This window comes from Alligator mississippiensis, chromosome 1, assembly GCF_030867095.1.
Source record: "Alligator mississippiensis isolate rAllMis1 chromosome 1, rAllMis1, whole genome shotgun sequence".
NCBI lineage: Eukaryota > Metazoa > Chordata > Crocodylia > Alligatoridae > Alligator > Alligator mississippiensis.
In genome coordinates, this window is record NC_081824.1 from 2251528 (window position 1) to 2316950 (window position 65423).

The window sequence follows — 65423 nt, forward strand, 5'->3', positions numbered from 1 at the left end:
TAGCAGAACGTAGAATTGACTACGCCTCGAGTCCCTCACCAGGTCATTCATCCAGCTGCTCTAAATTAGGGGCTCCTGACTCATCCCAATGTTTCCCCGTGGCTCTTCAGCCGTCTCATCCAATCGGCCTCTGGCCCACTTGTGGCCTCAGGCTTCCCTGGACCTAACCTGGCCCTCATGGCAGCAGGGCCTGCCCTTGAACCCCCTTGCTCGCCGGGGCCCACTTCATGCCCTTTCCTCTCAGGGCCTCATAACTCGCCCCTCTCCGTGGGCTCTGAGCCCCTCACTCTCATGGGGCTTCTTGCCCTACACGCACGCACGGTCGGGGCTCCCAGCCTCTGGAAGGAAGTCTACCCATGGTGAGATTGGTATGGACTGTAGGGGTTTTCCCTCCCCTGCCCAGGATCTCTTGAGCAAACACTGGCAATATTTCATAGAGGCAGGACAGTGGCTGCTGTGGTTCCCCTACTTTACCTGTGGCAGGGTCAGGCGTTAGGTCTGTGTTGTGTCGGGGTTGGTGCTAGTCCTATGTAGAGTTTGGATCATGGTTTGGACAGAGCTGATCCTCGGACTAGGTGTGACCTCTGGAGGTCCCCTCCAGCCCCACTGCTCTGACTCTGTGATTCAATCACTGTGCAGATATTGGTAGACTATGAAATCTGATTGTCACTCAAACTCTGTTAACAGCATGATAAAATGCTATTTATATCTTGGGACTATAAACTATTGGTGCAATACAAGAATCCTTCTTTAACTTCTAGATGTTATTCCTATCCGCTACAAAAAGAAAGCTGTTTTGTTGTAAGTGGTTAATCTCTACAGGTAGAGAAAGAACAAGATCATTTTTCCAATAAGCAAGACTCGTTCTCATGCTGTCGGCCTGTGTGAAGAGAATGTGTTTCACACCAATAGTCTAAAACCACCGTTCAGTTCATCTGTGATGAGTCAGTCTGTCGATCAAAACTGACAGCGACTAGGGCTGTGCGAGGCTTCGGACCGTGCTTCGGATCCGGAGAAGCTTTGGAGGCTTTGGCATCGAAGCAGCATGTCTGGCCCGACGCGCTGGCTTCTTGAGGCTTTCTGAAGGGTTCAGAGCTTCCCAACCGTGTCGGAAAAGCTTTGGGGCCGCCTTGGAGATCTGGGCTTAGGGTATAATGGGGAATCAATGAAATACCTACTTTGTTGTCCTTTGTCTGCTTTGGATGAACCTTGCAGGGCTGGTAGCCTCTGTTGGGAGTATGAAGCGTGCCAAGTTTCAAGAAGATTGGTGAAGGGCCTTGGGGGAACTGCACCCCAAATTCGTGAAAGCAAATCTCATGTCACATGTACGTGTTAAGCCACAGTGGGGCGAACACAGCCGGGCTGGAGGCCCCTGGTGTGGCCCCGAATCCTGCCAGGTTTCAAGGGGATAAGCGCAGGGTTTGGGGGAACTGCACCTCAAGCTGCAGACAAGCACAACTCGTGCCATGGGCGTCCCTGAGTGTGCTAAGGCGCGGCGGGGTGACAGCTGCCAGCTGTGGAGGAGATCGGTGCAGGGGGAGTCTGGCTTCTGGGCCCTGCACCCCACGCTCTGACAGGCAAAACTTGTGACATGGGTGTTTGTGGGACTGACTGTGTCTCTCCTGGGGCATTTGATTGGCTGTATTGATTCTTTCTTCTCATTGGTCTGTGGTTTTGTAGGTGTTAATGAGTTAACGAGCAATGACTAACACCTACAAAACCACAAAGTAAGGAGAGGGAATAATCAATACAGACAATCAACTGCCCCTAGACAGACACAGTTGCACAAGCACCAGATTTCATACATTTCAAAGACATTTGGGCTGGAAGGGACCTCAAAAGATAATCGAGGCCAGCCCCCTGCCGCAGGGACAGGAAGTCAGCAGGATAAATGTCCAAATGTCTCTTGCAGGAGTCCAGAGCAGTGCCTGCACCACCTCCGGCGGCAGTCTGATCCAGGCCTTGGGGGCTCGGACAGTGAACAAGTTCTTCCTTATGTCCAGCCTGAAATGGTCTTGGAGGAATTTGTGACCCTTCGACCTTGTCATCCCATGGGGTGCTCTGGTGATCAGGTGTTCCCCCAGGTCCTGATGCACACCCTGATGTACTTATACGGAGCCACCAGGTCCCCCCCGAGCCTGAGCTTCTCCAGGCTGAAGAGTCCCGTGGCGCTCAGCCTCTCTTCATGAGGCCTGTGCTCCTGCCCTCTGACCATGCACGTGGCTCTGCTCTGCACTCTCTCACGCTTCTCCGCGTCCTTTTTAAATTGCGAAGCCCAGAACTGGACGCAGTACTCCAGCTGCGGCCTCACCAAGGCTGAGTACAGCGGGAGGATGACACCCCGGGATGTGCTTGAGAAGCAACTATGGATGCAAGCCAGAGTTTGGTTTGCTTTACCAGCTGCGACACCACATTGGTGGCTCATGCTCATCTTGCAATTTTTGGTGTTGAAAGCCATCAGGTTTTCATCTGCCCATTTTCTGAGCCTGTCCAGGTCGGTCTGGACCACCATCCTGTCCTCAGGTGTGGACGCTTTACCCCAAAGCTTGGTGTCATCCGCAAACTTGGCCAGTCCGTTTCCGATACCAATGTCCACAGCATTAATGAAGATGTAGAAGAGTACAGGCTCAAGGACGGAGCCTCAGCAGACCCACTGGTCACGGCCCACCACAATGATTGACTTCCATCTATTACCACTCTCTGGGTCCGAGCTTGGAGCCAATTCCCCAGCCATTGCACTGTGATGTAGCCGAGGCCACAGTTGGCCAGTTTTTCCATGATGACATCATGGGATACCAGATCGAAGGCTTTTTTAAAATCTAGATGTATGACATCAGTCTCCTCTCCCTTGTCCAGGTGATACGTCACCTGGTCGTAGAAGGAGATGAGATTGGTCAGGCAAGACCTACCCACAAGAAACCCGTGCTGGCTATCCCTCAGGATGTTGCCATCAGGCGGCTTGTCATGAATGGTCTCTTTGATGATCTTTTCCAAGACCTTCCCCGGGATAGAGGTCCGGCTGACAGGCCTGTAGTTCCCCAGGTCTACTTTCCTCCCTTGCTTGAAGATAGGCGCCACATTGGCCTTCTTCCAGTCTGCGGGCACTTCACCAGAGCGCCAGGAGCTCTCGCAGATCCGTGCCTGGGGCTGGGCTATGATGCTGGCCAGCCCCTTGAGTACCCTGGGGTGTAAACTGGCAGGGCCAGCTGGCCTGAAGGTGTCCAGCCCCTCAAGGTGTTCCTTTACATGGGCTGCACTGATGGAGGGCAACAGCTCTCCCTCAGAGGAGAATGAGGATGGGGGCAGAGGAGGAGGCCTGACTGTTATCTTTCCCTGTAGCTGAAGTGAGAGGTAAGCAGGTGTGGCATTACAAACTCGTCCTTTTATGAGAAGGACAGGAATGAAATCTCTCTGATAAATGGTGAGTTACGGAAAGCACAGAAAGTTGGCTCTTCCGGCGAGCTGTAATCATCACTATCTACCGTTTGTTGGGCTGATGTATGTGTTGGGCCATCTGTGGCCAGTGTTATTCCTAAAAAAGGAAACTGGATTAGCAACTCTGCTTTGGATGGGTTAGCGTTTTAATCAACCTTGTGCAAAAATGTACCAAACTTGTCCGAGTGCTTGCCAGGATCCCCTGATCTCAACAGTACGGCGCGGGTCAGGTACCCCTGACAAAGAGCAGGGGTTTGGAAAGCACAGCACTGATGTTTCTGCTCATGAAGAATGGGCAATGCATTATGAGAGGGCAGTCTGTGTGTTGTTGTGCACCACAGTTACGGCAAAATACCATTAGAAAGGTAGAGCAGAAAAATGTTGTGTTTTGAAAAAAGAAAGATCGAGTCAGAGCTACCAAGCATGAACGCTGGAGTTGCACAAAAGGAGGGATGGGTTAGGGGTCTCCAGAGGTCGAGGGCAACCCCCTAGTAGATTAGCTGTAGTCTAGTTCTGTTTTCACTAATCACTTGTTAACAGTGAGTTCAGTCCTATAGGCACAATGCCAAAAAATTGTAAGATTTTCTGGAGGACATGAGAACAGTTTTCTACTGATTAGTACTAGCAGTTTCATGAGACGAGGCACTAGTGGGCGTTCATTCATCATGGGAAAATTTCTGAGTAATCTCCCCCTCTTCCTTGTGCCACTTCCCCCCCATCTCGAGGTGTAGCCTGAAAGCCACTTCCGCAAAGTGCAGAGGCTGTGGTTTAGGCGGCTGAGACGGTGGGATGCAGACTGCAGCCTCACCAGAAGATGGCCATTACCTGCTGCAAGAAGCTCCCACTGCCGCCCCGTGAGCCCAGGTGGCAGTTTTGTTTCTCGGCCCCTCGTCAGACCTGCACCACCAGGTGCCAGCTCCCCACCCCTTCTCTTCCTCCCGGTCTCCATAACAGACTCTTTGCAAACCAAGTCCCACAACTCAGCACGGTATCCCTGTGCTTGGTCTCTATATCCTCTCCAGAGCTGTGAAATGGGAACAGAGCAGGGCCCAGAATCTCTCAGTGATTTCCCTTCCCTTCCCTTCCCTTCCCTTCCCAGAGGATTCCCCACAACCCAGGGGGTGTTGTTCACCCTCGGGGCAGGAGCTGGTCACACTCGAGGCATTGCACCCACGGACTGCTGTGCAGCCGGGACTCTGCCCTTTTGGATGAACCTCTGCCAGGGCAAGTAGAGTATCCTGACAAACCCTTCCCAAGAGGGGAGTGTGGCTGCAAGGCAGTTCAGGGCTCCTGATGTTTCTTCACAAGGCCTGACTCCAAACCCGGCTTCTTGAATGCACTTCCCACTGTTTTTTGTGACAGTCTTATGCAGAAGAGAAAGGCGCGTTACAGAAGAGCTGCATAAGGATCTGCTGCCGGGGCCTGAGCAGGGTTGAACAGGAGCTCAGGGAGGCACCTAAGTCCACCAAGGCCCCTGCTGCCGGCTTCTCTCCCACACCCGCTCCAGCAAGTGACTGAGAGCATGGGAAAGTCCCGCTGGGAGCCTGGGGATTTACTCAGGTCTCCACGTACACCCATGGCCACAGCCATCGTAGGCTCCAGTTCCTGTTGGCTGATGGCATTGCCACCAGGAGGGATAAAGCCAGTAGATCCTCCCTTTTGACCTCTGCATCCTTGAAACATTGATCAATATATATACTACTCACACAAAAGCATTGGCTGAAGTAGGCCTGATTAGCACAAGTGTGCAGTGCACCAGCTCCTTATAGAAGCAGAACTTGCCATGTCGGTCAGTCGAAAGCTCCTGTCTCGAGACGGAAGGGGGAGGTGGCGGTACAAGGTGAAGACTAGCCCAGCCGCAGGTGGAAACAGCTCCCAGACCAAGATGTGAGAATGTCTACACCTGCATTAATGCACTTTCCTGATGCACATTATGTTTAGTACCTCCAATATGAGGTTTGTTCCATCCGATGTTGAAGACAGAGGACATTTTGGAAGAAGTGTTTGGCTCTGAGAACCTGCCTTGTATCCGAAGGGTGATGGTAGGTGAGCAGCCATTGCCCCCCACCCCCTATCCCTCCTGTGTGAAATTCTTATTCGACATTAAAGTGACCCAGATTAAACTCTGGGAGAAAGTTCATCTCGAGCACAGGGAAGCCACATTCCCTGGGAAGAAAACGATCCACACATGGGGTTTCATGCAAGTTAACAGATTTCATAGATTTCATAGACATTCGGGCTGGAAGGGACCTCGGAAGATCATCGAGTCCAGCCCCCCGCCCAAAGGGCAGGAAGTCAGCTGGGGTCATAGGATCCCAGCAAGATAAGCATCCAGTTTCATCTTGAAGGTGTTCAATGAAGGCGCTTGAACCACCTCCGGTGGCAGGCTGTTCCAGACCTTGGGGGCTCGGACAGTAAAGAAATTCTTCCTTATGTCCAGCCTGAAACGGTCTTGTAGTAGTTTGTGACCATTCGACCTCGTCATCCCTTGGGGCGCTCTGGTGAACAAACGTTCCCCCAGATACTGGTGGTCACCCCTGATAAACTTATAGGTGGCCACCAGATCACCCCTGAGCCTGCGCTTTTCCAGGCTAAAGAGCCCCAGGGCTCTCAGCCTGTCATCGTAGGGTCTGCTTCCCTGACCTCTGATCATGCGCGTGGCTCTTCTCTGGACTCTCTCAAGCTTCTCCACATCCTTTTTGAATTGTGGAGCCCAAAACTGGACGCAGTACTCCGGCTGCGGCCTCACTAAGGCCGAGTACAGGGGGAGAATGACGTCCCGGGATTTGCTTGAGAAGCATCTATGGATGCAAGCCAGCGTTTTGGTCGCTTTACTAGCCGCAGCATCGCACTGCAGGCTCATGTTCATTTTGTGGTCAACGATGACCCCTAAGTCTCTTTCTTCCGTAGTGCTAGCCAACGTAGCTCTGCCGAGCCTATAAGGATGCTGCGGGTTTTTTTTCCCAAGGTGGAGAACCTTGCATTTATCGGCGTTGAACATCATCAGATTCTCATCCGCCCACTTGCTGAGCCTGTCCAGGTCAGCCTGGATCAGCCGCCTGTCTTCTGGTGTGGATGCTTTGCCCCAAAGTTTGGTGTCATCGGCGAACTTGGCCAGTCCGCTTCTGACTCCAGTGTCCACATCATTAATGAAGATGTTGAACAGTATGGGTCCAAGGACAGAGCCCTGGGGGACCCCACTGGTCATAGGACATCGTGGTGAGTGACTTCCATCAATTACTACCCTCTGGGTCCGACCCCGGAGCCAATTTTCCAGCCAGTGGATCGTGGAGGACCCAAGGCGACAATTGGCCAGTTTCTCCAAGAGATGATCATGGGACACCAGATCGAAGGCTTTTTTGAAGTCAAGATGTATGACATCAATCTCATCTCCCTTGTCCAGGTGATAGGTCACCTGGTCGTAGAAGGAAATGAGATTGGTCAAGCAAGACCTACCCTCAACAAACCTGTTCTGGCTATCCCTTAAGATGTTGGCGTCGGCCAGTCCATTAAGGATGGCCTCCTTAATAAACTTTTCTAAGATCTGTTTTTCTAAGATTTGTTCTGCACTCGTAATGACAGCTCCATAGGGCTGATTGCCTCAGTTATCCCCTCATGGGCAAGCCATGGCTGCTGTTCATGTCCACCCCTCCTCTTCCCTGCCCTGCCCTGGGCAACACTGAACAGGGGACGCAGCAGGGCATGGCCTTCCTGCCCCTGTTCAGGGCGCTCTGGCCTGCTCCAGGTGCAGGAGGGGGATCCCTGGGGACTCCTGCCCAGCTCCCCCCTGCCTCTGAACAACTAACACAGGCCTGACAGGGCCTGGCAAAAGCCTCCCTCCTCGCCCAGATTGATGGGACGTGTCTCTTCTCAGGTCCCTGCCGCTGTTCTGCCTGTGCCTCCTCGCAGGGTGTGTCTACATGAGACACTTTACTGTGCAGGAGACTACTGCAGATTAGTCTACTGCACCTTTGTTTTACTACCTGTAAAGATGCACGGTGGATTTCCCGCATGGTGGGTGCATGCACGTGAGGTGCTGCATCGCCGTAGTGAAAAGCGATGGGGATGTAGCTTCAGTGGGAACAACCCGTATGCCACCAGGACTGCACAGTACCCACGGTTACCGCATAGGCACTTAGGACTCGCTGAAACAGGTACTGGGGGTGTCTAGACACATGCAGCAGGCAGATACAAAGGTGCTTACCTTTAGTGCTTTATTTAAAGTGCTTTAGGTTAACATGCTTTATATGAACACACAGGCCATGGCTTTATGGGAGTTTCACGCCTTGCTGTGGTTCAGTGGACTTGGTGGCAGGGGGAGCCAGACACGACATCATCGAAGTCACCGTTACCAGTGAGTGGGCGAGCGAGTGATTGCTGCGTCTCATCTCCCTTGTTATAAAGAACAAATAAAGGAACAGAATAAAGATCACCTTGGTCAATCTTTCATCTTTTTTTATCACAACACCCTCCATGGAGGGAGGGAGGGAGTGACGGAGGCAGGGGGTGCAGATGGCATGCTCCCCACTCTGCCATCCCAGTGAGCACATCTGGAGCTGTGCTGGAGGGGGCAAGACAAGGTGGGGGCTCCTGATGGAGGGGCAAGTGCCCCCCACCCTATTATTCACAAATCCCTAAGGGCATCTGCACCCAGTGGCACGAGAGGGCTTCTGTGGTCTCCAATCTGCTTCCCAGAACCAGAGCAAGGAGGGGGTGTTCACACAGTGAGGATCTACTGGCACATGGCACCCCACAATGCACAGTGGGCAAGCCTCCCAGGCAAGCCCCTTTCCTACCCCAGCCCCCACCCCCACCAATCACCCCCCAAAAGGGCCCAGCCACCTGACACCCCTGCAGCAGCCCACCCACCACAACATGACAGCTCACCCCCAGGTTCCCCTGCACCCGGGGATGGGGCACAGTGGGGAATACACCAACCCCCCACTATCGCTACATGGCCCAAAAGGGAGGACCCCCACAAGACCCCTACAGCCCCCACAGTGCTGCCCATCAGACCTCACCAGGTTCCCATGCACAATGAGGGCCAGCAGGCAATTACCACCCACCAGACACCCAAAATCTGTCATGGATTGTTCCCCACATTGTTCCTGGAGGGGAGAGGGGTGGAGGCTCTGAAGCATACAAGGTTGGGTGGGGAAACTCTCTCGGAAAAGATGATCGAGGAACTGAACAAACAGGTGGGGGAGGACGAGCTGACTGAAGAAATGAAAACAATAGAAAAGGAGGATCGAGAAAGGGAGACCCAAAACTCCCAAGAGGGGAACCTGGGTAGTACCCCAAAAGGGGAGGAAGGAAGCGAAGGCCCCAATGTGGAAGTCCAGGCAGGAGAGGGGGAAATCCCAGACCCCTCGAGGAGGACCAGGACCCCTGGGTCCCCCCCACCCAAAGGAAGAGAGGCAGGTCCCCTAATGCACAGCCCAGACTGCAGGAAGAGCAACGGCGCCCCAAAACAGCCACACAAATGGAGAGAACAGACAGGGCAGGGAAGGAAAAGAGCCAGGGAACCCCTAAACCTAATTAATGGAAATGAGAAAGCCCCAGATGCAATCCCCCAGGACATGTCTACTTGTGGAGGTCCTGAGAGCCTCATTGAATGTGCGAAGCATGCTTAGGGAGGAGGAATGGGACACCATTGAGGTGGTCCTGGGACCACTGCAGGCAGACATCCTTTGTCTGCATGAACGTGCCCGGCCCAGCTCTAGACACTGTGCCGATTGCAAGAAGAGGTGGCAACACGGCCCCTTCTGGCCTGGGGACAGTGAGCACCGGGCAACGGGGGACGCAGTGCTTCTGACGGGAGACGGAGAAATCATTGCAGGCAGGATGCTGCAGGTCACCCTGCAAACAGAAGAAGGGACTTTTGAGCTCCTGAATGCATATGCACCAGCAAATAAGACAGCAAAACATGTCTTCCTCAAGAACATGATGGTAGTGGTGCCCAGTGACAGCCAGTGATGATCACGGGCGAAGAACTGCATCCTTGAGGTGGGTGACACAATAAGCGGAGGCCAAACAAAAGGACCGGGCAGATCCTCCAAGCTGTTGCAGCAGCTCATCTGTGAACACAGCCTCGTGGATGCAACCAAAGAGGCCACCGGTCGAGGGGGAAATTTCACCCAAGTAGATCCCCTAGGACAGTCCAAATCATGCACAGATTTCATCCTCCTCCCAAAAGGGTGGAAAGTAGCCAAGGCCAAATGCACATTGGTCTGCATCTTGGACCACTGCCTCCTAACAGTGGAAGCAGAAATGGGAGAGCAGCCCATGAAAGGTGAGGGGTGTGGAGACTGTGATTCTGCTGGAAGAGGAGAAGATACAGCGGGAGCTCAGGCAGCACTTGGCAGGATGGAAAACCTTCTGATCCAGATACTGAGATCACACAGAGCAGGGGGCCAGCATTGAACAGAGAGTGAGGGACTTCTTCCAGAAAGCTGGAAAGAGGCAAGCCTGGTTCCAGAGAAGGCGACAGGAACTAGACTCAACCGCAGACTACGCAGCGTGGAGTTGGGATGTGAGGGAGGCTATGAGGAAGGTGAAGTCATGGATGGGGGCCTGAGAGGAGGAAGATAAGAAAGAGGAGGTTGACAGTGCAAACCTCAACTTCCAAAAGGCCTTTGATCTGGTATCCCATGATATTCTCACAAGAAAATTGGAAGATTATGGGCTCAACTGCATGACAGTGAGGTGGGTAGGAAGCTGGCTGTGGGGCAGGACCCAGAGAGTCCTAATGAACGGATCTGTGTCATCCTGATGAGAAGTGGCCAGTGGTGTCCCTTGGGGGTCAGTGCCTGGTCCAGTGCTTTTTCAACATCTTTATCAATGATTTGGATGCAGGGGGTGAAGAGCTCACTGGCCAAGTTTGCAGATGACACCAGGTTATGAGGGAGTGTGGTCACACTTGTAGATGGGCTACAGATAGAGGTGGACCTGGACAAGCTGGCAAGTTGGGCAGATCAGAACCATATGAAGTTCAATGTTGAGAAATGTAAAGTGCTCCATTGGGCGATGAGCAATCCCCAACACACCTACAGGCTTGGCACCACTAAACTGACTGGCAGCACGAATGAAGGGGACCTGGGGGTACTAATAAACTATGGTATTAATATGACCCGGCAGTGCGATGCCGTAGCCAGCAGGGCAAATAATACACTGGCATGTGTCAATCGATGCATCTCCAGCAAAACCAAGGAGGTGATTCTTCCGCTCTACTCAGCAGTGGTGAGACCGCAGCTGGAGTACTGCGTCCAGTTCTGGGCATCGCACTTTAACAAGGATGTGGACAAGCTTGAGAGAGTCCAGAGAAGAGCTGCCCGTATGATCAGAGTCTTACACAGCAAGCCATACGAGGAAAGGCTAAGGGACCTGGGACCCTTCAGCCTGAGAAGAAGTAGGCTGAGAGGGGACCTGGTAGCAGCTTACTGCTACACTAGGGGAGTGCCTCAAGGGCTCGGTGAACAAGTGTTCACCAGGGCACGCGAGGGGAGAACCAGGAGCAATGGCCACAAACTCCTGGAAGACAGATTTAAGTTTTACAGGAAAAGGGAGGGAGCAGTTTAATACACTGCAGGGTATCAGCAGAAAGGACAATTATGGAAATGAATCTGTGTGCTCTGTGGCGGGCCAGTGAGGGGAGCTTCTACACTGAGCTCCCACCTCACTACGCCCATCCACCTTCCAGACTCCACGTGTCTCCCCAGGGGCACCTAAGTGCTGGCAGACCCCTTTTCGAGCCCCACCGCAGAGTCCGGGGGTAACGTGTGCTGCCACCACCCCGAGAAGGGACTGTCTGGGGCCTGTGTCCTTGGGGAAACACAGGTCTAATAGGACCCAGTACAAGAACTTCCCCAAGTTGGGGGCCAAAAAGGTGAGTCTCCCTTAGTCCGCAGACCCAAGGTGCCTCCTAGGCATAATGAAACCCACCCCTCAATAAGTCTCCTACACTAGTCACAAAGGAGAACTTTATTGGTTACAGAGGGTAGGGTTAGACTAGGGTCCAGGGGAGAGCAATATCAGAGAAATCCCATCGAGCAAACTCCTGTGGCTGGGGTAGCCTTTGACCTCGCATCTGAGTTACTGCAAGCTATATATCTAGTTGGATCTCAGGTACCTTACTCACAAGGATCATCCAGAGGCAGCTGGAGATTCCCTCTGGAGGCAAGCAGTTCCTTGATCATGAGTTTTGAAAGAGAGAGCCAGTTGCAGATGGTCCAGCTCTTCTTTGTTCCTGAGTATCCCTCATGGCTGCTGCCCCCCTCCTCCTGGGCAGTCCTTAACTTATATAGCCCTTGTGACCTTATTTACCTGGTCCAATGGAGGCCAGCTTCTTTTGGCTGTGAGCCAACCAATTTGAAATACATCACTGGTTGCCGGGCAGACTGTAGCCCGCCAGGAAGGAAGCCCCTCACCCAGGTATGTGATGCCAGTCACGTCGGCAGAGGGAGCAGGTTTCCCCCCTCCCTCAGGGATGTATCCAGCTCAGGTTACACAAAGAGATGGCATAAAGGCATGTATCATCCCAATCACAATTGTCACAGAGCAGAGTTTTTGGGGGAGAAACAAAGGTGGCTTCCTGCCACATGCTCCAGGGTGAGTACAGCCAGTCCTCAGACTTATGACACAAGTGGTTCCTGAAAACCAAGTCTTAAGTCGAAACATTGCAACTCGGAACCAAGTTTCTCATAAGAAACAATGTTGTAAATGGGAGATTGATTCCAGAACCAAGGCCTGATATATTTTTACTAAAAATAACCCAGAATTTAGTATTTGATCAGTTACTGATGAGTAATATAGCTACATTCATGTATTTATATTGAAAATAGCAATCATATTGATTTCGAAGGACTTCTCTGAGGTGACTTTGTTGGACTTTTTGAAGGGCTCTTGGCTGGAGTCTTCTCAGGAGTCTTGGCTGCAGGTCATTCTGGAGTCTTGACTGCTTTCTTAAAGAAAGCGTCCAAGGACGTTTGGACAGATGTTCTCCAGGCAGATGAGCTACGCAGCGAACTTGTTCGCTGGCGCAGCGTCGCATCAGACCAAGCATTGTAAAGTCAAAACTGACATCAGAAAGTTGAAACAGGGTGTCCGCTTATAGCCGTTGTAAGTGCGAAATGTTGTAAGTTGAGGACTGCCTCTTGGAGTAGCCCTCACAGGACAAATGGCTTTGGCACTAGCGGGGAAGACGCAGTACTCCCCATGGGAGATGACGACCTGCTGCGTTTGACCCGCAGGATGCAATCATACCTTCTCCACCCTTCCACCGAAGAGGCAGGATTTGTCACACGCTGCACCTCCTTTACCCCTGCTGTTGCATTTGACCAAGAAAAGAGACTCTGCTCCCCTGCCACAGGTTCATCCAAAAGGGCAGGGTCCTCGCTGCACAGCAGGTCATGGGTGTAATGCCTCGAGTGTGACCAGCTCCTGCCCCTGAGGGTTAGAAACAACACCTGGATCGTGGTGAATTCTCTGGCAAGGGAAGGGGTTGGAAAATCACAGACACATCAGCCCTGGGAGGGGTTCTGGGCCCTGGTCTGTTCCCATTGCACAGCTCTGGAGAGGCACTTCTTCTCCTCCTGGGAGCACTGACTGCTTTCAGAGAAGGATGGAGATGGCACAAGTTCCAAGGCAAAGATCATCTCGCAGGTTCCCCCAACACCTAGGCTGGCCTCTGCCTGGGGGGGTTTCATTTTAACCCCTCCCCCTCGTCAAATTTGGGGGCCAGCCTCTGCATCCTTTGGGCTGTGCAGTGGCCTGCAAGGGCTGAACGATAGGTGAACCATGGTTGCAATCCTCAAGTACGAGTCCTCTTGCCTGGATGCAGACACTGGTGGGTGCTGAGCAGGTAGACATCCCCAAACCCTTCCTGCACTTCTGGGAGCATCCATGATTTTGCCAGAAGTGGATGCACTGGTGCTGGGCCAGTTCTGAGAAGTGCGGGAAGCTCTTCCCATACTTCGAGCACCAATGTGGCTTTTATTCTGTGTGGCTGAGCTGATGCCAGGACTGGTGAGAGAATTGGGGGAAGCTCTTCCCACACTCCGAGCACTGATGTGGCTTCTGCCCTGCCACATCAGTGGATGAGCCGGTGTTTGGTCAGACTGGAGGACAGGTTGAAGGTGTGAAGGACTCCTCCGCTTTATCTGGCCTCAGGCCTGAGACCTCCCCTCTCCCTCCTTGTGGTGCAGAGGCCCTTTGTCTCAGTTCCCTGCCAGGCCCATTTGGTGATGCTGGGCCCTACGCCTGGGGATGGTGACGTCTTTTAAAGATTGGTCTGTCTCAGCTGGGTTTAAATATTGCCTGATTCTGGCTGGAGCCAAGCGATGAGGTCAGAAAAGGTATTTAAGGGTTGAATCACCTAGTCTAGGTGGGCACTGCCTCTAGAGAGGCATCTTTGGAAACACAAAGTGAAGCATGGGCCTCCAGAATCCCCTGGACGTATATGTAAGTAGCTTACCTTAAATTTAGCCAGTAAATTAGAGTTATGTATCCTTAGACACCTATCAATATGGCCAACAAGCCCATTCTGTGTTGCGCAAGTTGGTCTTCTTTCAACATATTCTTGTTTTGTATTCCTCTTTGAGCAAAAAAGCTATCTGTCATAGCACGCCTTGCTGTAACCCCTGATGACACCAAGACTTGCCGGTTTAGCCCCTTTGCTCGCCTGGCTAAGGAGGGCATGGCTTTTCTACTTTCCTCCTGTGCAGGAGGCTACTAGTGAACGCCTCAGGCTAAAAGAAGCACCCCAAAATATCACGGTGGGCTAAACACCCCTCAGGTCAACAGGGTCTGTGCAACCTGGGTGGCACAGAGCCCTAACGAAGACCAGGGCCTGGGTGGTGGCAGCGGTTATCCCAAGCTTGCGGGTGTTCTTCAGGAAGGGACCTGATCGGACGTAAGCACCCCAGGGGAGGCACCTGAAGCATGGTTTTGGTCAAACACAGGAAGGCAGGCGGCTCATTTTAGGAGCGCCCCCTACTGGCCCGCCCCAGGTCTTCCCTTGATTTGGGCACCGATGTGGCTTCTAACCTCTGTGGACAAGCCGGTGCCAAATCAGGTCACAGGATTGGGTGGAGCTTTTCCCCATTCGTCTCAGCCCTCACTCTTTTGTGTGAATGACCTGGTCCTGGACCATATGCCCCAGGACTCCTTTTACCAGAGACCAACAAGGATTGACACAGCTGACTTGGTATCAACTGAATTTTATTAGTAACCCCTAGGCTTATTACAAGATAATTATCCTTGCAATACGACTGGGCAAGCGGTTCCTTAGACATTACATCACTGACCTTCAGTGGTACCGGCCTCAGATCCTCTGCTGGGTGTGTGGGATGTTACTTGATGGATTCCTTGTTACTCAAAGCCAGAAGTCCAAGGATGCTCCAGCCTCCCCATGGTGGAAACACACACACACACACACACACACACACACACACACACACACACACACACAGAGTCTCTTTGTTTGTCCACTACTTTTGTAACTTTCTCATCTCAAACTGCCCAATCCTCGAGTTTCTTACCTCACCTTGTTAGATAGGTACTGCAATTCTGTTCTGGTCTTGGTTTTCTTTCCTCCTAGGGAAACTACTGTACTTGGTTAGCCCACTGTACCAATCACAGCACTCAGTTTTCCCAGTGAGGCATTCCATACAATTGCTTAGATCCAGGAAAGCCTAAGGTTACACTAAGAGCCTGAGCATAACTCAGTTTGCCCACTAGAGACGAGGGGGAAAAACTGGTTAAGCTCTGTCCACACTATGAGCAATGTGGCCTCGCCCCTGTGTGGATGAGCTGGTGTTTGGTCAGATAGGAGGATCGGGTAAATCTCTTCCCACACTCCAAGCACTGATGTGGCTTCTCCCCTGTGTGGGTGCGCTTGTGTTTGATCAGGGTGGAGGACAGGTTGAACCTCTTCCCACACTCTGAGCACTGGTGTGGCTTCTCCCCGGTGTGGATGAGCCAGTGTTGGGTCAGGCTGGAGGATCGGGTGAAGCTCTTCCCACACTGTGAGCACCGATGTGGCTTCTCCCCTGTGTGAATAAGCCGGTGCTGGGCCAGGTCGGAGAACTGTCTGAAGCTCTTCCCACACTCGGAGCACTGATGCGGCTTCTCCCCGGTGTGGATGAGGCGGTGTTTGGTCAGGTTGGAGGATCGGGTGAAGCTCTTCCCACACTCTGAGCACTGATGTGGCTTCTCCCCGGTGTGGGTGCGCTGGTGTTGGGTCAGGGTGGAGGACAGATTGAACCTCTTCCCACACTCTAAGCACTGATGTGGCTTCTCCCCTCTGTGGATGAGCTGGTGTTGGGTCAGGTTGGAGAATCGCGTGAAGCTCTTCCCACACTGTGAGCACCGATGTGGCTTCTCTTGTGTGTGAATATGCCGGTGCTGGGCCAGGTCGGAGAGCTGTCTGAAGCTCTTCCCACACTCTGAGCACTGGTGTGGCTTCTCCTCTGTATGGATGAGGCGGTGTTTGGTCAGGTAGAAGGACAGGTGGAATCTCTTCCCACACTCTGAGCACTGATGTGGCTTCTCCCCGGTGTGGATGAGTTGGTGTCGGGTCAGGTTGGAGAATCGGGTGAAGCTCTTCCCACACTTGAAGCATATGTGGAGCTTCCCCCCACTTTGCCTTACCTTGTGAAGAGCCAGGAGTGATGGGCAGTCAAGGGTTTTCCTGACTTCAGGGCAGGGCTGGGCTCTGCCCCAGTGAATAGCAGTGAGCTCCTGCTTTCCTCTGAAGCCCTCCCCACTGCCTCGGTTTGGATGCAGCGCCTCTTTCCAGTGGCTCTTTAGGTCTCTCAGCTCCACAAATTCTTCCCTGCACTCAGGGCTGTTTCTGGGGTCTGTCCCTCCTCCACTCTCACACCCAACTGGAGATGGTACCTGGTTCACTGCTACATTCTCCTTCCACATTTGGAGCCTCCCTGGACTCTTGTGCCATTGCTCTTTCCCAGGTTTCGGGGTGTCCATGTCATGCAAACTCCCTGGAGAAGTCCATGATGGCTCCAGGTCTGCAGGCCCCTCCGCAGGAGTCTGCTCCTCAGCTTTGCTCAGCAGCCAGGCACCTCCTGCACAGGGAACAGAAACTCTAGATTGGCCCCTACTCTGCTGGCAAGGGGCAAACACTGCTATTTGTTCTGCTGGGATGGGCCTCAGAGTAGGTCTGGACCTTGGCACTTGTGTTCCCCCAAGAAAACAAGGTCTTCCTGCCAAAACCCCAAGTGCGGAGGTTGAGGGAAGGGCAGGTCCCTGTGCCGGGCTAATGTTTCCTACTTGGTGCAGTTCAGAGCCAGACTCTCCATTTCTGGCCGACCTGTCAGCCCCATCATCTCAGAGTCTGCTAGGAGAAGCACACGTGGGACACGTGTGTTAGGACAGTACCTGAATAGCTTCATACTCTAATGGGCTGAGGATGAGTGAAAGACTTAGAGCTGTGGCTCTCTCTTGTGAAAGGAGCAGGGCTGTGCTTCCTGCCTGCCTCCAGGGCAAGGTCTGATGCAGGGAATAAGCCCATGAAGCTTTCCTCTGCTGATGGGTCCCAGGTGGCCTCCCTGTCACAGGAGTCTGCAACGGGTTTAAGGCCTTGGCATGAACCTGAACCTGGACTCCGTGGTATCTCAGGCTTCTTGACACTCAGGGCCCCAGGAGATGAAACACAAAGGGGGAAATTCTGGAGCAAAACATGGGATTCACTTCCCCCCACAACCTGAAAGCTTCTGAATCCCACCCATGCCATAGACCATGTCATGCAGCCTGAGACCAGGATGAAACACTTCTGGGTTCCAGGTCAGCCTGATCAGGAGAAGCCAGGGAGAGACTCGGCTTCTTTTTTCTCCAACACTGACAGCTACACACAGCCTCTGCGTACCATGCTGTTTTTCCATGGGGGACTACAAATCCCATCATGCCCTGAAAGAAGGTAGTAGAGACATATAGCTACCTTGGGCTGGGGAATGAATTCAGACTGTTGAGCAAAGATGGAAATTCAAGATCACGGTATCCCAGGGAAACCAGATCTGTGCCGAAAAATCAAGACAGCAAAATCATTGTCCCCTAACATCTGCCTGGACACATTACAGGGCAATGTGCCGTGTCTGAGGTCAGCGCCCTGCAAGGGCAGCACAGGGCAGGGCTGCAGTCCCCAGGCCCCCCTGACACTCTGGGCATGGAGCATTTCTGAGAGCGGAGTGGGGTGCAGGGGACAGACAACTCACCCAGCAGCAGCTCCTCTGACATTGAGATTTTTCCACAGGCCTCATCGTCACAGACCCAGAGCTCCACCTGTCCTTGCTGCATGCTGCTGATTAAGGCAGGTGTAGGACCTCGATATCCTGTTTGGAGCAGTGGTTAAGGAGGGTTAGTGACTGCATACTGGATGCAGAATAACCAACCAGGATTTGGGGAATGAACTCAAGGTTTTTCCTGGAGCCTTGATGGACAAGGGAGGATGGGTATTTAGGAAACATAAGGCACTGTAGGAGACCCTCCAACACTGACGACTTGTGTTCATCTTGGAGTCCACTATGACTCCGAGATCCCTTTCCATTTCTGTGCTGCTGAGAGGGTCACTCCCCACCCAGTAGATGTGCTGGATATTTTTGCACCCTAGGTGCAGCACTCTGCATTTGTCCTCATTGTACTGCAACCTATTGTGCACTGCCCACTTTTCTAACCTCTCCAGGTCCACCTGCAATTATTCTCTACCCTCCGGGGTGTGCAATTCACCCCACAAATTAGTATTGTCCGCAAACGTGAACAGAGTACACTTCACACCCACATCCAAGTCACTGATGAAGACATTGAAGAGTATAGGTCCAAGGACCAAACCCTGTGGGACCCAGCTACCCACATCCTTCCAAGTCGATACCGACCCGTCTACTATCACTCTCTGGGTGTGACCGCTAAGCCAATTTGCCACCCACACACGTACAAAGTTTCCAATTTGTCCACATCCTTTCTATAGTGGGGGGCTCAGAACAGGACATAGTCCAGATGTGGCCTCACCTGTGCAACAAGGACACACTGCTGGCTCCTAGTCAGCTTCTTGTCCACTGTCCCCCCAGGTCCTTTTCTGCTGTCTAGCCAGTCACCCCCACCTTGTGCATTTAAACCACCATCCAAAAGTGCATGGGGATGACACTATTGCAACACAAGGAGATGAATAAAAAACATCAGAGTCCGCACAGCTCCACAGAGAAGCAAGAACCAGAGCCTTACCCAGGGAAACGAGGGCTTGGTAAGTCTTCAGCATCTGGTCCCGGTAAAGCACCTTGTCTTCATCGTCCAGCAGCTCCCACTCCTCCCGCGTGAAATACACTGCCACGGCCTCAAACACCTCCCGGAGCTGCGGGCACAAGCGTTACACCATCAGTGTCTCCTGGGCCAGCTGCTCCCAGCCCCACAGCCCTGTCTGCAATCACTCGGCACTACAGCTCATTGCAGGCTTAGCCAGGATAGGTAGGCATGCCATATTGCCCAGACTTCAGCTGACACGCAACGTGGATGCAGCTGTGGACATGGGGGCTCATGTGCTGGCCTCAGCCCAGCTCATCATGGTCTGTCAGCTCGGTCCTATGGCTGAAGCCGGGTCAGCACTTTTGGAGGCAGGGAGCCCCGTCTCCATGCAGTCACCAGGCCTTTGCGTGCCAGCACCCCTGGTATCTGCACTTGGGAGGGAGCTCCTGCTAATGCCAGCTTGGGCTGTTTGCAGTGTCTGGCATCACAGGCTTGACACTCTTCGGGTCTCTCTGCCCCCACATTTTTTTACATCCCCCCCTGGCTCCTCCTGGCTCCACCCCAGCTGTGCTCCCTCCAACTGCACCTGGTGCCCTGCTCACCTCCAGGCTCTGCCCGTGCTTTGGAGGCCTGCCCTGCCCCTCCTGCACTGGGCCCGGCTCAGGTGTCAGAGAGCCCCTCTCCTCCAGTCCCCCTGGGCCAGTCCTCTGCAGCTCCAGCTTCACAGGCTCTTCTCCAGGAGGTTTCTGCTCAGCGCTGCTCAGGGTCCCAGCACCTGCGGGTGGGGAAGAGTGCACAGGGCAGCGCTGGGGCTGCTGGCATGGGGAAAGCCCTGCTCGTCTCCTGCACTGGCCTGGGACTAAGGCAAACGGAGGCTTTGATGTGTGGAAGATGGGAGAGAAGGTAGACTCCACGTCCCACAGCTCTTGCTAAGGGCATGAGGCTGAACAGGAGCCCCAGTAACTGTCCCAGTCCGGGGCGGTCATCACAACACCATGTCAGAGCTGGCAGGGACACGGCTCCCTGGGAACAAGCTTGAGGGATGTTGGTGCTGTGTCACATCCACAGGCTAAGGGCAGGGGAGAGGAAATGCAAGGTCAGTCTTCTCCAGGGCAGGGAAATACTCTCAGGACCGCTGGGAGAACAAGAGCTGCTGGCCTGCGGGAGCAGTGACTGGACCAACATGTACTGGCAGAGATTTCTGCACGGAGGGACGGTGCCTCCTGCTTCTGGAGAGGGTCGAGCCACCGCTCCGTACCTGCTCTTGGGGAAGGGCCTGGCCTGGGGCACCAGCCGGAGGAGCTTTTGTCTGCTGAGAGCTCCCAGGTCTCCTCGGTTTCGGGGGAATCTGCAGCAGGACAGAGCCCTGGCTTAGCTGGACCTGAACCGGCTAAGGCTGCTGGAGAATCTCATTTCCCCGTCCCCTGCACCAGCCCCTGACTGTGCATAGAAGGCTCATGGGGACATGAGCAAGGGGCAGGGGCGAGTGAATGGTGAATGCTGGAATGTGAATAAGGTCATTGATCAGTACCGCAGCAGCACGACAAGGCCCAAGACACAGCCTCTCTGTGCTGGGAGCTGCACACGTGCAGAGAGACGGATGTCCAGTCCAGCCTGGGAGCTGCCCAGCTGCAAAGAACGGAGCTCGGTCCCAGCCCAGCCCCGGGGTTACCAATATTGCAGCCCTGTCCCAGCTGGGGCAGACGTTGGAGCCTCCCCCTGTGTGCAGCACAGCCACTCCGGCACCCGGACCCACACCTGGCCCTTACATCTGGTCCCTCACCTGAGTCCTGGGGGGGCAGGGGCTCCTCTCTGGGGACAGGAGGTGGCTCGTCCCAAGACTCTGGGGCTTTCCTCTCTGCTGACTCCTCCACAGGCCTGTCCACATGATGGGCTGTTGGTTCCCCCGGCCAAGAATCACCAGTGTCCTGCAATACTGCAGTGGACGGCATCTTGTGTGCGGACACCTCCTCGACCTGCACACTCACTGCGACCTGGGGATGAGATCGGTGTGTCACGGGGGAGCTGGGACGTGGGCGAGACGGGGCTGGGAGGGAACATGAACACCCCCAAGCACACGGCGATGGGGACAGCAGCATCCACGTCAGGGGGAAACGCTCTCACTTGGGGCTTCTCGTCCTGCTCCTGCCCCGCCTGAAACCCCTCGGCCAGGGCACGGCCTCGGCGCAGGTGTGCACGCTCGCCCCCACGCCCAGCTCTGCGTCCCCGGGGCAGCACGGCCAGGAACGGCTCCAGCACCGCCAGCTCCAGCTCCTGCTCCTTGCTGCGGCGCTGGGGCTCCAGCCTCCCATGGGATCCCCCGTGGCCGCTTGGCTGCCAGGGATCGGGGCCCGGGTCTGTGGGGTGGGGGTCGTGCCCCGGTGCCAGCTGGGGGGTGCTGAGGGGATCTCGGCCTGAGGAGGGGCTGCACGGTCTGCATCACCTCCTGCCCCGCGGCTCCCTGTGCTGGACCCGCTCCTGCAGCTGCGGCTTTGCTGGCCAGCGCGGGGGACCACACCAGGGGCTGTTCCTGCCCGGACCCCCCCACGGGTCCTGCTCCTCCGACTGCGACGGGACGGGACGGGCCCCCCCGGCCGCCCCGGGCTCCAGCGCAGCCGCCGCCTCTCCCGGAGAGGCCTCCCCGCGGGGCCCGGGCTGTCGCCGCCCTGCCACTCCGCCCCCCCGGCCTGCGGGGAAAGGCCGCACCCAGCGCGGCTCCGACGGGGCACCCGCCCCCCCCCGGGGTGTGCCCCCCGGCTGTCCCCGCGCAGGGCAGTCTGGGGCGCCTCCCGCCCCTCCCAGGCTGGGGGGCCCGGCTGCAACCAGCCCCCCCCGCATGTCCCCCCGTACCGCAGCGCTCACAGGGACCCGAGGCAGCTACACCAGCGGTTCGACCCCCGCTCCCCGCGCCGCTCCGCGTCCGGACACAAACACACCGCGGGGGGGGGGGGGGGGGAGGCGCCGGGGGGGGGCGGAGCCTGCTGGACTCGCGAGAAAAAAGGCGGAGCCGGTTTAAAAACCCGCGCGAAGGACGTGCATTTCTGGGGGGCGGGATCGGGATCCTCATCATCTGTCTCGCCCCCCCCGCGGGTGATCATCGCCCCCGACTCGCCCACACGCTGCCCCCCGGGACCGGCTCCGCCTGCTCCGGCCTCGGGGGCCGGGCTGGTCCCGGGGGAGCCGGGCGGGCTGGGGGCTGTGTGCCGTGTGCCGGGTCCCGGCGGGGGTTTGCCCCCGGGGCGGGGCGGGGCGGGGCGGGCGGGGCTCCAGGACGGTCGGGGCCCGGGAGCTGCGCGGCTCGGGGCGGCGGTGCCCGGCCGGGGGGTCCCCGCTCCCCTCGTGTCCGCCCGGGTCTGGGCCGCGACACGCTCCGCAACTGCTCCTGCAGCGGCGCGTGGCCCCGGGACACTGCTGTGCCCACGGGCATCCCCATGTCTGCCGCCCCCAAGACACGGCCCAGCCGCTCCCGGCAGTGTGGACGCGGGAGCCTGGCGCGTGGGGAGGCCGGGGGTCCCTGTCTCCGCCGCCAGCACTGCGGTCAGCGCCGCTCGGGGACCCTGGCACCGACCGCAGCCACACAGACCTGTGCGCGTGTGTGTGCGTGTGTGTGGGGTGGAGGGTGGGAGTGGGGTGTGTATGGTTGGTGGGGGTGAAGGTGTGTATGGTGGGTGTGTGTGTATGTGCATGGTGGGATGCGGGGGTGGGTGGGTGTGTATCATACAATCAAAGGGCCGGACGGGACCTGCGAGATCACCAAGTCCGGTCCCCTGCCGCGGGCAGGACGTTATAGGGCTCAGACGAGCTCGACAAGGGGCCGGTCCAGCCTCCCCCTGAACACCTCCAGGGATGGTGACTGCACCCCCTCCGCGGGGAGCGTGGTCCAGGTTCTGGTGACCCTGACACAGAAAGGGTGCCATGAGTTTATTTTTTAATGGTGCCACACACTATTAGCACTGCTAGTTGTGTATATATTTACACATGATTCGTAAAAGTTTCAAAAAAGAAACAATAATGTCAAAATATGCTGATCTACTTTGCCAACTTGGCATTGGAGGATCTGTTTTATTAGTTTTTAAACTCAAGAGATCAGTGAGAGCTACCAACAAACATCTTTGTTGAGGACCACATTAGGTTGTTCAGGTCTGCAAAACATTCACCTGTAGCCGCTGCACTGGCTGGGAATTGAACCCAGGTCTTCTGCGTAGAAGGCAGGAAGTCTAGCATTGAACCACCAATGCTTGATCTCCTGACCCTTTTGTCCAAGTCCTGAAAAAGAAAAGGTAAAGGTGACCCTTCTTTACATTCTGGTTCAGTCCAAGGAGAAACAAGCCCAGGGGTTTGGGTGATCTTCACTCTCATGATTCAAAGCTGATCAAGCATCACTGGCCACACCTGAAAGAAAAGCCTGCAGGAGAAAAAAGAGGAAATGCTATAACCGTGGGGACGTGATTGGGCTACTTTTTGTGTGTTTGTTTCTTTGTCTTGGCTGCCACGAGGACCCCAAATCCCTTCCTGAGCTCCTGCTCTCCACGTGACTCCCTCCTTCCCTGCGATGGGTGCTGCGGGGATCCTGCAGTTATTAAAAGCATCCGGGATGTGGGCGCCCAAGGGGCTGGATGGACATAGCAGAGACCCCCGCCTGTCTGGTGTCTGTGCCACAGGCAGGGCATTTGGCTGCTCCTTTTCCTTTTCCTGTCTTGATTCTTGCAGGAATCCTTCCCTGGCCCCAGGGCAAGAGGAGGGAGATGACCATGGAGCAAAGGAGAGAGAGCCCCGAGCAGAACAGCTTTCATGGGGAGTTTGCCTCCTCTCGGCATCTCCCCTCAGTGCGGGAGAGGAGAGCGTGAGTTCCCAGCTCCAAGGGCCCAGGGCTTCCTTCCACCGTTGTTACAACACACGTGTCACACAATCAGTGCTACACGCTCATGCACCCATGGCACACCAGTGACACAGAAATGCATGTGTGTCACCTGCTAATCAGAGTTGGGGGAGTTGATTCAGCCAGGTGCAGAAGGGCAGGATGGGGTGCTGACCCAGCCCGGAGGTGTGGAGAGGTGGGAAAGGGCAATTAATCCTCTTTGTCCCGGATGTGTCCATGTCAACCCCACTGCTGGGGATGCCGGGCAGAATGGGCGGACTGGCGGGATCCCATGGGGCCTGGCTGAGGACCCAGCAGGCAGGCCAGGCTCAGGCGAGGGGATGTGATGGGGCCATGGCAGGTGGGGAGCAGCATCTGGCTGCTGATGCTCAGTGTTGCTGCCAGTGGGGCAGGGGGAAACTGTGGCTGCCCCAGTCCCACTGTGTGCCCAGGATGGTGGGCCTGGCTGCATGTGCCACCGCTTGGACTGTCCCCAGTCTGTGGGCTGGAAAGCATCATGCTGTGGGCCAGATTCAGGACACAGGCTGCATTTTGCACACCCCTGCAAATGTGGGGAACAGCAAAGGAGAGGGAGGTTCACTGGAGAGCCAAGCCAAGCCAACTCTTTGCAAAAGAGCTAGTGGTACAACAAAGGTTCTGCCGAGACTTGAACTCGGATTACTGGATTCAGAGTCCAGGGTGCTGGCCATTACACCACAGAACCAGGACAAGAGATACCTCACAGCTGTGTGGAGAAGCCTTGCCAGAGGCCACCTGCCCAGGGCAGCGAGTCCCCAAAACTCCCCGAGCGTCTGTGGGGAAGAGCTCCTCAGGCTGGTGAGGCAGTCCGAACAAATCCACTCCTCCGACTGGGCAAGGCTTCAGCTCGACGTGCTCCATCATGTTGCCCGCCTGGACACCAAGTGGCAGGGCACCACCGGCAAGGGCGAGGCCGACGGACCCCGGTGGCAGAGTCTGTACTCCTCCCTGATCCCACGTGCCACCCGGGACCTAGGCTGGCGCTCCTGCATGGAGCGGTCGCGATGGGCGTGCACCTGGTGACGGAGCGGCTGCTCACCCCCTGCCCCTGCCCCTGCCCCTGCCCTCCCTGCGCACGGCAGCGCCGGGCGGAACTACAGCTCCCAGAACACCTAGCGCGGCGCATGCGCGGCGGGAAGCGGCGTTCCCTTCGGCGTCCCGGAAGAGGCGGCCCCGCTCCCACACGTGTGTCCGGTGGGGGGAGGGGGGCACAGCCTGCGCGGCGAAGGTAAAAGATCGGGTATCCAGTCTGTATTTTATGATAATGCGTGAGGCAGCGGGCGGCGTCTAAATGGCTTCGAAATTGTCAATAAATCAGTTGCGTTACACTGACAGATCTGTACTGGCAGCGGTTCGATGTGACCCTGGAGGAGCGCGGGCTCGGGCTGGCTGTCTGGGGTTTTGGATCAGTGAATTCAGGTGTTTTTGAAATCGGACGATTGGCGACGAGCCGGCCTTCCCGCTTGGCATGAAAGCCGGCGCCCCTAATTCATCTGCATCTCGCGAGACTTGGCAACTGCCCCCCCCCCCCCCGGTGTCCCAGGCTCCCTGCCGAGGCTGCGAGTTCTTTTCTCGCGAGACTTGCCCGTGCTGCCGGGCCCGCCCCGTCCCTGGCACTGCCGCTGCTCGCCGGCGGGGTCTTGCCTGGCCTCGTGGTTGCCTGGGGCCATTGAAGGGTTAATCGGGGGGGGGGTGTCTGCAGCCAGCTCGGTCCCTGCAGCCTTGGGGGGGCAAGGGGGGTGGCCAGTCGGGGCACCAGAGCCGGGCAGGGGCAGGTCCCGGGTCTCCCGTCCGTCCGTCCGTCCGTCACGCGCTGAGCTCTGCGTCCGGTTTCCTGCCCCGCAGACCGTGCGCACGTGCAGGGCAGCGCCAGCCCGGCCCCGCGGGGGAGGCCTGTCCGGGGGGGACGCCACCGCCTGTCCCCAGAGAGGAGCCCCTGCCCCCCCAGGACTCAGGTGAGGGACCAGATGTAAGGGCCGGGTGTGGGTCCGGGTGCCGGAGTGGCTGTGCTGCGCGCAGGGGGAGGCTCCATCGTCTGCCCCAGCCGGGACAGGGCTGCAATGTTGGTAACCCCGGGGCTGGGCTGGGACCAAGCTCCGTTCTTTGCAGCTGGGCAGCTCCCAGGCTGGACTGGACATCCGTCTCTCTGCATGTGTGCAGCTCCCAGCACAGAGAGGCTGTGTCTTGGGCCTTGTCGTGCTGCCATATTACCGATCAATGACCTTTTTCATGGTCCAACAGTCACTGTTCAGTCGCCCCTGCCCCTTGCTCATGTCCCCATGAGCCCTCTGTGCCCAGTAAAGGGCTGGTGCAGGGGATGGGGAAATGAGATTCCCCAGTGGCCTCGGCTAGTCTGGGTCCAGCTAAGGCAGGGCTCTGTCCTGCTGCAGATTCCCCCGAAACCGAGGAGACCTGGGAGCTCTCAGCAGACAAACGCTGCTCGGGCTGGTGCCCCAGGCCAGGCCCTTCCCCAAGAGCAGGTACGGAGCGGTGGCTCGACCCTGTCCAGAAGCAGGAGGCACCGTCCCTCCGTGCAGAAATCTCTGCCAGAACATGTTGGTCCAGTCACTGCTCCCGCAGGCCAGCAGCTCTTGTTCTCCCAGCGGTCCTGGAAGCATTTTCCCTGCCCTGGAGAGGACTGACCTTGCATTTCCTCTCCCCTGCCCTTAGCCTGTGGATATGACACAGCACCAGCCTGGTCTGGAACAGACTTATTAGGGCTCGTCTCCCCCCTCATGCCCTTAGCAAGAGCTGTGGGACGTGGAGTCTACCTTCTCCCCCATCTTCCACACATCAAAGCCTCCGTCTGCCTTAGTGCCAGGCCAGTGCAGGAGACGAGCAGGGCTTTCCCCGTGCCAGCAGCCCCAGCGCTGCCCTGTGCGCTCTTCCCCACCCGCAGGTGCTGGGACCCTGAGCAGCGCTGAGCAGAAACCTCCTGGAGCAGAGCCTGTGAAGCTGGAGCTGCAGAGGACTGGCCCAGGGGGACTGGAGGAGAGGGGCTCCCTGACACCTGAGCCGGGCCCAGTGCAGGAGGGGCAGGGCAGGCCTCCAAAGCATGGGCAGAGCCTGGAGGTGAGCAGGGCACCGGGTGCAGTTGGGGGGAGCACAGCTGGGGCAGAGTGCAGGAGGAGCCGAGGGGCTGTAAAAAAAACGCGGGGAGCAGAAAGACATGAAGAGCGTCCACCCTGTGATGCTGGACGCTGCAAACAGCCCAAGCTGGCATTAGCAGGAGCTCCCTCCCAAGTGCAGATACCAGGGGTGCTGGCACGGAAAGGCTTGGCAAGAGTGCGTGGAGACGGGGCTCCCTGCCTCCAAAAATGCCGGTCTGACTGCCTCAAAGGACCAAGCTGACAGACCGTGATGAGCTGGGCTGAGGCCGACACGTGAGCTCCCATGTCCACAGCTGCATCCACGTCATGTGTCAGCTGAGTAACGGGATGTTGCAGCCCTGCCTGTCCTGGCTGAGCCTGCAATGAGCTGTAGTGCCGAGTGATTGCAGACAGGGCTGTGGGGCTGGGAGCAGCTGGCCCAGGAGACACTGATGGTGCAACGCTTGTGCCCGCAGCTCCGGGAGGTGTTTGAGGCTGTGGCAGTGTATTTCACGCGGGAGGAGTGGGAGCTGCTGGAAGATGAAGACAAGGTGCTTTACCGAGACCAGATGCTGAAGAATTACCAAGCCCTCCTTTCCCTGGGTAAGGCTCTGGTTCTTGCATGTCCGTGGAGCTGTGCAGACTCTGATGTTTTGTAGTCGTCTCCCTGTGTTTCAATAGTCTCATCCCCATGCACTTTTGACTGGTGGTTCAATGTAGAGGCTGGGGGTGTTGCCAGCAGGTCAAAGGAAGTAATTCTTCCCCTCTCTTCAGCACTGGTGAAGCCACATCTGAAGTCCTGTGTCGAATTTTGGGCCTCATGCTACAGAAAAGATGTGGACACATTGGAGAGAGTCCAGCGGAGGGCTACAAAAATGGTTCCGGGGCTGGGGGACAAGTTATGAGGAAAGACTGAGAGGGGATTTAATATCAGGCTATTGTGCTGCTCCCTGGTGCATCACGGGTCACTGCATCTCCATGCCTGTTCCTGGTTAATGCACTTTCTAAACCAGGGGTGGTTGGTGCTTTGTTTCCTGTGACCATCCCTCCACTATATGGGTGACGAGGACCATTATCTAGTGAGGGCTTTTCCCTGCAGTGCCTTCTCTTTCCTAAATGCCCGTCCTCCCTTGTCCATCAAGGCCCTAGTAAAAACCTTGCGTTCATAGGATCTGTTTCGCAAATCCCGGTTGGTTATTCTGCATCCAGTACACAGTCATTAACCCTCTTTAACCACTGCCCCAAACAGGATATGAAGGTCCCACACCTGCCCTAATCTGCAGCATCCAGCAAGGACAAGTGGAGCTCTCGGTCTGTGATGATGAGACCCGTGGGAAAATCTCCAGATCAGAGGACCTGCCTCCACGTGAGTTGTCTATTCCCTCCACCCCACTCCGCTCTTAGAAATTGCATAGATTTCATAGATTTTTTAGGCTCGGGAGGGACCTCAGCAGATCATCCATTCTGACCCCCTGCCCTGGGCAGAAAAGAGCGCTGGGGTCAGATGACCCCAGCCAGGTCCCTGTTCAGTCTCCTTGAAGACCCCTAAAGCAGGGGACAGCACCACCTCTGTTGGGAGCCCATTCCGAATTTTGTGCCCTCACCGTCAAGAAGTTCCTCCTGATGTCCAAACTAAATCTGCTCTCCATCAGTTTGTGGCCATTGTTCCTAGTAACCCCAAGGGGCGCCCTAGTAAACAGAGCATCTTGTATTCCCTGCTGCCGTCCCCTGATGAATTTGTAGGTGCCCACAAGAACATCTCTCAGCCTTCTCTTGCAAGCTGAAGAGATTCAGGTCCCTCTGTTTCTCCTTGTAGGACCTTACCTGCAGGCTCTTAAGCATATGAGTGGCCTCCTCTGAACCCTCTCAAGGTTGACCACATCCCTCTTGACGTGCAGCACCCAACACTGCATGTAGCACTCCAACTGCGGTCTTACCAATGCCGCGTAGAGGGGAACTATCACTTCCTTAGACCTTTTCATGATGCACCTGCAATGAATGAAACAGTGTGGTTAGCTTTACTTGTCACTTAGTCAGATTGACGACTCATGTTCATTTTAGAGTTGACAATGACTCCGGGATCCCTTTCTGCTGCTGTGCTGCTTAGAAAGTCACCTCCCAGTCTGTAGGTGTGTTGGTGATTCCTTCTCCCTAGGTGCAGCATTCTCCATGCCAGGGGGACCTGGAAACTGCAGCCCTGCCCTGTGCTGCCCTTGCAGGGCGCTGACCTCAAACATGGTACATTGTGCTGTAATGTGCCTGGCAGGTGTTGTTCCCACTTGGTGAAATTCAGCCACGTGGAGACAAGCAGCTGTTCCCATCTTCTCCCACTAATGACAGATGTTAGCAAGCAATCAGGTTAGCTGTCTTGATTTTTTCGGCCCAGGTCTGGTTTCTCTGGGATGCCGTGATCTTAAATTTCCATCTTAACTCAGCAATGTAAGAGTTCATTCCTCAGCCCAAGATAGCTATACCTCTCTACCACCTTCTTCCAGGGCATGATGGGATTTGTAGTCCCCCATGGAAATCAGCATGGTGTGCAGAGGCTCTGTGTAGCTGTCAGTGTTGGAGAAAAAAGAAGCCGAGTCTGTCCCTGGCTTCTCCTGATCAGGCTGACCTGGAACCCAGAAGTGTTTCATCCTGGTCTCAGGCTGAATGAAATGGTCTATGGCATGGGTGGGATTCAGAAGCTTTCAGGTTGTGGGGGGAAGTGAATCCCCTACGGTTTGCACCAGAATTGCCCCCTTTGTGTTTCACCTCTGGGGCCCTGAGTGTCATGAAGCCTGAGACTCAGCACAGAGCCCAGGTTCAGGTTCTTGCCAAGGCCTTAAACCTGTTGCAGACTCCTGTGACAGGGAGGCCACCTGGGACCCATCAGCAGAGGAAAGCTTCATGGGTTCATTCCCTGCACCAGACCTTGTCCTGGAGGCAGGCAGGAAGCACAGCCCTGCTCCTTTCACAAGAGAGAGCCACAGCTCTAGGTCCTCCCTTCATCCTCAGCCCATTGCAACATGAAGCTATTCAGGTACTGTCCTAACACACGTGTCCTACATGTGCTTCTCCTAGCAGGGCCAGAGGTGATGGGACTAACAGAGTACTCGGAGTGTGCAAAGAGCTTTCCCCGATCCTCCAACCTGACTCGACACCAGCTCATCCACACCGGGGAGAGGCCACATCAGTGCTCAGAGTGTGGGAAGAGGTTCAACCTGTCCTCATACCTGACCAAACACCAGCTCATCCACACAGGGGAGAAGCCACATCAGTGCTTGGAGTGTGGAAAGAGCTTCAGACAGCTCTCTGACCTGGCCCGGCACCAGCTTATTCACACACAAGAGAAGCCGCATCGCTGCCCAGAGTGTGGGAAGAGCTTCACCCAGTTCTCTAACCTGACCCAACACCGGCTCACCCACACGGTGGAGAAGCCACATCAGTGCTCAGAGTGTGGGAAGAGGTTCAGCGTGTCCTCCTACCTGACCATGCACCAGCGCATCCACACAGGGGAGAGGCCACATCAATGCTTGGAGTGTGGGAAGAGCTTCGCCCGATCCTCCAACCTGACCCAACACCGCCTCATCCACATGGTGGAGAAGCCACATCGGTGTTTGGAGTGTGGGAAGAGCTTCAACCTGTCCTCTGATATGACCAAACACCAGCTGGTCCACATGCAGGAGAAGCCACATCAGTGCTCGGAGTGTGGGAAGAGCTTCACCCGACTCTCCAACCTGACCCAACACCGGCTCATCCATACTGGGGAGAAGCCACATCAATGCTTGGAGTGTGGGAAGAGCTTCACCCGATCCTCCAACTTGACCAAACACCAGCGCATCCACCCAAGGGAGAAGCCACATCAGTGCTCGCAGTGTGGAAAGAGCTTCACACAATTCCGCCACCTGGCCTGGCATCAGCTCAGCCACAGGCGAAAATCCACATGTGTGCTCACAGTGTGCAAAGATCTTCCTGCACTGCTCAAAACTGGCCCAGCACCAGTGCATCCACTTCCAGGAGCATTCATAATACTGCCAGCAGTGCAGGGTTTGGGGACTTCTACCTGCTTAGGACCCACCAGTGTCTGCATCCAGGCAAATATGCCTGTGGACTGCCACAATAGTTCAACTTTCGTTCGGCCCGTCTAGGTCACAGCAGAACCCACAGTGCGGGAGGTTAAAAGGAAACCCCTCAGGCAGAGGCCAGCCCAGATGTTGGGGGAATCTTTGCCTTGGAGCCTGTGCCAGCCCCATTCTTCTCTGAAAGCAGTCAGTGCTCCCAGGGGCAGAAGAAATGCCTTCACAACAGGGTGCCCTCCCCAAGACAACTGGAGCTGCAGGAAGGAGGACATTTATTACTGGGGAAGCATTCCCTGCCTTCCCCCACCTTGACCTTGACCTTGCCTTTCCTCTCCACCACATCAGTCCTCTCCCAGGCCTGCATATGCCCATTGGGTGTGCAAGGTGCTCCCGCTGCCACCCCATGAACCCATATTGGCAGGTTTTGCTTCTCAGCCTCTTGTCAGAACTGCACCTCCAGGCACCAGCTGACCACTCCCAGTCACCCTCCTCTTCATCCCATTCTCTGTAACAGATTCCTTGCTAATCAAGCCCTGAAACTTAGGCTATCCCTGTGGCTGGTCTTTATGCCCCCCAGAGCTGTGAAATGGGAACAGACCAGGGCCCAGAACCCCTCCCAGAGCTGATGTCTCTGTGATTTCCCAACCCCTTCCTTTTCCAGAGGATTCACCACAGTCCCGTCATTGTTCCTCACCCTGTGGAGCAGGAGCTGGTCGCACTCGAGGCATTATATCCATGTCCTGCTGTGCAGCGAGACCCTGCCCTTTTGAATAAACCTGTGGCAGGGCACGTAGAGTCTCTCTTCTTGGTTAAATGCGATAGTAGGGGGAAAGGAGGTGCAGCGTGTGACAGGTCTTGCCTCTTCTGTGCAAGTGTGGAGAAGGTATTGTCACAACCAAATTAAGTACTGCCCATGCCACAAGCAAGAAATATATTAATCAAAACAGTTTTAGTCTATACAAGGTAACTAAGGGTTAACTAACAAGATGAAAATAACAGGTTTTTTTTTTCTGCGCATGTCAAAAAAAAATTTATTACTGCGCCACTAACAGAGATAAAAACTTTTGCCTTCTTTGCTTTATATAAATCATTGTAAGTGGTCGGAATGACAGGGGAGTGTCTGGGAGTGTTCCTATGATAACACCCTAGCGAAGACCACTATACAACTGGCGATTCTAATTAAATTTATGATGTGGCGAAAAACAATTGGCTAATATACAAATAAAACCCATCTTCACTTCCGTGAAGAAGGGGGACCTCCGTACGAACCTTGGAGACCTCTGATCACACGTATCAGAGTAACTGACAACTTGATCACTTGCCAGTGCCCCCCTCGCGTCTCGACCCAATCTTAAGACGTAACTCACCGACCTGCCGGCCCGATTTTTTTTTCTGTTTATCTGCCCGACGAAAGACTTTCATGCAGACCGACCTTCGAACCTTAAGCTGTAACTAACCAAATATCTCTGACCTCCGTCTTTCACCACCTTAACGGCATGAGTAAATAATCTTGCTTTGCAACCGATAAGCGTCTGTGCCTAATTCCACTCCAAGCGTCATAAGTACCCGCCTGACAGCCTTCAAAGGTCTTGTACCCTTCACTGCAGTGCACGGCAGTGACAGGTATGAATGCATCCTGTGGGTGAAATGCAGCACGTAACGTCCCATGGGGAATACTGAGGCTTCCCTGCTGGTGCCAAAGCCATTTGGCTCCATGAGTGTCCCAAAGGGGCTACTCCAAGAGGTTAATAACTGATCCTGGAGCGCGCACATTCATTTCCATAATTCTCCTTTCTACTGATACCCCCCAGTGTATTAAACCGCTCCCTCCCTTTCCCTATATTACAGTGTTAAGAAAACCTTGTGACTTCTGAACGAACCTCAGTTTTTGGCAGGAGAGCTGGTTTGTCTTGTTGGAAATGGGCACAGAAAGGAGGGAGGGAGGGAGAGTTTGTTTGACACGCTTTGAACGTGCCTGTTACTTGCTGAATTTTTAAGGGGCGGTGGAGGTTGGGGGCAATAGATGTAGGTGAGGGAGTGTGTGTCACAAGAACTGAAATCTGAACCACCCCTTCCCAAGAGGGGAGCATGGGTGCAAGGCAGTTCAGGTCTCATGTTTCTTCACAAGGCCTGGCTGCCAAGCTGGCTTCTTGAATGCAGTTCCCACATTTTTTTGTGACAGTCTTATGCAGAAGAGAAAGGCGCGTTACAGAAGAGCTGCATAAGGATCTGCTGTCGGGGCCCTGAGCAGGGTTGAACAGGAGCACAGGGAGGCACCTAAGTCCACCAAGGCCCCTGCTGCCGGCTTCCCTCCCACGCCAGCTCCAGCAAGTGACTGAGAGCATGGGAAAGTCCCACTGGGACTTTGGTGATTTTACTCCACCTACACGCATGCCCACAGCCATCATAGGCTCCAGTTCCTATTGGCTGATGGCATTGCTACCAGGAGGGAGAAAGCCAGTAGATCTTCCCTTTTTATCTCTCCCCTTGCTTCAGATTGCAGAGACCCAAAGGGCTAGAGCATAGGGAAGTTGGAGGTGGAGATTTAGAGCCCAGCTGCACTCCACATTCGTGTCAGGTTTATCACTAACAATACCTAGCCCTCTCCTCACCCTACAAAGTCAAAACCACAATTTTTACTGGCCTGTAGAAACCCTGTGAACCTTTGGATATCTGAAATTCTGCCCCTGTGCCAAGTCGTCTCAACCCCACCACGTCATTCATGGTGGAAGTGGATGCATCCAGCACCACAACAGGTGTGGCGCTGTCGCAATGGCGGAGCCCAGACCAAATCCTGCATCCCTGCACCTTCCTTGTCCTGCAAACTCACCTCAGGAGAAAAGAAATAATGAGATCCTGACCTGTGAACTCATGGACAACAGAGTGGCTTTTGGGAAGTGGCGGCACTACGTTGAAGAGCCATGGCACAAGGTACAGGTGCTTACAGATCACAAAAACCCGGGTGCCACCCTGCAGCCTGTGGCAGGCCAGTAGCCGGTGCTCTGGCACCAAGCCGCTCACCTCGCTGCATCCGACCCAAACCGAGCTTCGGATGTCCCCTCCCCAGGGACGTCAGCTTGCAACCAACCCCCTCCTGGAGCGCACCCACAAGCCTGGCGTAACCGCTACCGCCGCCCGAGCTCTGGTCTCTGGCAGGGCTATGCTGCCCTGGGCTCACAGACCCTGCAGACCCTGGGGTTGTTTAGCCCCTGCAGGATGTATCTGGGTGCTTCGTATAGCCTGAAGCATAGGAAGTATCCTTCCTTGGTGAACCAAGCAAAGGGAGCCAAAAGGCTTGCCCAATCCCCCTCAAACATTTACAACAAGGCTTGCTAGAATAGATTTACTGGGTAGGGAGGTGGGCCCCAGGGTTTCCTCTCCTGACTTCTCCCACAGCACACTTACCTGAATAAAAAAGAACTGCGGCACACTGGATGTGGGGGGCAGGGAGGGGTGGCCCGCGGCTAGCCGGACGGCACTTTGGGCTGGAGCCGCAGCCCATGTCTGTGCCTGCAGCAGCAGGAGGCGGGGGCATGGCTCCAGCCCAAGATGTGCCTGATGGCATCAGTGCGCCACGGCACACTGGTTGGGAAATGCTGCTGCAGTGCACGGCATCTTGTGTGAGGACACCTCCTCGACCTGCACACTCACTGTGACCTGGGGATGAGATCGGTGTGTCACGGGGGAGCTGGGACGTGGGCGAGACGGGGCTGGGAGGGAACATGAACATCCCGGCTCCAGCACCACCAGCTCCCGCTCCTGCTCCTTGCTGCGGACAACAAGGCGCAGAGGCGCGGAGCAGAGCACAGCTCACAGCTGCATCTCTCCTTTGTCCTGTGCAAAGATCGGGGTTGCCCGCCCCATTGGATGCCCAGCGCTGCGCCTTGGGAGGGGCTGCTGGGCTCCAGCTATCCCACATCCCGGCCCGGCTGAAGCCCAATTCCCCTTGACCTGGGCTCCGTCCGGGCCAGTCGTGGGGCAATCGGAGCTCCCCATGGTGCGTGCAGTGGCAGGAGCCGCCTGCCCGCACTCCCGGAGGAGCCACAGGGCTCCAACTGTTCCACGACCTGGCCCGCCCGAGACACCCATCATGCTGAATCGGGCCCCAGCTGGGTCCGGTCATGAGACAATCCCCCTTGTGCAGCAAGGAGGGGGCAGGGGGACGGGTGAATGATTCGCCCTTCCCCTACCCCACTCTCTTCTGCACTGTGGGAGTCTTGATCCATTGGGGGTGTTTTGGGCCACAGGAAGTTTGCTCCTGGTGATGAGGTTAGTGAGGTGCGGTGCTTGTTTGACGGCTAGGATGGGTGGTTCAGAGAAGATCTCTTGAGGAATCGGGTCTTCTTCTAGCATGGGTTGCAATAGTTTGAGGAGTTTCTGTATAGGTTCCAGGGAGAGGTGATGCGTCATAACCAGTGGTGTGTGATTCATGGGGGTTTTCCTTCTGTACCGCTGGAGATGAGCCCCAATAACTGTCCCAGTCCGGGGCGGTCATCACAACACCATGTCAGAGCCGGCAGGGACACGGCTCCCTGGGAACAAGCTTGAGGGATGTTGGAGCTGTGTCACATCCACAGGCTAAGGGCAGGGGAGAGGAAATGCAAGGTCAGTCTTCTCCACGGCAGGGAAATGCTCTCAGAACCGCTGGGAGAATAAGAGCTGCTGGCCTGCGGGAGCAGTGACTGGACCAACATGCTCTGGCAGAGATTTCTGCATGGAGGGACGGTGCCTCCTGCTTCTGGACAGGGTCGAGCCACCGCTCCGTACCTGCCCCTGGGGAAGGGCCTGGCCTGGGGCATCAGCCTGAGGAGCTTTTGTCTGCTGAGAGCTCCCAGGTCTCCTCAGTTTCGGGGGAATCTGCAGCAGGACAGAGCCCTGGCTTAGCTGGACCCAGACTAGCCGAGGCCACTGGGGAATCTCATTTCCCCATCCCCTGCACCAGCCCTTTACTGGGCACAGAGGGCTCATGGGGACAAGAGAAACAGGCAGGGGCGACTGAACGGTGACTGTTGGACCATGAATAAGGTCATTGATCGGTAATATGGCAGCACGACAAGGCCCAAGACACAGCCTCTCTGTGCTGGGAGCTGCACACATGCAGAGAGACGGATGTCCAGTCCAGCCTGGGAGCTGCCCAGCTGCAAAGAACGGAGCTCGGTCCCAGCCCAGCCCCGGGGTTACCAATATTGCAGCCCTGTCCCAGCTGGGGCAGACGTTGGAGCCTCCCCCTGCGCGCAGCACAGCCACTCCGGCACCCGGCCCCATGCCTGGCCCTTACATCTGGTCCCTCACCTGAGTCCTGGGGGGGCAGGGGCTCCTCTCTGGGGACAGGAGGTGGCTTGTCCCAAGGCTCCGGGGTTCTCCTCTCTCCTGACTCTGCCACAGGCCTGTCCACACGATGGGCCATTGGCTCCCCTGGCCAGGAATCACCAGTGTCCTGCAGTGCCGCTGTGGATGGCATCTTGTGTGAGGATACCTCCTTGACCTGCACGCTCACTGCGACCTGGGGACGAGATCGGTGTGTCACGGGGGAGCTGGGACGTGGGCGAGACGGGGCTGGGAGGGAACATGAACACCCCCAAGCACACGGCGACGGGGACAGCAGCATCCACGTCAGGGGGAAACGCTCTCACTTGGGGCTTCTCGTCCTGCTCCTGCCCCGCCTGAAACCCCTCGGCCAGGGCACGGCCTCGGCGCAGGTGTGCACGCTCGCCCCCACGCCCAGCTCTGCGTCCCCGGGGCAGCACGGCCAGGAACGGCTCCAGCACGGCCAGCTCCTGCTCCTGCTCCTTGCTGCGGCGCTGGGCTCCAGCCTCCCATGGGACCCCCCGCGGCCCCTTGGCTGCCAGGGAGCGGGGCCCGGGGCAGTGGGGTGGAGGTCGTGCCCTGGTGCCAGCTGGGGGGTGCTGAGGGGATCTCGGCCTGAGGAGGGGCTGCACGGTCTGCATCACCTCCTGCCCCGCGGCTCCCCACGCTGGACCCGCTCCTGCAGCTGCGGCTTTGCTGGCCTGGTGGGGACCGCCGCGGGGACGCCCTGGTCCCAGCTGGGACCGCACCGGGGACTTTTCTTACCCCCGCAGCTCCTGCCTGGACCCTTCCCCCCGGTCCTGCTCCTCCAGCATCACCTCCGGCTACAGCAGAACTACATTTTATTATTTTATATACAAGTAAAGAAATCAGTGAAAGTTACCAAAAAGCATCTTTATCAAAGACTAGATTAGGTTGTTAAGGCATGCAAAATATTCCCCTGTAGTCTATGCACTGGCTGGGAATTGAACCCAGGTCTCCTGCATGGGAAGCAGGAATTCTACCATTGAACCACCAATGCTTGATTTTCTGACCTCTTTGTCCAAGTCCTGAAAAAGAAAAGGTAAATGTGACCCATCCCTCTTTTCTGATTTACTCCAAGGAGAAACAAGCCCAAAAGTTTGGGTGATCTTCACTCTGGTGATCCAAAGCTGATCAATCATCACTGGCCACAACTGAAAGAAAAGCCTGCAGTAGAAAAAAGAGGAAACACTATAACCGTGGGGACGTGATCGGGCTACCTTTTGCGTGCTTGTTTCTTTGTCTTGGCTGCCACGAGGACCCCAAATCCCTTCCTGAGCTCCTGCTCTCCACGTGATTCCCTCCTTCCCTGCGATGGGTGCTGCGGGGATCCTGCAGTGATTAAAAGCATCCGGGATGTGGGCGCCCAAGGGGCCGGATGGACATAGCAGAGACCCCCGCCTGTCTGGTGTCTGTGCCACAGGCAGGGCATTTGACTGCTCCTTTTCCTTTTCCTGTCTTGATTCTTGCAGGAATCCTTCCCTGGCCCCAGGGCAAGAGGAGGGAGATGACCATGGAGCAAAGGAGAGAGAGCCCCGAGCAGAACAGCTTTCATGGGGAGTTTGCCTCCTCTCAGCATCTCCCCTCAGTGCGGGAGAGGAGAGCGTGAGTTCCCAGCTCCAAGGGCCCAGGGCTTCCTTCCACCTTTGTTTCAACACACATGTCACACAATCAGTGCTACACGCTCGTGCGCCCATGGCATATCAGTGACGCAGAAATGCATGTGTGTCACCTGCTAATCAGAGTTGGGGGAGTTGATTCAGCCAGGTGCAGCAGGGCAGGATGGGGTGCTGACCCAGCCCGGAGGTGTGGAGAGGTGGGAGGGGGCAATTAATTCACTCTGACCTGGACGTGTCCATGTCAACCCCACTGCTGGGGATGCCAGGCAGAATGGGCGGACTGGCGGGATCCCATGGGGCCTGGCTGAGGACCCAGCAGGCAGGCCAGGCTCAGGCGAGGGGATGTGATGGGGCCATGGCAGGTGGGGAGCAGCATCTGGCTGCTGATGCTCAGTGTTGCTGCCAGTGGGGCAGGGGGACACTGAGTCTGTGGCTGCCCCAGCCCCACTGTGTGCCCGGGGTGGTGGGCCTGGCTGCATGTGCCACCGCTTGGACTGCCCCCAGTCTGTTGGGTAGAAAGCGTCATGCTGTGGGCCAGATCCATCACACAGGCTGTATTTTACACACCCCTGCAAATGCACGGAACAGCAAAGTAGGGGGAAGTTCAGGAGAGAGCCAAACCACCTCTTTGCAAAAGAGCTAGTGGTGCAAGGACGACATGCAGAGGCTCTGCCGAGACTCGAACTCGGATTACTGGATTCAGAGTCCAGGGTGCTGGCCATTACACCACAGAACCAGTACAAGAGATGCCTCACAGGTGTGTGGAGAAGCCTTGCCAGAGGCCGCCTGCCCAGGGCAGCCCATCACCAAGACTCCCCGAGTGTCTGTGGGGAAGAGCTCCTCAGACTGGTGAGGCAATGCAACCAAATCCACTCCTCCATCTGGGCAAGGCTTCAGGAAGAGTCCTGTAGCCATCCGCTGCACCCCCAGGCCAGAGAGCTCCTTGCCCCTGCGTCTCCCTGCTTCTGCTGCTTCGAAAGTGGCGGACGCCATCACGTGCATCCCACCGCTGGGCGGGCGAGGCAGAGAGGCATGTGGCACCGCACCACACCGCACCGCTTTCAAAGGAGTGGCAGCGAGGCGCGGAGGCGCGGAGCAGAGCACAGCTCACAGCTGCATCTCTCCCTTGTCCTCTGCAAAGATCGGGGTTGCCCGCCCCATTGGATGCCCAGCGCTGCGCCTTGGGAGGGGCTGCTGGGCTCCAGCTATCCCACATCCCGGCCCGGCTGAAGCCCAGTTCCCCTTGACCTGGGCTCCGTCCGGGCCAGTCGTGGGGCAATCGGAGCTCCCCATGGTGCGTGCAGTGGCAGGAGCCGCCTGCCCGCACTCCCGGAGGAGCCACAGGGCTCCAACTGTTCCACGACCCGGCCCGCCCGAGACACCCATCATGCTGAATCGGGCCCCAGCTGGGTCAGGTCATGAGACAATCCCCCTTGTGCAGCAGGGAGGGGGCAGGGGGAGGGGTGAATGATTCGCCCTTCCCCTACCCCGCTCTCTTCTGCACTGTGGGAGTCTTGATCCATTGGGGGTGTTTTGGGCCACAGGAAGTTTGCTCCTGGTGATGAGGTTAGTGAGGTGCGGTGCTTGTTTGACGGCTAGGATGGGTGGTTCTGAGAAGATCTCTTGAGGAATCGGGTCTTCTTCTAGCATGGGTTGCAATGGTTTGAGGAGTTTCCGTATAGGTTCCAGGGAGAGGTGATGCGTCATAACCAGTGGTGTGTGATTCATGGGGGTTTTCCTTCTGTACCGCAGCAATTCTTCACGTGGTATGCAGGTAGCTCTTTCAACAGTGCAATCTATCCCTCCAGAGGAGTGTCCTTGTTGAGTGAAAGCCTTTTTCAGATTTGTGAGCTGGCGACCGCAGGTGTTCTCCTCAATGCAAATGCAGCGGTATCAGAGTAACAATGCATGACCTTGCTCAGGTACTGCCCCCGCCTCCATCGCGCACAGACCCCCTGGCCCGGATGTCCCTGGTGCTTTCCTGTCCCGCACTCTCCCTCACAGGCTCTTTCCTGACCCGCTCTGCCTCTGGGAAAGATTTTCTCTACCACGTCCTTGCTGGTCAGGGCCAGCAGCTCCCCATTGCCCCTGCCTGGCCACTCCTCTCTTCCATGTTGGGCCACATCCTCCATCACGTCACCCTCCTTGTCTCACCGGTGAAAGCAGACGGTGCCCATGAACAAGTCCGTTTCCAGGGGTTGTCCAAGGCTATGCGGGGGAAGACCTCTATCCTCAGGCTCAGCAGCTCCCAGGTCGGCCAGTCTGCCACTGGACCATGGATACTGTCCAGGTGTTGCAGGTCCTGGGAGTCGCAGCCTGTGACAGAGCCATCATTGCTGTCCCTCGCCGAGCTGCAGAGCAAGCTCAGAGAGGCAGCACCAGCACTGGCTCCACGTTCAGAGGCTGAACCACCCTGATGCCCTCTGAGCGCCTCCAGCTCTGCTTCAGGGCTCGTTCGGGCGAGCAAGGAGAAGGGAGTGGCAGTGCAGGCTCCCAGCAGACCTTGCTTCATTGGCTGCAATGAACCCGTGCAGGTGGGGAGATCGGTTCCGTTTCCTCCTTTTGCCAGGGCCAGATTAACCATTTCGTGGGCCCTAGGCAAACAGACTCGTGGGCGCACACAGCACCATGGCCTTAGGGTAACCATACATCCCAGTTCTTCTGGACATGTCCTCTTGTCCGGCCCCCACAGCCCCCCGCCCCCCACAACCCTGCTGGTGCCCCGCAGTCCTGACCACCAGTTTTTAAAATGCTTGCAAATGTCCAGGTTTTTACTTTGCCTCTGCTTTCCTGGGCGCTAGCAGCTCGGCTGCATGGGGCTGGGAGCAGTGGACAAGATGATTGGCTGCCAGGGGTCATGTGCTCTGTGCGTGCCCCCCCCCTCCAAGCTTCTCCTAGGTAAGAGACAAAGAGAATGTGTGTGTGCATGTGTGTGTGCATGTGTGTGTGCGTGTGCATGTACAAGTTGTGTGGGCAGCAGGACTGGGAGGGTAGGGGAATCTGGGTTGGGAGTGAGGGGCACTAGCGGGGCTGGGGGGCAGAGGTAGGGCACAGAAATATCATTGCCCTCCCAATCATATACCCCTCCCCTCTCTACCCGCCCCCCCCCCCGGCTCTGCCCATCCTCCCCTTGCCCCCACAGGTGTCTTCTTTTTTGATCCTGGAAATATGGTAACCCTACTTACTCCCCCCTCACTTTGCAAAGTAGCCAGATGTGGTTGGCCAGGGCACCATGAACGTGGCCGCCTGCCGTTGTGCATTCCCATCGCTGCGTGGGGTAACACACGTCCTCTCCCTTCCCTGCGTGATTCTCTGGGCAGGGTTTCTCTGGGTCTGCCATCTTTCCTCACCTGTATGTGGTCTCATGGAGGGTTTTCCCCCTTTGCTGTGAAGGGGAGCATGGCTGTTTAACCCACTTCCCTCAACTGTGGACAGGACCCTGTGGGGGCTTTGGGGGGGGGGTCTCTGTTGGTAGGGTGATTGCCCACTGGCCCCCTTTGTGCATGGGAACCCAGTGTGGTCTAATGGGCAGCACCGTGGGGGGGCTGCAGGTGTCTTTTGGGCCATGTAGTGACAGTGGGACATGGGTGTATTCCCCACTGTCCCCCCTCCTGAGTGCAGGGGAACCTGGGGGTGAGCCTGCCCGTGTGGTGGCAGGTGGGCTGGCTGCAGGGGGTCTCAGGTGGCTGGTCCCTTTTTGGGGATGATCAGTGGTGGGGGGAGATGGGGTAGGAAAGGGGCTTGCCTGTGGGGCTTTCCCACCATGCATTATGGGGTGCAGTGTGCCAGTTGGTCCTCCCTGTGTGAACACCCCACTCCTTGCTCTCTGGCTCTGGGAAGTACAATGGACACCAGAGATTGGAGACCAGAGAAGCCCTCTCATAACTCTGGGTGCAGATGGCCTTAAGGGTTCCTGGACCACAGTTTGGGGGGGCCTTGCCCACCACATCAGGAGCCCCCCTTGTCCTGCCCCCTCCAGCACAGCTCCAGATGTGCTCACTGGGATGGCAGAGTGGGGAGCACGCCATCTGCACCCCCTGCCTCCACCGCTTGCTCACTTCCTTCTTCCCTTCCTCCAGGAGGGTGTTGTGAAAATGATAAAAGATTGACCAAGTTGATTTTTATTCTGTTCCTTTATTTGTTCTTTATAACAAAGGAGATGAGACACAGCAATCACTCGCTCGCCCACTCACTGGTAACAGTGACTTCAGTGATGCCGTGTCTGGCTCCCCCTGCCGCCGACTCCACCAAACCACAGCAAGGCGTGAAACTCCCACGAAGCCATGGCCCGTGCGTTCATTTTTCAACCACGTTTAACTAAAGGGCTTTAAATAAAGCACTAAAGTGCCTTTGTATTACGGCTGTGCAAAATGACTATGTTTTGATTTGTTTTTGGATTCGGCTGTTTCAGAGAACAGTGATTCATTTTGGTGTTTCGGATCATTGTCCTGCTTTGTTTCAGCTGAATCTGTTCTGGAGATTCAGCTGTGCCAAATCTCCTCCGAATCTGTTTCAAATGGGCTGCAAGGGAAGCTTTGCACGGCCCTACCCAGCCAGGAGGAGCAGGACACGGCCACGGGTGGCTCGTCCGGGGGAGGAGGAGGGCTTCTGCCCTCCATGCAAGCGAGGAGACCCCCGCATGGATCTCTGATCCCTGTCACATGGTCACGGGGCAGGGAAGCAGCGCAAAGCAGTGACCAAACCTGCTAGTCCCTGCCTCATGACCTGGCTCCACAGGGAGCAGAGATCCACGCTGGGGGTCTCCTCACTGCCATTGCCTGCCCTGAGCTGCCCCAGTGACATGGGGCTGCGTGGGGTGGGCAGCGATGGTGAGAAGATGCTGGCGTGGATCTCTGCTCCCTGCAGAGCCCAGTCGCACAGCAGGGCAGCAGTATACAGCTGTTTCCCTGCAAGTCCAGCTCCGAAACGCTGAAATTTTCTGAAACATTTCCAAAATGTTTTGGATGCCTCGTTTCGTTTCAGAGATATTGCTGAACCTTTCGTTTCAATTCGGATTCAGTGTTTCAGGTGCCAAAATGGCCCGAAACACCTCCAAAATGAAACAGCTACTGAAATTTCTCACAGCCCTACTTTGGGTATACCTGCAGCATATATATAGACACCCTTAGTCATATGAGATGTGTAGGGAGGCATGGCGGGGCATATGACCCAACTCTCCCCCGAGATTGGCCCTTGCTGGCCAGGGAGTGGGGGCACCATAAGAAGTGCCGACACATGCCCCCCTACCCCAGAGATTGGCCCTCACTGGATGCGGAGTGGGGGCACTGAGACAAGCACCTGCAGCTGCTGGGGGACCACCTAGCCCCGGTCAGTGATTGGTTTACCACTGGTGCCCCCCCAGACTCAGGAGACACCCGTCGCCCATGCCCTTAGTACTTTTTTAGCAAGTACTAAATGGCTGCACAGTAACGGTAGGTACTGCACAGTCCCGGCGGTGCTCGGGTGTTTCCCACCCAAGCTACATCACCATAGCTTGTCGCGACGGAGACAGCATCTCATGTAGAGGCACCCACTGTGCAGGAAGACCACTGCCTGTATTTATAGGTAGTAGACAACTGTGCACTTGCTCAGTAGACTAATCTACTGCACAGTAACTCCTGCACACAGGTCCGCAGAGACTTTACTCTGCAGTAGTCTCCTGCGCAGTAAAGCATCTCATACAGACACCCGCTGCGAGGAGGCACAGGCAGAACAGCGGCAGGGGCATACCTGAGAGAAGAGACACGTCCCATCAATGTGGGCGAGGAGGGAGGCTTTTGCCAGGCCCTGTCAGGCCTGTGTTATTTGGTCAAAGGCAGGGGGGAGCTGGGCAAGAGTCCTCAGGAACAGGGCCAGTCCACAGTTTTTGGGGGCTCCCTGCAAGGTATAGTTTTGGGGCTCCCTGATGTAAGGAAGCCTGCGGTGTTGGTGGCGGGAGGGTGGGGGTGGCGAGCGGCTGCACGTAAAGCGGGGCGGGGGGGTGTTGACAAGAGGCCAGAGGAGGGAGGAAAGAAAATTTGGGAGAGTGGGAGAGTCTGCGGGGGAAAGGGGTGGGGAGAGGGGAAAGTGCAGGGCGGGGAAGGGCTGTGGCAGCAAGGTGCGGACGCAGGGAGCAGAGGCCGAGCCTAGCTGCAGCTGGCTCTTGCACCATGCAAAGATCAGGGGCTCCCCAGTGCCATGCCAACTTTGGGCTGTGCCAGGCTTGGGATCAGGGTTCACTGTGCCCACGAGGCCACCCCTTTCCCTGTGCCCCGCATCACTGCCTGGCTTCAGTGGTCCCTGCGAAGCACTGCCCCACGCTAGGCCCGCACAGCCCAGTGGGGCCCGAACCCAGGGGCTGGACTGGGGTGAGCTTCAGCTGCACTGCTGGGCCAGAGAGGACAGAGCCCCCGGGAACCCCACGCTTGTCCCGAGTCATCCCCAGGAAGAGCTGGCGCAGAACTGGGGAGCCAGGGAGGGGCATGTGGGCCCCCATCTTTGCACAGGGCAAGGGCCGGCTGCAGCTGGGCTCAGCCTTTGCTCTGTGTCCTTGCTCGCTGACACTGCTGCTTTGAATGCAGTGGGGCAGGGCACCATGAATCTTGCTGCCTGGCCCACCCCATGGAAGGACGCACATGACCCGTAGCCATTTTCAAAGCAGTAGTGGCAGCAAGGTGTGGACGCCAGGAGCAGAGGCTGAGCCCAGCTGTGGCCTGCCCCTGCCCTGTGCAAAGATTGGGGGCCCACGTGCCTGCTCCTTTGCTCCCCGGTGCCACGCTGGCTGTGGAGGAGCCACCAGGCTCTGACTGCCCCGTGACCTGGCCCAGCCAGGGCCCGATTCACCACGAATGGGGCCCTGGCTGGGCTGGGTCATGGGGCACTCCCCACAGTACAGGAGGGAGCAGGGCAGGGGTGAATGATTCGCCCTGGCCCTACCCCACTCTCAACCTACCCCCCACCCCACCCCCCAAAGCCTGATTAAAAGAAACTAACCTGCCTGTGGCTGGGTCCACTGTGATCCTGGCTGTGAGTGTGCCGAGTATCTGAGCGTGCATACCCCTTCCCCCTGCTGCAGCAGCCTGTGGCTGGGCTGCCCTCCGGCTATATTTGCTGCCCTGCGTTTGGGTGGGGCTGAGCCCCGTCAGCACACCCTTCCGCAGCCTATGGCCAGACATGAAGGCAACAACAGTAGAAGTCCTGCCCGCCCCAGGAATCCGCCTCCTGCACCTGGAGTGGGCCAAAGAGGAAGGCCATGCCCTGTTGCATCCCGTGTTTAGTCTTGCCCTGGGGGTGGGGAGGTGTGGCCATGAACAGCAGCCATGGCTTGCCTGTGTGGGGATAACTGAGACAATTAGTCCTACTGAGCTGTCATTGCGAGGGCAACATGAATTGGTTAAATTGTATGAAACCCCCACGTGTGGATCGTTGAGATGAACTCACTCCCACAAGTTTAATCTCAGTCACTTTAATCTTGAATAAGAATTTCACATGGGAGGGATAGGGGGCAAGGGGCAAAGGCTGCTCATCTACCATCACCCTTCAAATACAAGGCAAGGTTTCACAAGTCAAACATTTCTTCCAAAGTGTCCTTTGTCTTTAAGATTGGGTAAAACAAAACTCACATCGGAGGCACTAAATTTAACGTGCATCAGGAAAAGTGAATGAATGTACGTTTGGACGTGCCCTATGGCAAGGAGGTGCGAGGATGTTGCGTGGCTTCAAAAGGGGCTAGGTTCCTGTGGTCCCTGTACCACATTAGTGTTATAGTCCACTTTCTGGGAAAAAGCATCTGCCTTCCCATTTCTACATCATCTGAAAATCAGCGTGGGACAAGGAAAGGGCCAGCCCCAGGAAAGCTGTCTCAGGTCTTGCATTTTGCCCACACAAATATTCTAGTGTACTATGAATGTAATGACAGCAGGAGGAACCAGGGGCAATCTGCAGAGCTGTGCTCGCCGGGAGACTGGACTGCAACTCCACAACCCCCCAGGGCTGGGGGAAGGGAAAAAGGAGGAGGAGGTTGCAGGCTGGAGCAAGAGGGAAAGAGCAGCATGCAGGTGGAGCCTGGCCAGCCCTGCACAAAGAAGTGCACAGCGGAGCTGGAAATCTCCCTGCCTGTCAGCCAGGACATGGACTGAAAGAGCTGGATCCAGACTTGGGGGCAGCTGCGGGTGTTTGATCACTCGTGGGACTAAATGCTTGTTTGGGGAACACTTCTGGAGGTGGCAGGGGTGGCAGGGAATTAAGGTGCTGAATGTACATTACAATGTACCACAATGTTGACGTTTCTTTACATTTTACCTGTTCCCTCCCCTTGGCCTGCTGACTTGCAACCCTACCCGCTATGATTTTCAATATACAAGTGGGAACCCCCCTTGCTTCTTGTGACAATTTCTGGGCTGTAGGTTGGCAACTGGGTTTTGTGACCTGTTAGAAGGTGCAGGGATGCAGGATTTGGTCTGGGCCCTGCCATTGTGAGAGCACTGCACCTATTGTGGTGCTGGATGCATCTATTTCTGCCATAAAAGACAAGGTGGTGTCTGGAGAACCTAGCACATGGGCAGAGGTGAAGCCCCATTTCAGATATTCAAAGGTTCACTGGACTTCCACAGGCCAGGAAAACAGGAGGTTTTTACTTCAGAGGGTGGGGAGAGGGCTAGCAATAGTTAGTGATAAACCTGACAGACTGCCAGAGTTGGAGAGTGCAGCTGAGCTCTAAATCACCACCTCCAACTTCACCTTGTGCAGCAGCCCTTTGGGTCTCTGCAATCTGAACCAAGGGAAGAAATCAAAAAGGAGGATCTACTGACTTTATCCCTCCTGGTGGCAATGGCATCAGCCAACAGGAACTGGAGCCTACAATGGCTGTGGCCACGGGTGTACATGTACAAGTAATGGGCACATTCAAAGTGTGTCGAACAAATTCTCCCTCCCTTCCTTCTATGGCCACCTCCAACGAGACAAACCAGCCCTCCTGCCAAAAAACTGAGGTTCATTCAGAAGTCGCAAGGTTTTCTTAAATGTTATAATATAGGGAGAGGGAGGGAGCAGTTTAATACACTGCGGGGTATCAGCAGAAAGGACAGTTAAGGAAATGAGTGTGTGCGCTCCAGGATGGCTTATTAACCTCTTGGAGTAGGCCCTACGGGACATGCACGGAGCCAAATGGCTTTGATAGTGGCAGGGAAGCCTCAGTATTCCCAATGGGAGATTACACCTAGCTACATTTTACCCACAGGATGCATTCATACTTTCTCCATGCTTCCACAGAAGAGATATGACCCAGCACAGGCTAACTTCCTTTCCCTCTACTAAACGCACTGAACCCAGAACAGACACTCTACTTCCCCCTGGCAAAGATTAATCCAAAAGAGCAGGGTCCCGGCCACACAGCGGACCATGGGTGCAATGCCTTGAGCGTGACCAGCTCCTGCTCCCGAGGGTGAACAACAGCCCCTGGGTTGTGGTGAATCCTCTGGGAAATGAGATTCTGGGCCCTGCTCTGTTCCCGTTTCACAGCTCTGGAGAGGACATAGAGACCAACCACAGGGATATCGTGCTAAGTTGTGGGTGTGATTAACAAAGAATCTGTTATAGAGACCGGGATGAAGAAGAGGGTGGGTGCGGGGGGGGGGGGGGGGGGGGGGGGGGCAGCTGGCACCTGGTGGTACAGTTATGGTGAGGGGTTGAGAAACAAAACTGCCAAACTGGACTCATGGGACGGCAGTGGTAGCTTCTTGCAGGCCCCGACGAACATGTGCAGGCCTGGGAGAGAGGTGATGTGGTGAGGAGGAAAGGCAAGGTCAGGGTAGAAGGCAGGGAATGATTCCTCACCGTAAATATCCTCCTCCCTAGAACTCAGGAGCCTCACATACCAGGACCCTGGGAGCAGGAGGAAGGACAAAGCTTATATTTGACTGAAGCCAGGCCCTGGGTGTCACATGGAGCCAGTTGTCTTGGAGAGGGCACCGTATTGTGAAGGCACTTCTGCCCCTGGGAGCACTGACTTTTTCACAAAATGATGGGGATGGCACAAGCTTCAAGGCTGAGGCAAAGGTCATCTCCTCCCAGGTTCTCCCAGCACCTGAACTAGCCTCTGCCTGAAGGCTTTCCTTTTATCCCATCCCTGCATCAAACCCTGGTGGCTAGCCTCTGTGTCCTCTGGGTTCTGCAGTGCCCTATCAGGGCTGAACAATAGGTGAACTCTTGCTGCATTGCACTAGAAGGTGCTGAGCAGGTATACGTCACCAAGCCCTTCCTGCATTGCTGGAAGCATTACAGATGCACCCGTATGTGGATGGACTGGTGCTCGGCCAGCTTGGAGAAGTGGGGGAGAAGTGGGGGAAACATTTCCAACACTCTAACCGCTAATGTGTTTTCTTCTCTATGTGGATGAGCTGGTGCCGGGCCAGGCTGGCGGATTGGGTGAAGCTCCTCCCACACTCAGAGCACCGATGTGGCTTCTCCCTCCTGTGGGTACGCCGATGCTGGGCAAGACTGGAGGCCTGAGTGAATCTCTTCCCACACTCGGAGCACCCATGTGGCTTCTCCCCTGTGTGGATAAGCTGATGCTGGGCCAGACTGGAGGCCTGAGTGAATCTCTTCCCACATTTCAAGCACTGATATGGCTTCGTTCCCGTGTGGATAAGCTGGTGTTGGGCCAGATTGGAGGACCGGTTGAAGCTCTTCCCACACTCCGAGCACTGATGTGGTTTCTCCCCTGTGTGGATGAGCTGGTGCCGGGCCACAGTGGAGAACTGGGTGAAGCTCTTCCCACACTCTGAGCACTGATGTGCCTTCTCTTTAGTGTGTGTGACCTTGTGTTGGGACAAGTGGGAGGCTCGGGCGAAACTCTTCCCACACTCCGAGCACTGATGTGGCTTCTCCCCCGTGTGGACGAGCCGGTGTTGGGTGAGGTTGCAGGACCGGTTGAAGCTCTTCCCACACTCCAAGCACTGATGTGGCTTCTTCCCTGTGTGGATGATCTGATGCCGGGCCAAGCTGGAATAGTGGGCAAAGCTCTTCTCACACTCTGAACACTGGTGTGGCTTCTTCCTTGCATGCATGCACCAGTGCTTGGCCAGGTTGGAGGGCTGCCTTAAGCTCTTCCCACACTTGGTGCCATGCTGTGGCTGCGTCCCCCTCTGCGCACACTGCTGCTGGGACTGGTCTTGCCAGCACAAGTTCTTCCCGAACCCAGTACACTGGTGTGTCTCGCTCCTCAGGTGGATGTGCTGGTGCTGAGAAAGGGAGAAGAAGTGGGTGAAGGTTTTGCCACACTTGGCACACCAGTACCTACGCTTCCCCCTGTGGACATGCGGGTGCTTCACCAGGCCCGAGGGGCACACAAAGCTCATCACTCATTTGGTGAAGGAGAGGGACGCTCTCCAGAACACATCTGGGGGTGAGCAACCAGGGTTGAGGGGCAGGTGAAGCTCTTCCCACACGATGCATATATGGGCTCTCTCACCAGCGGGCCTCATCTTATGAAGAGCAATGAGTGATGGGCAATTAAAGGTTTTCCTGACTTTGGGACAGGGTTGGGCTATGCCCCTGTGCTTGGCAGTGAGCTCCTGATTCCCCCTGAGGCCCTCCCCAGTGCCTTGGCTGGGATGCAGTGCCTCTTTCTGGTGGCTCTTTATGTCCCTCAGCTCCACAAATTCTCCCCCGCACCCAGGGCTCTTTCTGGGGTCTGCCCCTCCTCCACTCTCAGGCCCATCTGGAGATGGTACCTGGTTCACCGCTACATTCTTCTTCTGGGGCCTCACCTGACTCTTGTGCCATTGCTCCTTCTCAAGTCTCAGGGAGTCCATCTCACCCAAACTCCCTGGGCAAGTCCAAGATGGCTCCAGGTCTGCAGGCCCTTCCGCAGGAGGCTGCTCCTCATCTCTGCTCAGGAACCAGGCACCTCCTGCGTGGGGAACAAACGCTACATTATTCTTTGCCATCCTGGCAAGGGGCTAAAACTGCTATTCCTTTTGCTGGAATGGGCCTCCGAGTAGGCCTGGACCTCGACACTCGTGTTCCCTCAAGAAATCAAGGTCTTCCTTCCAAAACCCATGTGCTGGGGAGGAGCGAGAGGCAGATGCTTGTGCGGGGCTAATGTTCCCTACTCCGTGGAGTTCAGACTGTCAGGGTTTCTGTCCCAGCATCAGCCCCACCACCTTGGACCCTGCTGGGACAAGCACATGTGGGACATGAGCATGAAAGCATTCAGGCTTCATGCACTAATGGGCTGAGGAGGAGGGCAGGACTTACAGCTGTGGCTCCCTGTTCTGGGAGAAGCAGTGCTCTGCTTCCAGGACACGTTCAGGTGCAGGGAATGAGCCCAGGGAGCTTTTCTCCACTGACAAGTCCCAGGTAGCCTACATGTCAGAGGAATCTGCACCAGGACAAAGGCCTTACCATGAACCTGAACCTGGACTGTGTTGAGCTTCAAACTTTGTGACACTTGGGGCCCCAGACAGGAAAAAGGAAGGGGACAATTCTGGAAAACTAGAGGGGAGAAGGAATTCAGTTTTCTCCACAAGAGGAAACCTTGTGAATCCCACCCATGCCATGAGCCATTTAACACAGCCCGAGACCAGGATGAAACACTTCCCAATTTCCAGCCCAACTTGGCCAGGAAAAGCCAAGGAGAGCCTCTGCACACCATGCGGATTTCCATGGGGGACTACAAATCCCATCAGCCCCTGGGAGATGGTGTTAGAGAGGTATAGCTACCTTGGGCTGGGGAAAGAACTCTTACATTACTGAGTTATGATGGAAATTTAAGATCATGGTGTGCAAGGGAAACCAGATCTGGGCTAATATGACAATCAAGTTTGCTGTTTTGTTCCTTACCAGCTGTAATTAGGGGGAGCGTGGCAAGAGAGACCTGGTGAGGGGACTGCAGGTCCTTGACCACCTGGGCAACAGCGATCATCACCTGCTGGAATTTACTATCCAGCACAGGGTGTGAAGGGCTTATAGCATGACTAAAGCCCTTGACTTCAGAAGGGCCAACTTCAATGAACTTAGAAGACTAGTGGGGGAGGCACTGAGGGCCCAGAAGGTAGAGGAGATGGGAGCCCACGAGGGATGGTCGTAGCTTAAGGGGGCGATCCTCCAGGCCCAAAGGTTAACAATCCCCGAGAGAAGCAAGGGGGTAAGAGTGCTCAGAAACCCCCTTGGCTCAGCAAGGGCATTCAGCAATGCCTGAGGACTAAAAGGGGGTGTACAACCAGTGGAAGGGAGGAGCTATCACCAAGGAGGAGTACTCCTCCTTGGCCCGGGAGCGTAGGGGGGCTTTTAATTAGGAAGGCCAAGGCAGAGTTGGAGCTCAGGCTAGAGTCCAGGTTCAAGGACAACAAAAAGTCCTTTTTCCAAGTACACTGGGAGCAAGAAGAGGGCACCAGGCAATGTAGGGTCCCTGCAAGACTCAAATGGTAATCTGGTGGCCACGCCAGACAAGAAAGCTAATATTTTTAACAGTTTCTTTGCCTGTTTTCTTGAGCAGGGACCAGGATATCCCACCTCAGCGCAGATGTAGTTCGGGATCTTCTGGAAGGGCTAGACATTTTTAAATCTGCAGGTCCAGATGCCCTCCACCCAAGGCAAGTTCATCACGGGGGCACAGAAGGGAATTGGTGAGTATTTATTCACCAAGGCACCCCCAGGGGTTACAAGAAATAATGGCCACAAGCTAGCAGAGAGCAGATTTAGACTGGACATTAGGAGGAACTTCTTCACAGTTCGAGTGGCCAAGGTCTGGAACGGGCTCCCAAGGGAGGTGGTGCTCTCCCCTACCCTGGGGGTCTTCAAGAGGAGGTTAGACGAGTATCTAGCTGGGGTCATCTAGACCCAGCACTCTTTCCTGCCTATGCAGGGGTCGGACTCAATGATCTATTGAGGTCCCTTCCGACCCTAACATCTATGAATCTATGAGGGAGCTGGCAGGAGTCCTCGCGGAGCCCTTGGCCCGGCTGTATGAGCATTTATGGTCATTTGGCCAGGTACCGGGGAATTGGAAACTAGCTAATGCGGTCCCTATTTTTAAGAAGGGGAGGAAGGAGGACCCAAGTAACTATAGGCCTGTAAGCCTCACCTCGGTGCTTGGGTAGATCTTGGAGAGAATCATCAAGGATCACATCTGTGGGGGGCCTGCAGGGGAGATCATGCTCAGGGGCAATCAGCATGGGTTCAAAAGGTAGGTCCTGCCAGACCAACCTGATTGCCTTTTATGACCAAGTAACGAAATCCTTGGATGATGGTGTCGCCATGGACGTAGTCTTTGTAGACTTTAAGAAGGCCTTTGACATTGTCTCTCACCCCATCCTCATCAATAAATTAAGCGACTGCAGCATTGATGCCTACACAGTTGGATGGGTAAAAAACTGGCTGATGGGGCGCACCCAGACAGTAGTGGTGGATGGGTTGTATTCAACCTGGCGAGATGGGGGCAATGGGGTCCCCCAGGGCTCAGTCCTCGGGCCCGCACCGTTTAACATCTTCATCAGTGACTCGGACGAGGAGGTGGAAAGCACGCTGTCCAAGTTTGCTGATGACACTAAGATGTGGGGTGAGGTGGACACACGCAAAGAAGGGAGAGAGAGGCTGCAACTAGATTTAGACAGACTACAAAAGTGGGCAGACGAGAATAGGATGGGGTTCAACGTAGACAAATGCAGGGTGCTGCACTGGGGAGAAGGAATCCACCGCACACATACAGGCTGGGGAGTTCCCTTCTTGAAAGCACACAGGCAGAAAGAGATCTCGGAGTCATTATTGACTTCAAGATGAACATGAGCCGCCAATGCCAGACCGCAGCTAGCAAGGCCAGCCACACCTTGTCATGCATCCAAAGGTGCATCTCGAGCCGGTCCAGAGAGGCGATATTCCCCCTCTATGCGACTTTGGTCAGGCCGCAGTTGGAGTACTGCATCCAGTACTGGGCGCCGCACTTCAAGAGGGATGTGGCCAGCCTGGAGAGGGGTCAGAGGAGGGCCACCTGCTTGGTGAGAGGGCAGCAGGACAGGCCCTACGAGGAGAGACTGAAGGACCTGAACCTGTTCAGCCTCAGCAAGAGGAGGCTGAGGGGGGACCTGGTGGCTGCCTACAAGCTCATCAGGGGAAATCAGCAGCAAATAGGCAGAGCCCTTTTCTCCCCAGCACCGCCTGGGGTGATGGGGAACAATGGTCATAAGCTGATGGAGAACAGGTTTAGGTTGGAGATCAGGAGGCAATATTTTACAGTTAGGGTGGCCAAAATCTGGAACTAGCCTCCTAGGGAAGTGGTCCTCGCCCCTACCTTGGGCAAATTGAAGAGGAGGTTGGATGATCACCTGCCTGGGGTCTTGTGAACCCAGCATTCATTCCTGCCTGTGGCGGGGGGTCAGGAAAGATTATCTGTTCAGGTCCCTCCTGACCCTAGCTACTATGGAACTGTAAGGGACATGGTTGTCATGGGCAACATTAATTACCCAGATGTGCATTGATAGGAACACTTGGCTCGTTCAGATCAGTCACATAGCTTCTTAAAACTTCTGCACGGTAAGGGTGGCCAAAATTTGGAATGGGCTTGCTAGGGAGGTGGTGCTCTCCCCTGCCTTGCTAGTGTTTAAGAGAAGGCTGGATAGGCATCTGGTTGGGGTCATCTGACCCCAGTGCTCTTTCCTGCCCAGGCAGGGGGTTGGACTCAAAGATCTGTTGAGGTCCCTTCCGACCCTACCAACTATGAATCTATGAAAAAGCTAGGCATTTAAGTCAGCAGGACTGGATTAACTTTATCTAAGAGTGTGGAGGGACCTTGCCGAGGTCATTGCAGGACCCCTGGCAAAACTTTTCCAAAACCTGTGCCACTCAGGGGAGATCCCCGAGGATTGGAAGAGGGCCAATATTGGGTCCATCTTCAAGAAGAGGAAGGAGGAGGACCCGGGCAACCATGGTCCATTCAGTCTAACCTCTAGCCCAGGGAAAATCGTAGATTACACTCAAGGAGTTTACAGGCGATCTGCTCGTGGAGGGTAGGATTCTGAACAACAGCCAGCATGGCTGTCGCAGGCAGATCTGGTCTTACCAACCACATCTCCTTCTACGACCAAGTATCTCAGCACCTGTACAAGGGAGAGGAGGCTGACATTATATACTTAGACTTCCAAAAGGCCTTTGATCCAATATCCCATGATATCTTTGTGGGGAAATTGGAGGATTCTGGGTTTAACTGCTCGATGGTTAAGCGGGTAGGAAACTGGCTGTGAGGTAGGACCTAAAGAGTTTTTATGAACGGAGCTGTGTTGTCCTGGCGAAGTGGCCAGTGGTGTCCCTCAGGGGTCTGTGCTTGGTCCAGTGATTTTCAACATCTTTATCAATGATTTGACTGTGGGGGCATGAAGAGCTCGCTGGCCAAATCTGCAGACAACACCAAGTTACAGGGGAGCATGGTCACCCCTGAAGACAGGCTGTGGATTCAGGCAGACCTGGACAGGCTGGAGAGTTGGGTGAATTGGAACCAGATGAAGTTCAACACTGAGCAGTGTAAGGTCCTCCACCTTGGCGCAAACAATCCCCAATACACTTACAGGCTCGGTGGTGCCAACTTGACTAGCACCATGACCAAAAGGGATCCAAGGGCAACAACTGACCATTGCATGAATGTGAGCCCTCAGAGCGATGTGGTAGCCACCAGGGCAAACAATACTCTGGCATGCAATCGATGCATCTCATGCAAAACTAAGGACGTGATTTTTCTGCCGTACTCGGCACTGGGGAGACCACAGCTGCAGTACTGTGTCCGGTTCTGGGCGCCGCACTTCAACAAGGATGTGGAAAAACTGAGGAGGGTCCAGAGAAGAGCCACCTGTATGATCGGAGACTTGCAAGGCAGACCGTACAAAGGAGAGACCTGGACCTCTTCAGCCTGAAGAAGAGGAGGCTGAGGGGGTACTTGGTAGCAGCTTACCACTACATCAAGGGCTCAGTGAACAACTGCTCACTAGGGCACCTTTGGGAAAAAGCAGGAGTAATGGCCACAAACTCCTGGAAGACATTTTTAGGCTCAACTCTAGGAAAAGCTTCATAGTCAGGGTATCCAGACAGTAGTAGAAGCTCCCTTCAGAGGTGGTGCAAATCACTCTGGACATCTTCAACTGACAACTGGATGGTCACCTGACCCCAGCTGGCTTTCCTGCTTGGTGCACGGGGCTGGATCCAATGATCTTGCAAGGTCCCTTCCAGCCCCCAACTATCTATGAAACAAAAAGGGAAGAGCTGCTTTTCTCCATAGCTTTCAATTTCAGGGAATGGGAACAACACCTGCCTGGACACATTACAGCACAATGTGCTGTGTTTGAGGTCAGCACAGGGCAGGTCTGCAGATCCCCCTGGCACTCTGCACTTGCAGCATTTCTGAGAGCAGAGTAGGGTGGAGGGGACAGCCACAACCCACCTGGCACGAGGTCCTCCGATCTGGAGATTTTCCAATGGTCCTCATCATCACAGACCCAGAGCTCCACCTGTCCTTGCTGGATGCTGCAGATTAAGGCAGGTGTAGGACCTCGATATCCTGTTTGGGGCAGTGGTTAAAGAGGGTTAGTGACTGGGTACTGGATGCAGAATAACCGCATGGGATTTGGGGGAAGGGATCTTAAGAACTCAAGGTTTCTACTAGGTCCTTGACAGACAAGCCAGGACAGGCATTTAGGCTGGAAGAGAAGGCATCGCAGGGGGAAGCAGAGCATAGTCCTTATCACCCAGGTGGACAGACAGTCAGAGGAAACAAAGCACCAACCACTCCCGGGTATAGAAAGTGCATCAAACTGACAGTCACCAGGGACAGGCACGGAGATGCAGTGATTCGTGATGTACTAGGGGGCAGAAAGATAAACCTTTTACTGTTTAAAAGGTACCCAAAAGAAGAGCTATTGGGCCCACATAGGGGTGGATAACATTCATCTTATCACAGTGTAATTCCAGGCAACAGATTGGAAGTTAACTTCTTCTCAGTTAAGTTTTACAGCGAGGACTTGTGGCAGTGAAGAGCATCCATGACAGGTGCTGACAACGAGACTTCTTTCTGGGAGACAGGGTAAAGTCAGCATCAGCAGGGCATAGGAGAGGATGATTTTAGAGCAATTGTAGCTGCAACTGAGCAATGATCCCACCAATGGGACGATCATCCAACGAGGGGAGATGAGCACACAGGTTGGCAAATACTGCAGGGTTTAAACATGAAGTTCCTGGGACTCATGGATATGGACAAAAGGAGGCAGAAGGGCACACGTTTCACAGCATGTGAAAGGGCACAACGTAGAAATGGTCTATGTCATCCTTGTTGAGCTAGAGAACGCATTTAAGCACTTCCCTAAGGAAATCCTCTGGGAGAAAGGGAGAAAAAGGAAAGCAAGACAAAAGCAAACTGATCTACTGAAACATAAGTACCATCAACCCTGCGCAGAAGCCAGAATAATCCCGTGTATTAGAGATCTTCTGGAAATAAAAACTGCTTTTCACTAGCTCCTGCACCTAGCCCACCTCTCTTATCACAGTGACGGTTGTCTGATCGGCAGAAGGGCTTTAGGAGGAGGAGAAGAAAGCTTTTGAGAATGGCAGACTAAGCTTCAGAGCACAGGTCTTTACAGAAATACAGCAAAGCCAGAGTCTCCGGTCTCTGGAGAGGGAGCTGTTAGGAAGAAAATGGACAGAAGCTTCCTGTGACCCCTGGTAGAAGCACCTGGGTAACATCACGGGTCCATGTGGCACTAGAGGAAGCGTTAAGGAAATGCATCATCCAGGTGTTGAAGAGGCAGAGGCCTCCATGAACTTCTCCTGGGTCATAACCACAGGAGGAGAAATGGCGTTTAGAGATCACAGAATTGAGAACGCTTGGATTATTCGATGCGTTTGGACAGGACACGCTAGTGTCCTGAGAAAAAAGATGAAAGAAGAAAAAAAAAAATAATAATTTCCAAGAGCTGTTAGTGAACTCATGCACAATAAATTGAAGACGATACCAATGTGCTGAGAAGGCAAAGAGAGATAGTGTTGCCAAGAAACTGCTGAAATTGGCCGCACGGGCAGTTGCAAGAATGGGGAAGACACAAGTGAAGGCGGCTGGATCAAATGAAGGAGGATCTATCAAATAGGAAGTGTGAGAGCAGTGTGATCACCGACAGAGCAGTGGGGAGGAAGCGGATTGAAACCACCAGGGAGAAGTGCGTGAGGAGAGTGTTGAAACACAGGAAAAAGAGAATAAATGTCAGAGTCCGCACAGCACCAACCGGGGGAAGCAAGAACCAGAGCCTTACCCAAGGAAATGAGGTCTTGGTAAGCCTTCAGCATCTGGTCCCAGTAAAGCACCTTGTCTTCATTGTCCAGCAGCTCCCACTCCTCCCGCGTGAAATACACTGCCACGGCCTCAAACACCTCCCGGAGCTGCGGGCACAAGCGTTGCACGATTAGGAAGAACTTCTTCCCAGTTCGAGTGGCCAAGGTCTGGAACGGGCTCCCAAGGGAGGTGGTGCTCTCCCCTACCCTGGGGGTCTTCAAGAGGTTAGATGAGTATCTAGCTGGGGTCATCTAGACCCAGCACTCTTTCCTGCCTATGCAGGGGGTCGGACTCGATCTATTGAGGTCCCTTCCGACCCTAACATCTATGAATCAGTGTCTCCTGGGCAGCTGCTCCCAGCCCCACGGCCCTGTCTGCAATCACTCGGCACTACAGCTCATTGCAGGCTGAGCCAGGACAGGCAGGGCTGCAACATCCCGTTACGCAGCTGACACGCGACGTGGATGCAGCTGTGGACATGGGAACTCACGTGTCGGCCTCAGCCCAGCTCATCACGGTCTGTCCTTTGAGGCAGCCGGGCCGGCACTTTTAGGGGCAGGGAGCCCGTTTCCACGCACTCTCACCAGGCCTTCCTGTGCCAGCACCCCTGGTATCTGCACTTGGGAGGGAGCTCCTGCTAATGCCAGCTCGGGCCGTTTTCAGCATCTGACACCACAGGCCTGATGCTCTTCAGGTCTCTCTGCTCCCAGCATCTTTTTTTTGCGTTTTTCTTGTTTGTTTTTTCACAGCGCGCCCCGAGCCGCGCCCCAGCGGCGCTCCCCGCAAGTGCCCCGGTGCCCCGCTCACCTCCAGGCCCGGCGCCTGCCCCCCTGGGCCAGTCCTCTGCAGCTCCAGCTTCACAGGCTCTGCTCCAGCAGGTTTCTGCTCAGCGCTGCTCAGGGTCCCAGCACCTGCGGGTGGGGAAGAGCGCACAGGGCAGCGCTGGGGCTGCGGGCACGGGGAAAGCCCTGCTCGTGTCCTGCACTGGCCTGGGACTAAGGCAGACGGAGGCTTTGGTGTGTGGAAGATGGGAGAGAAGGTAGAATCCACGTCCCACAGCTCTTGCTCGGGGCACGAGGGGGAGACGAGCCCCAGTAACTGTGTCCCAGCCCGGGGCGGTCATCACAGCGCCACGCAGGGCCGGCAGGGCCACGGCGCCCGGGACGAGCGGGAGCGATGCTGGAGCTGTGTCACGGCCACAGGCTCAGGGCGGGCGGGCGGGCGGGGGAAACGCAAGGGCAGTGCTGTGCAGGGCAGGCGGGCGGGGGACGGTGTCGGGCCGCCGGGAGAAGGGCGCTGCTGCGCTGGGGAGCGCGGCCGGGCCCGCACGGCGCGCCGCCGATTCGTGCGCGGAGGGACGGCGCCTCCCGCTCCCGGGCACGGCCCAGCCGCCGCCGCCGCCACCGCTCCCTCCCTCCCTCCCTGCCCCGGCCTGGCCTGGCCGGACCGCGCAGCTATTTTAGTCTGCCGACAGCGCCCCGCGCGCTCGGGGGAGTCCGGGGGAGTCCGGGGCAGCCCCCCCGCCCCGCCCCGCCCCGCCCCCACGCGCGGCCCCTCACCTGAGCGCGGCGGAGGCGGAGGCGGAGGCGGCGGCGGGTGGTGCGCGGGGCGTGGAGGCGGCGGGGGCCCCAGCCCCGGCCCCGGCCCCGGGGGCTCCATGGCTCCCGGGTCCCGCACGGGCCTGTGTGCGCCGAGCTCAGCCCCGCCCCGCCCCCCGCGCAGAGCAGCCTCGGGGCGTGCCCCGCCCCGCCCCGCCCCGCCCCGCACGGGGGGGCCGCTACACCCCCGCACCGCACCGCTCCGACTCCGGAAGCGCACTCGCACACACTCGCACGCTCCCCCGGCGGGTCGGAGTCACCAAGACTCGCGAGAACAAGCGCGGTGGCCGTTTAAAACCCCGCGCGAAGGATCCGCGGGGCGGGGCGGGGCGGGGCGGGGCGCGGTTAGGGTCCTCCCAGCCCCCGCCTTCTCACAATGCACCTCACGACCCGCCCCTTCCGTGCCCGCCCCCCAGCGCCCTCGGGCACCTCCCACTTCCCGGGGCGGGGTCTGCGTGCCCGGCCCCGCCCCCCGTGCCCGGGCTGGGGCGGGGCTCCGCGCTGCTCCCGGCTGCGTCTCCGCGTGCGAGTCCTGCGCGCTCGTGCGCGTTGCCGTCGCGATGGCCCTTCCCCGGGGCCGAGTCGCCCCCACCCGCCCCCTGCCCTCCCCTGCCCTGCCCTCCTGCTTCCTTGACCCGTGCTTTCCCCCGGTGACAGAGGGCACAAGAAAGGGAAACTGAGGCAGGGAACGTGCATGTGCAAACCACACCTTTAAGCCCACAGGTGTCATAAACACCCGTGGGGCTGCCCCTCGCTCCTGAATCGCGGACCCCTGCCCTGCACTGCCCCTTACACCTGACCACAGCCCCTCACCCCGCTCCCCCGCCATGCTGGCGCCCCTCACTCCTGCCCCCCGGCACTGCCACTGCCACTGTGCTGCGCTCCTGCCCCCACCTTGTGGCACCCCTCATTCCTGCCCCGCTCCGGCCCTCCGCACCATCACACTGCCGGGTGGAAAACGCAGTTCCTGGCCGTCAGGGCTGTGGACAAAAGAAGGGAGAAGGGGACGTTTCGCAGGAAGTGGAAGCCCCCGATGTAGAAATGGTCCGTGTGGTCTTTGCTGGGCTGGAGAAAGCTCTGAAGCCCTTCCCTAAGGCAATGCTTTGGGGGAAATGGAGGGGAAAAGAAAGCACCTTTAAAGCAAATGGACCTTGTAAAAGGAAGGTTGCCGCATTAGAGATCCTCTGGGAAAGGGAAATACGTTTCCCTTGGCCCTCAGCCTAGCCCACGCCTTTCAGTCACAGCGATGAGCACGCGACATGCAGAGGGGCTTTGCGGGAGGACGAGAAAGAGTTGGACTATGGCAGAGTGAGCTCGAGAGCACGGGTCTCCGAGTAAATCCAGCAAAGCCAGAGCCCACAGAGCCAGCGAAGCCAGCAGCCTTTCACTTGCTGGGAAATGTCTGCTTCCCCCTTCTTTTGTCCGTGTCCGCGACTTCCAGGAACTTCGTTTTAAACCCCGCAGTATTTGTGGAGATGAAGCTGGGGGGGAGGACGTGGACAGACGTGCGAAGGACCCGGGTTGCAGCGCGTGCACGTGCGTGAGGAGAGGAGGAGCCGAGGAAACGCGGCATCCACGCGTGGGAGCACCAGAGGCCGAGATGACTCCATCACCGTCTGCCGGGGCATCTCCAACGGGGGAGAAAGGGGATGTCGCCAGCACTGAGCCGAGCACGCTGCGGTGTAAATGTGATTGCACGGGACACGCTAGGTGAGAGAGGGCGGAAATCAGTGCAAATCCCAGGAGCAGCTGGTAGTGGATTTGTCGGCACCATGAAGTGGAGATGACATGAAGACGCTGGGAAGACAAAGGGAGACCGCGCTGCCACGACACTGCTGCGCAGGGAAGCCCCAGGAGTCACACGAATGGGGAAGACTCGGGGGACGGCGGCTGGGTGAAACGAAGGAGGAGATATCAGTGTGAAACGTGGGAGAGGCCTGATCCCCACAGAGCAGTGGGGGGACATGGGGTTCAACCCCCGGCCATGAGGATGAGACAGATGAAAAACAGGGAGAAGACAATGAACTTCAGAGCTCACATGGCTGCAGGGAGAAGCCAGAAGCAGAGCCTTACCCAGGGAAACTGGTCCCACGGGCACGGGGAGGACAGGAACAGCCGATCTGTCGCAGCTCGGACCCACCAGACGTCCTAGCAGACACTCCTCCACGGACGCACGGTGCTGCTGCTGCTGCAAAGGGTCGAGCCACCGCTCGCTCCCAGCCCGGGCAAGGGCCTGCTCTGGGGCACCAGCCTGAGGGGTTTCGTCTGCCCACGGCTCCCAGGTCTCTGCTCTGGGCGGTCGGCAGCAGCAGAGAGGCCTGGCGTGAGCTGGACTGGACCCGGCAGACGTCCCTGGGGAATCTCATTTCCCAACACCCACCCCAGCCCCTGCGCGGACATACAGCACTGCCGGGGCACGAGAAAAGGGGGCGGGGGGCACTGATTGCGGGGACATGGATTAGACCCTTGATTGTTCCTGTGGCAGCACGACGAGCCCCCGGGACAAAGCCTCTATGTGCTGGGTGCTGCACACGTGCAAGGAGAAACACCAGGGCCCAACCTGGGAGCTGCCACCACGCAGACCACAGCTCTGGGCCACCCCAGCCACAGGGGTTACAAATACCACAGCCCTGTCGCAGCCGGGGCAGACACTCAAGTGTCCCCCCCACACATAGGACAGCCCCTCAGGCACCCAGACCCCTGTCTGGACCTGCGTCCCGGCCCGTACCTGACTGCTGCTCAGGCGAGGGCTCCTCTCCGGGGACACGAGGTGGCTTGTCCCGAGCCCAAGGGCATCCTGCTGTCCTCCCTCCTCCAGAGCCATGTCTGCGCCACGGGCCTTCGGCTGCTGCAGCCGGGACTCGGCAGGTCCCTGCAGCGCCCCGCGGGGCTGCACTGCGTGTGAGCACGTCTCCTGCGCCGTCACGCTGCCTGGACCGGGGACCAGATCCACGCGTCACGGGAGGGGAGGGAACAGCACCAGACGCAGGAAGGTGGGGATGGAGCACAGAGGATTGGGGGAAACGCTGCGCCCTGGGGCTTCTTGTCTGCTGCCTGCCCCAGCTGCACCCCCTGTGCCAGGCCGTGGCCCTGGCGCAGGTCTCCACGCCGCGATCCCACTCCCAGCTCCGCATCTCCTGGGCCAGGACAGCCACAAACTGCTCTGGCACCACCAGCTCCAGGACCAACCTCTCGCGGCCCCTCGCCCTCCTGGCAGCAGGAGCGCTGGTGCCAGGTGTCTGGGGCTGGGAGCTCATCCCTGGGGGCAGCTGAGTGGTGTCGGGGGCTAGTCGGCCTCCGAGGGGCTGCAGGGCCAGCTTCACCTCTTGCCCCGGTTCTCCTGGTGCTGGCCCGCCTCCTCCTGTGGCTTCCCTGCCATGTCCCAGATTACCCCCCGCCCAGAGCAGCCTCAGGGTCATCCTGAGCTTCCCCTGGCCTTGACACAGGCTGTGGGGACTGGGCTGGCTCCAGAAACCCCCATAGCTCCCCACTCGCAGCCTCGGGCCCTGGATCCCCCTCCCCTCCCCTTCCCTTCCCTCCCCTCCTCCATAAGGTCAAGTGTAGCGGAGATCTTTCTGCTGGAAGTGAAACTGGGGGGTAAGGATGCATGACCTTGCTCAGGGTAGGGAAGCATGACCCCCACCACCATCGTGGGCCTTGCAGCCCCCCAAGGCCCCATCTCCCTGCCCCCCCCCCGGCCCCACAGCTCTAGCATCTGGGCACAGCTCCCCTGCCATGCTGCCGGGGGGGTGGGGTCCACCTCTTCCCTGCCCCATCCCTTGCACACAGAGCCCCTGGGCCACCCCCGTGTCACACATCCCAGAGCCCCCTGCCCTGGTGCACCACAGACCCCTCTCCTCCCTGCCCCCCGCCACAGCCCTGCCGGTGCCCCTCACTCCCGACCCGCAGCCCGCTTCACGCTGCACCCCGTCTGGGGACAGTTGACAAGTCTCGTGAGAAAAAATAAAGCAGCGGGTTTTAAAAACAAGCCGAACCTGTTTCACAATGGGGGGGTCAGGGCAGGAGTTGGGGCCAGTACGGTGCATTTGGGAGGGGACAGCACGGCACACCAGGCCTTCACGGCACGGCAGGGGAAGAGCGCAGCCCTGTGCTCCGGGGCCTTCCCCACACCGCTTCCTGGGCCCCGTGGGGCTGCGCTCCCTGCTCCCCAAAGCACGGGCCAGAGCTGCCAGGCACAAGCCCCGAAGGACTGCTGCCAAGGGGGTCCTGCAGCCCCTCCCCACCTGCACCTGCCCATAAAACTGAAATTGGTTGCTTATTCCCAGATCCTTATTCCCGGATCCTGTTTCCTTTTTCAAAAGCTAATCCAAACCCAATAAAAGCGTGTTATTAACAAATAACACACCCTAAAGACAGAGAATGTCATTAGCTATGTGTATGTACTAATTAATATGTGAAATAATATCTCACATCAAGTACAGAGCTCTAAATGATGGTCAGATTTAAAAATGTCTAGCCCTTCCAGAAGATCCCAGAGGTAGGAACAATCCTGGGGATAGCTCTGTCACGCCTTCGGTCAGCGCAGATGTAGTTCGGGATCTTCCCTTGGCTCTCCAGGGAACTAGCGGACCTCCTGCAGCTAAAAAGAAAGGCCTGCAAAGGATGGAGGATGGGATCCACCTCCAAGGAGGAATATAACCGCACTGGTCTGGACCTGCAGGGAGTGAACCAGGAAAGCCAAGGCTGCGACTGAACTCCAACTGACAATATATGTCAAGGACAATAAAAAGTGCTTTTTTAGATACGTGGGGAGCCGGAGGAAAAGCAAGGGCAGCATTGGACCCCTGCTAAACCAGATGGGACAACTGACAACCAACGCCCAGGAAAAAGCCAACCTATTAAATGGGTACTTTGCATCGGTCTTTCATCAGTCCCATGGGACGTCCCTGCCCGCTATGGGACAGGGGGGCCTGGGTGAGGGAGATTCCCTGCCTTCCATCAATGCTGACCTCGTGAAAGAACACCTTGAGAGCCGGGACACCTTCAAGTCAGCTGGCCCTGACAATCTACATCCCAGGGTACTTAAGGAGCTGGTGAGCATCATAGCCCAGAAGTGGACTGGCCAAGTTCGCCGATGATCCCAAACTCTGGGGTACAGAATCCACACCTGAGAACAGGATTGTGTTCCAGCAGATCTTGACAGGCTCAAGAAATGGGCGGACAAGAACCTGATGGTGTTTAACACCAAAAAATGCAAGGTTCTCCACCTTGGGAGGAAAAAACTGCAGCATGCTTATATGCTCGGCAGTGCTACGCTGGTTAGCACTACTGTTGAAAGGGACTTGGGGGTCATGATTGACCACAAGATGAATATGAGCCTTCAATGCAATGCTGCACATTCCAGGAAAGCCCGTCTCAAAAAGCATAGTCAGAGAGATCTAAAGGGGTTGGGTTTAGGCGGGGTAATGTTAATTTCAAACCTGAAGATGCTGCATTGTAATTTGCTTATTGGATAAACCCAAGTTTGGGTAGTAACCTTTTATAATAATTTTTAACACCTTTTAATCCTATAGGGTAACAGCTATAGGACAAGATTGTGAATGGCTCTAAAGCCAACAGATTAGCATAAGACTAGGTATAAAAAGCGTGTGCGTCAGTTGACCAACAGGAAGGAGGGAACAGCACAGTCACTGGTGTTCCACACCCGGACCCCCGACTCCCCGTGTGAGTGAGGATGGGATCCTGATCAAGGGATCTTCCCTGGTAATCTCTTGGACAGCGTTGATCGGGGATGCCTGACTTCGCTGGAATCACCTGGCACGTGCCTGGCATTGAGGGACTATCGATAAATTGCTGTAACAGGGAACCCTGACCCTGTTACTAAAAGGCAGGGTGGCCCCTTTAAGTCCAGAACCTTCAAGTCACGGCCAGCCGGTCAAGTAGGGGGTAAGGCTCAAGCCCTGCCAGCCGGTTAGGTGACAGGAAGAGGAAGGCCAAGACCTTACAAATGGCGAGTGGAGAAGGACAGAGGGGCAGCAAAGAGGCAGGCTTCCAATGACTACGGTGCTGCGCCTGCAGTCTCGGTCGGAAGAATACACCATGCCCAGAGCCATCTTCATGATCATCTAAAGGCCATAGAAGAGGAGAAAAGACAGGTCTAAGTTGCACCCTACCAAGGCTCTACCGAGGCTGGCTAATGTGGGGGGGCTACCTGTGGCAGGGTAACTCCCAGCAAATCCCACATGGTGCACCCTTGGGGAAAAGGCGAGTAGGAGGCTCCTGAAAACCTCTGCCTCCTGTTCCTGAGTTGCCAGGTGACTGAAGAAAGGCTGAGAGAAGCCCAGGATGGATGCAATACCTGAAAATATGAAGACCCACTCGAGTGAGTGAGGGTCTTAAGCGGGGGAGGCGTGTCGCAGAGCACTTAGGTGCCCGGCTCCTATAAAGAGTGGAAACTGCTAGGGAAAGAGCCCTAGCAGTGAGTGGGGAGCCCCAGCTGCTGGTTACTGTGCGGGCTGACTGGGGGCGAGCCAGGGCCCATCTTTGCACACACGGGCTGTGGCCAGCAGCCCGGGCACGCGGGGCCGGAGAAGACCGCGGCAAACTAGAATTGATCATGGACGCGTAGTGGTTGATTAAAAGATTGTTTACTTACACCAAAGATGGTAGTGGTGTAGGCTGGACAGCTTTCCAGGCACAGCTCCGCTTAAATCCCCATTGGAGGATTACGACAAGTTCGGTTGCTCCCACGGAGTTATTGAAGCTCCACGGGTTTGGTTCGGTTTCTATCCCCCGGAGTTGCTGAAGCTCCGTGGGTTCGGTTCGGTTCCCTCAACCACGGAGTTGTTAAGGCTCCGTGGGTCCGATTTGGGTATATAGGAAAAGGGATACGTCTAGGATT

The 65423-nt window shown here is 56.2% G+C and overlaps 3 protein-coding genes, 1 long non-coding RNA gene and 3 other non-coding genes across 7 annotated transcripts; 1 reads left to right on the forward strand and 6 right to left on the reverse strand.

Moving 5' to 3' along the window:
* Positions 1-14635: 14635 nt before the first annotated feature.
* LOC132250709 (zinc finger protein 436-like) lies at positions 14636-21288 on the reverse strand. The gene is made up of 7 exons (XM_059727770.1): positions 21128-21288; positions 20468-20678; positions 19943-20032; positions 19287-19459; positions 18667-18793; positions 17664-17780; positions 14636-16517 (listed from the first exon to the last, which is right to left on the reverse strand). Exons 2-7 carry the CDS (start codon positions 20634-20636, stop codon positions 15208-15210), a joined length of 1986 nt encoding a protein of 661 aa, XP_059583753.1. The 5' UTR covers positions 20637-20678; positions 21128-21288; the 3' UTR covers positions 14636-15207.
* Positions 21289-22706: 1418 nt separating this feature from the next.
* Positions 22707-25090, reverse strand: LOC109285720 (uncharacterized). Its single transcript, XR_002093555.2, has 2 exons — positions 24281-25090; positions 22707-22950 (listed from the first exon to the last, which is right to left on the reverse strand). It is a non-coding gene; the product is annotated as an uncharacterized LOC109285720 (long non-coding RNA).
* Positions 24195-24266, reverse strand: TRNAQ-CUG (transfer RNA glutamine (anticodon CUG)). Its single transcript has one exon. It is a non-coding gene; the product is annotated as a tRNA-Gln (tRNA).
* A 172-nt stretch (positions 25091-25262) lies between the features above and the next one.
* On the forward strand, positions 25263-32255 carry LOC106740491 (zinc finger protein 92). The gene is made up of 6 exons (XM_059727813.1): positions 25263-25536; positions 25972-26061; positions 26481-26653; positions 27147-27273; positions 27920-28036; positions 29737-32255. The coding sequence occupies exons 4-6, from the start codon at positions 27240-27242 to the stop codon at positions 30801-30803; spliced, it is 1218 nt and encodes a 405-aa protein (XP_059583796.1). The 5' UTR covers positions 25263-25536; positions 25972-26061; positions 26481-26653; positions 27147-27239; the 3' UTR covers positions 30804-32255.
* Positions 32256-36991: 4736 nt separating this feature from the next.
* TRNAG-CCC (transfer RNA glycine (anticodon CCC)) lies at positions 36992-37062 on the reverse strand. Its single transcript has one exon. It is a non-coding gene; the product is annotated as a tRNA-Gly (tRNA).
* Positions 37063-38345: 1283 nt separating this feature from the next.
* Positions 38346-38417, reverse strand: TRNAQ-CUG (transfer RNA glutamine (anticodon CUG)). Its single transcript has one exon. It is a non-coding gene; the product is annotated as a tRNA-Gln (tRNA).
* Positions 38418-45109: 6692 nt separating this feature from the next.
* Positions 45110-58825, reverse strand: LOC109283514 (zinc finger protein 664-like). The gene is made up of 6 exons (XM_059727794.1): positions 58523-58825; positions 57771-57874; positions 56944-57070; positions 55086-55202; positions 49429-49571; positions 45110-48900 (listed from the first exon to the last, which is right to left on the reverse strand). Exons 1-6 carry the CDS (start codon positions 58620-58622, stop codon positions 48028-48030), a joined length of 1464 nt encoding a protein of 487 aa, XP_059583777.1. The 5' UTR covers positions 58623-58825; the 3' UTR covers positions 45110-48027.
* Between the last annotated feature and the right edge of the window lie 6598 nt (positions 58826-65423).

Excerpts from the sequence above, each read along its gene's own strand:
- LOC132250709 (XM_059727770.1), bottom strand. The coding sequence starts at position 20,636 with ATGCCGTCCACTGCAGTATTGCAGGACACTGGTGATTCTTGGCCGGGG. Across the intron at positions 18,794-19,286 it reads AGCACGGGCAGAGCCTGGAG|CTCCGGGAGGTGTTTGAGGC; the intron begins GTGAGCAGGGCA and ends TTGTGCCCGCAG. Across the intron at positions 17,781-18,666 it reads CCAAGCCCTCGTTTCCCTGG|GATATCGAGGTCCTACACCT; the intron begins GTAAGGCTCTGG and ends TGCTCCAAACAG.
- LOC106740491 (XM_059727813.1), top strand. The coding sequence starts at position 27,240 with ATGCTGAAGAATTACCAAGCCCTCCTTTCCCTGG. Across the intron at positions 27,274-27,919 it reads CCAAGCCCTCCTTTCCCTGG|GATATGAAGGTCCCACACCT; the intron begins GTAAGGCTCTGG and ends TGCCCCAAACAG. Across the intron at positions 28,037-29,736 it reads ATCAGAGGACCTGCCTCCAC|CAGGGCCAGAGGTGATGGGA; the intron begins GTGAGTTGTCTA and ends TGCTTCTCCTAG.
- LOC109283514 (XM_059727794.1), bottom strand. The coding sequence starts at position 58,622 with ATGGAGCCCCCGGGGCCGGGGCCGGGGCTGGGGCCCCCGCCGCCTCCA. Across the intron at positions 55,203-56,943 it reads CCAAGACCTCATTTCCTTGG|GATATCGAGGTCCTACACCT; the intron begins GTAAGGCTCTGG and ends TGCCCCAAACAG. Across the intron at positions 49,572-55,085 it reads ATCGGAGGACCTCGTGCCAG|GAGGTGCCTGGTTCCTGAGC; the intron begins GTGGGTTGTGGC and ends TTCCCCACGCAG.